At 32.7% G+C, this 60948-nt stretch overlaps 1 protein-coding gene across 1 annotated transcript; it reads right to left on the reverse strand.

Moving 5' to 3' along the window:
• Nucleotides 1–2743: 2743 nt before the first annotated feature.
• On the reverse strand, nt 2744–48909 carry LOC129222931 (putative transcription factor p65 homolog). The gene is made up of 10 exons (XM_054857492.1): nt 48843–48909; nt 44083–44282; nt 41701–41864; nt 39035–39126; nt 36459–36578; nt 25353–25451; nt 12502–12720; nt 6379–6441; nt 6233–6283; nt 2744–3696 (listed from the first exon to the last, which is right to left on the reverse strand). Exons 1-10 carry the CDS (start codon nt 48907–48909, stop codon nt 2855–2857), a joined length of 1917 nt encoding a protein of 638 aa, XP_054713467.1. The 3' UTR covers nt 2744–2854.
• Nucleotides 48910–60948: the final 12039 nt, after the last annotated feature.

The raw sequence follows: 60948 nt of genomic DNA on the forward strand, positions 1-60948 counted from the left end.
TACCGTATGGCAACCTTTCACTCAGGTGCCCAAATACAATACTGCAATCAGTCACTGATACAGTTATTTTAAAATCAAATTTGATACGTTTTTACGAAGTCTTTCTTTGTCCTCAAACAAGGCATTGATTCTCGATAACGCAACTGCATTCGTTTGAATCCATCTCTCTTGTCCCAACCACATACTGATTCTGCTGCCTTGGTCACCAATTTCACCTCTCTCTCTCTCTCTCTCAACTTTGAGTGTGTATTGAATATGGAGGAAGTTCCAGTGGGAGAACATTCAATACTTTAAGCTGTTCCAAAGATAAATTTGCTGTGAAAAATGGTTCAGTGAGGATCTTTGCGTCCCAGTCGATCAGTTCAGTAAGATTGCAAGCACCATGATTTATCGACTGCGGAACTCTAAAAGACCGTACTGCTGTACATCCTTACTCATTTCCTACCCTAATTAACATTAATTTGTCAACTACAAAAGCTCTTTCGTTTGTGTCATGAGAGCAGAGAAGAGCAATGAGCAGATTCTCTGGATAAGCCCACCAGGGAATCTATTTTTTTATGTAGAGTTCAGAAGAATCCTTAACTCTCTCATCTTGCTTCTGCCAAAGTCTAAATAACTTTAGATGTGAGGGTCCATACTTAATCTCATGTTAAACCTTAATCTCGTAAAATATTGGGAAGTAAACTTGAGCTACCCATGTTGCAAGTAGCTTCAAGAATTCCGTTTATTTATTTCCAAAATTATGTTTACTTATATAGAGCAGTAAGCACCTCATGGCACATGTAAGCCATCTACTGTGGGAGCGTTGATCACATTTAAGAGCTGATATTTCTGATTCCAGCTCGCCTTTTTCAATTGCATGAAGATATTTCCATGCTACTTGGCTCTCAGTGCCCATTTGGCTAACAACATTTTCTTTGATTTTAACAAGGCGTTCCAAAAACGGAATTGGCTAAATTTAGTTTTTTTTCTCAAGAACTTCAACCTGTGAAAATAGACAACCAAAAGTACCCCTCCAGCTCTTTTCTGAAAAACTTGGTCCGTCAAGTTTTGCGACTGTGTGACGTAATGGCGGCTCATTGATGTGAAGCCAGCAGAAAGATCTAAAAAGTCTGCGGGTGAAAAGTTTTCGACAAAATGCAGCTCCTTGCAACATGGGTAGCTCAAGTTTACTTCCCAATGTTATACATGATTAAGGTTAAACATGAGATCAAGTATGGACTCTCACATCTAATAAAGTTATTTAGATTTTAGCAAAAGTAAGATAAGAGAATTAAGGAAGCTTCTGAACCGTACATAAAAAAATGGACCAAGGTTGGCTTATCCAGAGATACTGCTGATTGCTCCTCTCTGCTCTCATAACACAAACAAAAGAGCTTTTGCAGCATGTGATTAAATTAATGTGATACACATAATTTGCATGAAAATTAGTTCCTTGTGATCGCAAAGCATATACCTGCAAGTATTTGCAATTTGTGCTTTGTAACGTTGTTTCAGCCAACGAACTTTTACAAAATGTATTTATTTCTTACGTTTAATTTTTTTAATCCCCCCCCCCCGTTTTTTTTTTCTTGCTTGATAGACAATTATTAGCTTGCAAATACTTTTGAGTTGCGTGCGCAGATACTTTATATTTTTATCTGACTCTGGACATATCGTACATACACTTTTCCATGTATTTAAATTGTCATAATTATTTAGTATTTATCTTCTTACAGTAGATTAAGTATGTTTTGTTTACCATATACCGTACTTTTTACTTATTAAATAAATGTGTTAATTGATGAGAAATGTCTGTCGCCACTAAGTAAAAAGCCACAAGCATATACTTAACACGAGCACCATCGAGCATTTTTAATTATCAGGAAATAATATTAGAAAGGAATATCTCATATGTAAGTACATTAGATCCCAAATGACTCAAATTCTCAAAAAAAAAAATTTTTTTTTCATTAATGCAGAACATACTCTACGTACATAGTGCATACTTATTGGGAAATAAATATTGCGGAACTTTTTCAAACGAAATACTACAATGCAAAATAAAGCTGAAAAAAATCGAATTTTGGTTTAACTTCACGAAAATGTACTGCTCATTCGCGAACTAAAAACTTTAAAGAAATGTAATTAGTCACAAAAACATGTGTAAAGAGTTAAAAGGAAGCATTTGAATGGTATCAGAACAAGAATTTTAAACATTTTATTTCCATAAAACTTTTTGGAATTTGACAATTTTTTACCTTTTTTTCAAACTTTGTAGCTCGCTTCCCGGTAGCTAAACCTTCATATTTTTCAAAAATAATATTAGAAAGGAATTTCTAGGGGGCAAATACATTGCATCCTAATTGCCAAGTCAATATTTAAAAAAAAAATGACATACCCCATATACTTCCCCATCATGTTTAGAAAACTAATTAAAGCCCAGTTTTTTCTTTTCTTTTATAACTTAAACTTGAAGAAAAGCACAACTTTGTGTGAAAAGCAGAGCAAAACAAATACAAACGAGCAGCAGTAGAAAGAGCAAAGTTAAATTTGTTTATTTGTGTCAAACATAAAAATAATTTTTCCTCCGCCTCTATCTCGCGGAATTTCAATTCTGGTTAAGGTTTTTAAATTTAGACTTGTAAACTGAATAAAGCCGTGGAAAATGACTCCACAAGCCTCAGAAAGTAACTTAAACATCATATTCTTTATAAGAACGAAAGGAATGTGTTGTTTTTGGTAATAAAATGTAACGTAAGCATTTAAAAGCAAAATATTTACACTTTAATTATCTAAAAAACATTTACATCATTTGACAGGAAAAGCATTAATAATTAAGCTTCTGTTAAGGATTTGAACGTGAAGGCACGAATCATGATGACGGATACATACTTTCAGATATATTTTGGGGTATACCTTCAAGTTCCATCGACTCTTCTCTATTTACAAGAAAGAACGGTATACTCATGGTTAATGGAACACTCAAATTTCTTTCTTTTATGGCATCCATAGATGGGACGATAGTAGGTTCACACGATCTATGTTCAGTGCTTTGAAAATTAGAAGAAAACTCATTAGAATGACCAATTTGATTCCGGTAAAGATCATTGGAAGAATTTGGAACGTTTGGTTCCAGGTTTTCTGATGATTCTCTTTCATCAACAGTGATACCTGATAAATTATTTAAAGAAAATGGTACGTCTCGTTTCAGATTTTCCGTTGATTGTCTTTCATCAACAATGATATTTGAGAAATTATTTAAAGGAAATGGTACGTTTCGTTCCACATTTTTTGTTGATTGTCTTTCATCAACAATGATATTTGATAAGTTATTTAAAAAAGGAGGTACGTTTCGTTCCAGATTTTCTGTTGAGTGACTTTCATCAACAATGATATCGTCCGTACTTAAATTTTCGAAAAAGTTCAAAACATCTTCAGCGAGTTCATCAGTGTTTTGATTTTTCGTTGTAAACTGCTGCTGGTCTTCATTGGTAAACTCTAAATTTTTCTCTTCAGAAGAACTTTTATATGAGCTCTCCATCAGATTTAGTTCTTGTTTAATAGCTTTTAGTTGTTCTTGTAAGAAATTGTACCTATGCCACCAATCATGTAAATTTCCTCCTGTAGTGTTTAAGAATGCTTTTGGAACAGAGGAAGCATCTTCTGGTGACTTCTCGCGTAGTGATCCTGAAGAAGCACTGGGATCATTTTGCTCTGTGAACAAAAAATATTTTAAAACGGTTAAATATATGAGTACAGAAAATGTGAGGTGTAACAAACGTAATCAGAAAGCAATCTCGTGATAACTAAATGATTTTTTTTTATTCAAAAGCAATTAAAGCTGGAAACAAAAAGGGAATAAGAGCAAAAAAAGTTATTGAAAAGTAAGAAATAAATTTATGATGCACAGTTATGAATATCTCACGTTTCTGTTGAAATGTTTTAAAATTGTCAGTTTTAATGCGAAGTGCTTCTTTCGAAGTAAAAGAAATTATGAGCTTCAAGATATGCATTAAAAAAGAAATACGGAGGGAAGTCTGAAAATTTTGTATTTTGATTAGTGTCCATAAAAAGTATGTGCTTATATATTGGTCAGGAAACATATTGTATTTAATAACGAGTCAATTAGCCAGATATTTGATTGAGACAATCTCTTTGCATTACAGTAAAAGCCAGAACAATCATAATGAATTACAAACAACTTTTGTTTTTGAAAATAGAAGAGAGAACAGAAACAAATGAAAAGAAACACTTACGTAGGGGAGACTGGGGCTATTATGCGAAGGGGTAAGTGTGAGAATGCAGAATAACTTTCTCGTTTTTGGTTTGATTGTTCTGAATGACGTAACCACGTAGATGCCTCGCTACTGTCAGTGTATTTTCAGAGAAATCTGCCAAACCAAAAGTGTTGCACGAAAGAAAGTTGTTTTTTCGCAGTGCTAGGTAATTTTTTTCATCCCAAGTTATTTTCTTATAAAACACATAATAGTAGAGTAATTTACCGAAACTTATTAATATTGAATAGTCCATGCTTCTGCGCAACAAATGACGTCTTATTCGGATTATTTTATGAAACCATTTTTAAGCCAGTGTAACTTGATTTCAATACGGCGATTAGTAGGCGAACTTTTTTCGGGATAAGTGTGCGAATTCGCATATTTGCCCCAAGTTTAGTTTTTAAAGTCAAAACATTAAACAATTGAAATTTTAAATTCTGTAAAGTGTCAATTAAATGAAATAATCGCATTACTTACACTGTTCTTGAGCTTATCATTTCTTATAGACACGCTTATACAATTGTCAACACACGTGCTCCTCTTTCCGGAAATGAGAAAATACAAGGAAAAAAAACAACACCCGAAAAATTGCACCAGATGTAATGCTGCATGTATGGAGCGTCATTCCCTAGTGGGTAGATGACAGCTGAAATATTTCCAGATTTATTAAAGGATTTTGCTAAAAACAATAGATGTTCAAAGAAAAAACCTCTGATTCTCATAATAGACATTTACGACTCCCACGTCAATAGAATGGCTTGATTTTTGTAAAAAAAAATACTACACTGTTAAAAATAAAAATAACACTACTGTCTTTCCCACCACATTGTAGCCATAAGTTTCGTGCTCTTGATAAGAGTCAACATGGCCCATTGTAAAATTATGTTAATTTTGCCTGTGATTCTTGGATGGTGAATAATCCAAGAAAACTAATGACGATTTATGATGCACCAACGGTGGTAACAGTTGTTTTTCCACAAGAAGCAAGCCCCATAAATATTATGAATGGTATCCAAAGATCTGGTGTGTTCCCCTGCAATATAAACGTTTTTCAGGACTGTGACTTCATGCCAAATTATATCACTGATCGGCCAGACTCCGATGTCCTAGAGCAGATTCAGTTGCTACTTCATTCAATAATTCAGATTTAGAGTTTCTTACTAAAGATAGCGCTATGTCTCAGCTAACCCCACATACGTCTCTGACCATTACTCCAGATCATATACAACCTTATCCTAAAGCTGGAGAGGGCCAGATCAAAAAAAAAAAAAAAAGGATGGAAATAAAAGAGGTCTACAGCAATACTCTTTAATACTCCAGTCAAAAAGGCTCTTCAGGAGGAGAGAATCTTAGTAGAAAAACGCAAATCATCTATCACAATAAGTCCCCGAAACATACAAGAAATCTCTGAATCCAAGAAAAAAGGAATGTAAACCCAAAAGAGACATAAAAAGGAAGAACAGAGACAAATAAAATATTTTATTTCAAATAACGTTTGCATTTTTCAGCATTTACTTCTAAAATCAGTTACACATTTTATATGGTATATTATGCATAATTTTAAAGCAATTACAATACTAACTTGGATTTTTTTTTCATTCATTGATAAGCTTTACTTGCTTATTTAAAGCATCATTGAGACATTTTGTGATATTTTTTCTGTGTCTGATATGAGTTTTTCTCAATTCGCAAACTTACCCCATACGGCTCGCCAACTTACCCCGTGACGGGGCAAGTGTGCGAACTCTGCGAAGGTTCGCAAACAATTATGTAAAAAATAGACAAAGCATAGTAATGTCAAAACAAAAATATGATTTTATTGCTGATACCATACAGATCATCTAAACAGTAAAAGAAAAATTTTCTACTTTATTTACAACCTTAAAAAAATTAAAGTTTAAAAAGTTCGCCAACTATCCCAGGTTTCCCCTACATACTCTTACACAAATTGAAGTGTTTTAAAAAAGACAAACCTTGAAGAGAAAACTTTTCCATTGTTCTTGGAACAAAGAATGCATGGCCTTCTAAAATAAAATGCATTAGTTATTTTTATTTAAGGAAATGAAAATAAAGTTTCTTAAAAGTAATTAATGTATATAATTTTGGAAACATAACATACCGAAATCCCTTTGATAGAAAGGATCAAATTCAAAAGTAGAACTGAAGCTAGAAGACCTGGCCCCTGCAGAATCAAGGTATTGATAATGTATAGTAAAAATGCATAATATAAACTACAAAGGGCAATTTTGTTGTTAGGAAAAAGCATTACGTAGTCCCACCAGTAAAAACTAACGCACTCCAGTGTAAACTAGGGCACATGAAATGTAAGAAAAAATGTTTTTCAATAGTAGAAAATATGGAAACGATAAGCAAGAAGACATTTTTGCCTTATTTACTAAGAGTAAATATGATGGTATTTGCTGAAATTTTCAAAAAAAAAAAAAAGTTTATAAAATTATTACAGGAAAGCAGAATGTATATATTCATTTTCCTCATTGTTTAAACTAAAATTTTTCAAACGTAACGAAAAACAACATAGGTAATGCTTAAACAGAAATTTTTAGTTTTGAGATTGAAAATGGGACGAGTTTTTGAAGCCTTGAAACAACCGAAAGCTTCTATACAAATATATCAAATCCAATATTTGCAAATGCATTTCGACCTTTATTTAGAATGTGCCCAATCAGAACGGTTAGTAAAGGGAAAGTGCAAAATGTTAGAAATATTTGTGAAAAGTTAGATTTCAAGTTCATGAGTATTAATGATTTTGCTTACCTGTTTTGGTTTTGTTTTAGTTTACTTATGTATTGCAAAATTTTGCTTCAATATTCATTTACATGTAACGTTATTGAAACATATCATTTCACTGTATATTTAAAAAAAGAATTCCTGACACACAAGTATGTCACTTGTCACATACACAGAGGTACACACAAGGGGAGGGTCCAAGGGGTCCGGACCCCTCCAATTGCAACTGAGTTTTTTTAATTGACTATAATCTTTTGTATGTTGTACATAAAATAATTCCAAGCAAAGGTAACAATAATTTCAGATTTAATAAATGAAAAAGTGTAATTTATTTTCTCTCTTACTTCCCTTACAAAATCGAATTGTATGTGAACATAACGTGTTCTAGATTGATCACTTTGCTTCCTTGTTTTTGCTACTAACTATGAGAAAAGTTAATACATTCATTCTTGTGCTTTCTGATACTTTTTTAGTATTTTTTCATTCATAAATTAATTTTATCAGCTAATCACAAGTAATTATTCAAACACTTTTTTAAAATGTTTTTTTGTTCCCGACAAACGATAAAACCTTGCCTCGTGTTCAATCTTCGAGTTGAACCGAACCATTGCTTCGGTCACTCGTCTGGTCTGCTAATTCTATATTAGCTATACCAGTTTGTTTCGCACTCTTGGCTTTCTTAAGAGGTTTTCCATCTCCAGCTCAGTCACTTTCCTATGCCTGGCTGATGAGTGCTAATAAGCACGAAACTGTAGTCCTCGGCTGGAAATGACTGAGCTGGCGGTGTATTTCACAAAAGAATATGTTTGGATGCGTGTTCGAGTAGGAGATGAGAATAGTGTGGACCTTCGATCCTGGACCCCCCCCCCCTTGAGAAATTCTTGTGTGCGCCATTGCACATACATAAACAAAATAATAATTAGGCAAACACAATATATTATATCGCAATTATTTTTTAAATTTTATTTTTTACTTTTTTTTTTTATTTCACGAGTAGTTCAGAAAGTTTGAAATAAAATTTATTACAAAACTTGCAGTAAAGTTAAACTACATTCCCGGTACTTTTGAAAACATTTAATTCGTGTGTGTGACGGGTTTTGGAGGAAGTCAACTTTTCAAATTATTTACTTAAATTTTGAAATTACATCATTATTTTTTATCAATAAAAACCTTTTCGTTTTATTTGAAATTTGAATCCTTGGAAAAATATTGTTTTCATTTTCCTGAAAAGTATCTTTTTTTTTTCCTTTTTTTTAAAACTCTCCCATTAATTCACAAAGCATCTGAAAAAATACACTATATTACCAAGGTATGAACGTATGCTCCAGCTGTCATTTACAATAATAAGTAGACCACTCATGCATTTAGGGGACCAGCAACAAATTGAGAAAACGAAAAAGGGTTTTGGATCATGCTTCATCGCAAATAGCTGGGTAATTAAATCGTAAATATGCAACAATTTTCAGAAATAAATTTACAAACTATGTAGAATTTTGTTTGATACTAGTTTGATTATAGTTTTGTGAAAGTCTTACTTTTATCCATGAAATTGTCAGCATTTCTTTCAAAAATATAAATTTTATTAACATGCAAAAGAAACGTAATAAAAAAATACAAATTAAAATATTTAAAATTTGATGAAATATGAACGTTTAAATAAATTTATTTTGCACTGCGCTTAAGCGAAAGATAGCAAGTAATAATCTTCAAAATTTAAAACCGAAGTATGTCCCCCCATTTATAATAAATTCGCAAGTTTGAAACACTTGCCTGCAATGGTTCAGTATGATTCATGACAAAAACAGATCATTTACGAACGATCCCTCACGCTTATCCAAGAATAATCGAAATTCGGCTCATTAGATCGCTGATATCATTCTAAGCTTTTAAGAAATTGAACTGGTATTTTATTCAAGAATTTATTTTAGAAATGCTTATTTCTTCGTGAACATAAGTGATACTTCCACGAAAATATAAAAATTAGTTCCTCATAATTCGTAAACTTATTTATGAAATTTGCAGCTCATTCATAGCTAATTAAGATGAAGGATGATCAAAACCCTTTTTCGTTTTCCGAATTTGTTGCTTGTCCCCTAAATGCATGAAGGATTTACTTTTTATTGGAAAATGTCAGCTGGAGCATACCTTTTATGTGACAAAAGTTACAGAACAATTGGCTCCTTATTTCTCAAGAAATCCGTAAAATAGTGAATTTTTGAAAGTTTCCCAATATTTTTGGTGGTTTAAGGTGTGCAAGTTATAACATCTTATATAATTAAAAATTGAGCGTATGTATCTATATGTATGTACCTATGTATCTATGTATGTATCTATGTCTTACTTACTTCTCCCGAATGTCAGTGAACTGACCATCGAACCAATTGTCGATAGATTCGTAATTTTCCCGTCTTTATGTTTGCCATTTAACATATCTTCCGATAATAATTAGCGGAGATATCGATTCAAAACTATTAATTATAATGCGTAGAACTTCGACATAAAATCCCTACTTTTCGAAATCTTTCCTCCATACAAATTATTATTCAGTGCTTCATCTCAACTTTCCGTAATCATTTTTATTAAAATCTGAAGAGGGAAAAAAGTCATTGAGAAGAAAGATCTGTTGCCATTTTTGTTTCTCGAATATGAATAAGTAAAATTCTGGTTTTTGTTTTGAGGCTTTTCCTATAACACTGAAAAACAAATGTTAACGACTTTTCTGTTCCTCAATGTTCTTTGGGCGTTTCTTATAGATTTCAAGGTGCTGAAAAAGAATATGTTTGCAAAAATTTTCTATCACACCCTCCAATTTTAAGAAATTTTATTTATACATTTTGGATTATATAGCCTATCTTATAGCAGTTTTAAAATTACTACGTTTTTTTTAGATGCATTTGATGCATAGACTCATATTTTTTACTCATTAGAGCAATAAAGTATGTAACAAGAGAGTAGAAACCGAATTCACTTTGATTAGTTTTATGTTTTTGCGACCTTGAGCAGATGTTGCTAGGCGTTCCATATCATTTCGGTTTCACGTAAAATCACGGTTGAAAGTTGAAGTTGTCTTTCGGCACGTGGAAAAACCCTACGATCGATTCCCATAACTTAATTTTGGATATTAAAAGAATCTTATGAAAATATGTAGATATTGCTTCCTGAAATTGACAACTCACATCATAATTGGAGCAAATGTAAAGTTTTAAAAGTAATTGCCGTTCTCATTGGTCTGCAAATCGATTATACAAAATACTGCTTTTTTTGTACAAGTGGGACAGCAGGGCAGAACATGAACATCAAAAAGAAATGAGCAGAGTGGAAACAATATATTGCAGGTAAAAAAAGAAAAAATTCAAAACGTTGCTCTAATTTTTGTTAACAAATCTCTCACTTTCACACATAAAGTTGGAATTAATGAAGAATTTCGTTAAAGCAATGGATGAAAAAGGGTTTAGTTTTCAATATTTGCAGGAACAGTTCCCTTCACTCGCTAATGCAAAAATTAAGGAGGTATTTTCATTGACCAACAAATAAGAACTCTTATGAAGGACCAAAATTTTGAAGCTAGTTTAAGTGATTAAGGAAAAACAGCATGGCTTGATTTTTAAAATGTTGTGACACAATTCTTAGGAAATAATAGAAGTCCTAACTATGAAAAACTAACAAATGACATGTTAAAAAGTTACGAAAAATTAGGATGTGTTATGTCATTGAAAATTTAGTTTTTGGCATCTCACCTATTTTTTACTTCCTTTTACAAAAAAGGAAGTATTGTATTCGCGAAAAAATTTTCACTCAAAAATCGACCTTAATTTCCATTTTACTCACCCCCGAATGAATATTGAGTTTTTTTTTCGACTTGATCAGACGTGGATAAGTGCCTAAGAACGTATAGACACGCGAACTATCCGTAATGACGATTCCCGAGTTGATTACAACGATTTTTCTCGTGACGTCTGTATGTACGTATGTATGTATGTGCGTATGTATGACGCATAACTCAAGAACGGTAAGTCCTAGAAAGTTGAAATTTAGTACGTAGACTCCTAGTGGGATCTAGTTGTGCACCTCTCCTTTTGGTTGCATTTGGGTGTTTCTAAAGGGGTCTTTTGTCCCTTTTTGGGGGGAAATCATTGTTAATTTCGATGTAAACTCAAGTGGTGTTACAATTTGGCGGACACTTGGCGATATATCGCCGTTTTGGTCGCCAAGTTTGTCGCCCTTGGCGACAAATTAGGCGATTTCCTTCACTTATTTTTTTAAATCTCTTTCAATTTGGCCACTGTTGGGGATATTTAAAGAGTAAACTATTGAATCACATTAAAATTGCCAGTAATAGGGAAATGACATTAAATTGGAGTAAAAGGAAGTCATGTGATGCACACATCAGCTCGTTTTCCCTGAAAGTATGGGAGCTGTGAGTAACGAGCATGGGAAGCGCTTCCACCAGAATATTTCTGCAGTTGAAAAGCGATGTGAAAGACAGTTCACTCCTAATATGCTCGGGATTACTGTTGGGATTTTATTAGAGAAGTTTGTGATAGTGTCTATAAGAGAGCATCCGCAGTTATGGTATTTACAGCTACATAAAGTTTGAAATTTAAGAATTTTTTTACAAGTATTATATTTTTCTTTTCTTAAAACAGATCTTTCATTCTTCTGAATCTTTTTAAACAACATACATTTATTGTGTTTTATATTAGTTTTAAGCTATGTAATTGTTTATATAAAATGGTAAATGACAAAAATATTGTACATTTGTTGAATAAATATCATTAAATTAAGATTTTAAAGATTTTGGATTTTTCCAAAATCTGTGGATTATGGAATATTTTTATTGTAATATTCTTTTTCAACATCCCCTAAAATATAAAAGTCACCACTTACTTATTGAGAAACAGAAACTTTGTTAACCCGTGTAATCGGAGGAATTTAAAATGCCTGATTGTTGAATACGCGTCACTTGGCATAACTTTTAATTTCGAGGTTGACCGTGCAAAGCCGGGCGACGCAGCTAGTTTCCTTATTAATTTGTGACATTTTAAACAAAATATTCTGAGTTGGTATTACAAGGTCGTCAAATCAGGGTTATCAAGGTTAATCAAATCAGGTCGAGGCGTTTTATACCTTTCTAATTTATTTTCAGAGCAGATTTTCTTTTCTAATCCGACTTTAAGTGACATTCATGAAAAACTATCATGCGACCAAACATTACAGAAGCTTCTTAATTAAAAAAAAAAAACCCGTGAAAGTACGGAAAGAAGTTCACCTGCCATTTGTACTGGTAGATTTTTAATTTTGCCACTTACATCCCTTTGCTTCTCATTGTCTCAATTGTACTACTCAAAAGATAAACATAATTAAATGAAACTCTGAAAATGATACTTAAAAAGCTCTTTCAAAGATGACAAAATTTAATCTCCAAAATTGATCTTAACGGGAAAAAAACCTGAAGTCAATAACTTTCATATAAACGTAATCGGATGATACGTACCTCTTCGTGCAATGTATCTGAACGGCCTTTTTTCGCCGACAATGTCTTCTACTGGATTTCTCAAGTGCACAAAAACATCCACCGTCTTTGTTGCATCAGGTCTAAAGTAAGGTGGAACGTTGCACATAACTGCGACTTTTTTATAAATGCATTTCACTGTTGCTTGTTTTGCCCAAGTTATTTGTGATTGACACTCTTCAAAAAACCACACTTCAGCTCCTGACGAAAAGAAAAACCATATTACTAAATGACTACTTTTTTCAGTCTGCAAAATATTTGATTAAGAAGATTACTGAAATAATTTTGCTTTTTGCGAGTAAAAGTAGAAAAGAAAAATGTTTGGTCATAGTTTTAAATTTTATTTTATTAATTGTTGTAATTTTGTGTAAACTGTTGTGATATATTCCCTAATGAGTCATTCCATGTCAAGTGACATAGTGGTCCCCACTAGGGGCGGATTCAGGGGAGGGTCAAAGGGTCCGATGACCGCCCTGTGAGAAGAATTTTACTATGTGATTACTATTACTTCAATTTTTTTAAATTCGGAAAATGTAGTGGAATAAGCTTTTTTTTTTTTTTTTTGCTTGGTTCTGTAAGGAATTTCTTCTTAGCGCGTCGAAACTCAAAGGATTGACTGGGTTCATTTACTGGGCTGTTGCTATTTTGAGATTTTTGTTCCTTTTCAAAATAACAATTTCAAAAGAGTTAAACGTTTTTTCAGAGCACCTTATCACCTCAAACCAATGTGTGTATTTGTGTATTGCTTATGCTTTTCCAACTATTTTATAACTGTAATCTCATCTATTCAAAGCTTACGGTAATGTGACCAGCCTGTCTGTCGAACGTTATACAGTGTTGCCAGATTGGGGGAAATTTCCCCATTTTGGGGAAATCTGGTGATCTCTGGGGAAATTTTGGGGAAATGAGTTTTGAGGGGAATTCTTTGTGGAAAAATTTTTTTCTTGGGGAAAACCTGGAGAAAGAAAAACCTCGGGGGAAAAAGAATTTTTTTCGTATTGAGATTCACGACAAGAAATAGTAGTTACATTGTATCAAACAGCGTTGGTTTAGCTTTAAACAACTTTATGAAATTCGCATTTCGCATTATGTGGAATATTACGCTACGGAATTCGCATTAATGTTCTGGGTAAGCAACTAATTGATACGTGAAACAGGTAACAATAAGTTTGATGAAGAATGTTCTTGGATAAATATGTACAAAAATCAAAGTTTAAATGTAGATACAGAAGCTGTGGAAAAACTTTTATGTTTTTCAAAATGGCAACAGTATTAGCCAAGCAGTTTGGTGTATATATACTCAGTGAATTCATGTTCAAGTGCTTATGTTGCTTATGTTAGTTCTGTTATGATTTTAATTTATGTTCGTTCATTTAGTTCATAATTTTTCTTCAATAAAATGTTTTAAGTTAATTGGTTTCATGTATCTGTTATAACCGCGTGGCAGAAGAGAGTTTGAAGTTGTTTCGCGACATCAATTTTTGGTGCATCAGGCCGCGAAGTCGTGAAAGGTGGAAATTGTGAGAGTTGTGTTTGAAGTTGCTTGTGGAAGTTGTTGGAAATTTTGTGGCACGTGCAAAGGTTGTGAGTGGTTTTTCATTTCTATTTTGACTGAAGTTTGTGTTATTTCTACTGTGTTGTTGTGAACTGAACTGTTGTTGAATAGTAGGAAATTTGGCTCGTGATTTGAGAATTATAGAAATTGTGCTTTTATATACGTTAGTTGGTAATTGAAGTAAATAAGGATTGAAATGGCAGATATTGAAAAGTTAAAAGTTAAAAGAGCAGCTATTAGAATGACGACAACTAAACTAATTAAAAAAATAGATGACTTTTTGGTGAAGATTGAAACTTGCAGCGAGGATAATGATACTAAGTCGAGTATTTTGAAAGAGTTTCATGAGCAATTACTTGAGAAAGAAAAAAGTCTGAAATTAGTGAATTTGGATATTGAAGCGTATTTACCGCTAGATGAAATTGAAAAGGATTGTACTATTTCCGAAGAATATTCGGAAAATATAGTACTTTGGAAACAACGAATAAAAAATAAAATAGAACTTTTAGAGACTAAAACTAACAATTCCAGTTCAGTTAATTCCTCAGAATTAAATGTTCAGAATGTTAGGACTGTAAAATTGCCTCGATTAAACATTAAAACCTACTATGGGGATCCAGTGGGATATTTGGAGTTTATGAATCAGTTTAATAATGCAATTGATAAAAATACAAATTTAAGCAAAATTGACAAGTTTAATTATTTAAAGACATTTTTGGGAGGTGCTGCAGCAAATTGCATTAAAGGTTTTACTTTATCAGAAGAAAATTACGATTCGGCTATTGAATTACTAAAAAAGCGTTTTGGTAATACGCATACTTTGATTCAGTTACACATGAATAATTTATTGAAAATTCCTGCTGTATATAATTCAAGGGATTTAAATAGGTTGCGAATTTTTTTTGATAAAGTGGAAGTTCAAATTAGGAATTTGAAAAGTTTAGGCATTGAAATAGATTCATACTGTAATTTGTTAACACCAATCATACTTGATCGAGTTCCTAGAGATCTTGTTTTGGAATTCAATAGAAAATATTCGGAAGGGTATAAATTTCAGGACGTTCTTACTTTCTTAGAAAGTGAAATTCAATCGCGTGAACGTGCATTACTTGTGCAATTAAGGTCGGAATCGTTTAAATCTGGTTCAGAAAATTCGAATAAGAATGATTGTAAAAATGGGTCAAGTAACAGTAAGAGTTATAAAAACTATGCTGCAACAGCAAACTATGTGGCTAGTACAAAAAAGCATTGTGTATTTTGTAATAGTCCAGATCATGAGTTTTGTGAGTATAAAACTATCGAAGATCGTAGAAATAAGTTAAAAAATGAAAACCGTTGCTTTAAATGTTTCTCGAAAAATCATTATAGTCGCATGTGCAGGTTAAAAGTTGAATGCAAATTTTGTAAAAGTAAATTTCACAGTTACGTTTTATGTGAAAATGCTAAGAATAAACCTTTAAGTAATGACAAAGTTAATGAACAAAATAACTCTGTTGTGACGCAATGTAATTCGTCGGCTTTAAAATCAAATATTTTATTGCTTACATGTTCAGTGATTGCAAGTGCAGGTAAAGATTCAAATTCTGTAGAAATTGCTCGAGTACTTTTAGATAACGGTTCTGAAAGATCTTGGATCACAAAATCTTTAGCAAGTCGTTTAAAATTAAATATAGTTAGAAGGGAAAGGCTTTCAGTTTATTCTTTCGGTTCGGTAAAAACATCGGAAAGAATTTATGAGGTTGCAAAACTTAAACTATCAAATAGAAATAATTCTGAATCATCAATTGAAATTGAAGTTTTAGTAACGCAAACAATAACTTCAGCATCCTTAGCAGTACCTAATGTCAACGTTCAAAATGCATTGCAGCAGAAAGGCTTGTTCCTTGCAGATATGTGTAATAGTGAAAATGAAATTGAAGTGTTAATTGGAGGGGATGTGTTTTGGGGTATAATTTGCGATTCAAAAGTGTTCAAAATAAATGAAACATTAAGTTGCGTACCAACGATGTTTGGGTTAGCTATTCAGGGGGTCCAACAAAATTGCAATTCAAGCTTCGTAGGAGTTTTGGCTACGGATTGCGTAATTGCAAAGGATGTTCAGGTTCTTTGGAATCTTGATGTTTTAGGTATCACAGATAAGGAAGAATTAACTTCAGCAGATAAGCGTATAATAGATAGATTTCAATCAAATTTAAAATTCATTCAGGGTAGATATGAAACACGATTGCTATGGAAATTTTCCCCGATTGAGTTAGGGAATAACTTTTGTAATGCAAAGAAAAGATTTGATGAATTGCAAACAATTCTTCGGAAGGATGAATGGTTGGCTAAAGAATATAATAAAATTATTGAGGAACAAGAACGGCTAGGTATAGTTCAGGAATGTATTAGAACTGAAAACGAATACTTTATGCCACATCGTCCTGTTGTTAGGATTGATAAGGATACGACTAAAGTGAGACTCGTTTTTAATTGTAGTTCAAAATTAAAGCAAAATATTTCGTTAAATGATGCGTTAGAATGTGGTCCAAATTTAAACGCTAACATTCTTGATATTATGTTAAACTTTAGGAAGTTTAAAATTGCATTCAATGCAGACATTGAAAAGGCTTTCCTTATGATTAGTATTGCAAAAAATGATCGTAACTATTTGAAATTTATTTGGGCTTCAAATAACTCTGAGGGATATAAAATTATGCAAATGAATCGATTACCATTCGGTTGTACAATGTCAAATTTTGTTCTCAGTGCTACAATTAAAACTCACATGAAAAAATATGAAGATAATAGGCGTACAACTGTTGAAATGTTGAAAAGTTCATTGTACGTCGATGATTTGTATTTTGGAGCTGAAAGCGTGGAAGAAGCATTTCAGTTGTCGTCTGATGCCGTATCAGTTTTGAAAGATGGGGGTTTCAACTTAAGAAAGCTCAGATCTAATTCAGTTGAATTGGAATCTTTATGGGTTGACCAGGGTCTGAGTACTAGTGAGTGCTTGGAAAATTGTCAGTTAAAAGTGTTGGGGTTGAATTGGAATACTAAGGAGGACAGTTTGTCATTAGATGTAAAATCTTTGTTGAGTAATTTATCTTCGTTGAAAAATACTAAGCGTTGTGTGCTGCAGACAGCCGCAATGATAGTTGATCCAATGGGTTTTTTGTCTCCTTTTGTTGTAAGAATTAGATGTTTAATGCAAGATATTTGGAAAATAGGTGCAGATTGGGATGATGAATTGCCAGAGAATTTGACTTTGAAGTGGAGGAAGTGGTATGGGGAGATTAAAGATTTAGATTCATTAACAGTAGAAAGATACTTCTTTTTAAATGTGAGTGACCTTAGGGATTCTGTTGAAATACACATATTTTCGGACGCGTCATTAGTAGCTTATGGTGCGGTTGCATACTTTAGGTATAGTAATAAGAAGGGTGAAGTTTCGACGTCCTTTATAATGTCAAAAGTCAGAGTGGCACCGTTGAAAAAATTAACGCTTCCGAGACTGGAATTGTTAGGAGTGTTAGTGGCTGCAAAATTGTGCAAATATTTGTCTGGTTTATTTAATAATTTGTCTGATAGAGTAATATTATGGACGGATTCAGAAATCTGTTTGTGTTGGATTAGAGGTTCATTTAGGGAGTGGAAACAATTTGTTGCAAATCGTATTTGTCTTATTCAAGATTTGACTTCGCCTAGTATGTGGAAATTTTGTCCAGGTTTAATGAATCCATCAGATAAACTGACAAGAGGTGAATCATTGAGTTTGTTGAAAAATGACAGCGTGTGGTGGTGCGGCCCAAAGTGGTTGACTAGTCCTAGAGATGAGTGGCCGTTGCAGAAACAATACTGTTCGAATGACGCGGCGAAAGTTGAACTTTTGAAAGTTAGTGTTAACACGGTTGTTTCATCGTACAGTCCTGTATTAAAAGTTAACGACTTTAGTAATTTCAAAAAATTACTGAGAGTGACTGCATGGGTGTTGAGATTTATTTCGAAGTCCAGAAAATTATCAATTGAAAAGGGTCCACTGAGTGCTATAGAATTACAAGAAGCTGAAGCGATGTGGATAAAAACTGTGCAGTGGGAAGTGTTCCGCGAGGAAATTCAAAGGCTTCAAAAGAATCAGCAGATTAGTAAATCTTCTAAGATTTTTTCCTTATCTCCATATCTGGACGAGACTGGTGTTCTTAGGGTACGAGGACGTCTAAAAGAGGCTCCATTGACTGAAAATGAAAAACATCCAGTTTTACTTCCGAAATCGAAATTTGCGGAATTGGTGATTTTTTATGAACATCTTCGTGTCTTTCATTCGGGTGTATCATCAACTTTAGCTCAAGTGCGTAAGAAATTCTGGATACCGAAAGGAAGACAGACCGTGAAAAGAGTTATTTCTACTTGTTCAATCTGCAAAAAATATTCGTTAAAACCAGCTAAGCAGTTAACTGGTCAACTACCCTTGGAACGTATTGCTGAAAGTCCACCGTTTACTAATGTGGGAACTGACTTTAGTGGTGCAATAACTGTTAAATCTAAATTAACCAGTTGTGAGAAAGTGTACATTGTATTATTTACATGTGCCGTAACTAGAGCGGTTCATATTGAAGTAGTGCAAGATATGTCCGTAAAAAGTTTTATATTCGCTTTGAGACGTTTCCTAGCAAGAAGAGGAAATACAAAAATAATATTTTCTGATAATGCAAAGACTTTCCGTTCATCTTGTGAAATACTGAAATCTTTTCGTAAAATAATAAAGCATCCAGAGCTGCAAAATTTTGTAGCGTCGGAAAACATCATTTGGAAATTTATTCCAGAACGTTCTCCATGGTGGGGAGGTTTCTGGGAACGATTGATGAAAAGTATTAAAGACCCGCTGAGAAAAATACTCGGTAGAGCTCTATTGACATTAGAAGAGCTTGATACCATCCTTACAGAAATTGAGTTTATTTTGAATAATAGACCAATTACCTATGAGTTCAATGATTTAAATGAACCAATTGCATTAACACCTTCATGTTTTTTATTTCCAGGAAAGGACAAGATTAACTTTCCAAATTATTTCCTTGAGGTATTTGACAAAAACTCTAACCAAAAGACTTTACAGAAACGTAAATTGTTCCAGACTCGTTTAATCAAGCAAATTTGGTCTCAATGGAAAGAACAGTATTTATTGCAATTGAGAAGTGCTCATAATTTTTTAGATCCTCACTCCCAACAGAACTTAAAAATTGGAGATGTAGTGCTTGTTGAAGGACCTTTGAAAAATAAGTTACTGTGGGACATGGGTGTGATCGATAAAGTTCTCATAGGAAGAGATGGCAATGTACGTGCATGCATAGTCCGCACGTCTAAAGGTTGCTTAAGAAGAGCAATTCAACTACTCTATCCATTCGAAGTGACTGTTTTGTAATGAAATGTATTGTTTATTGAATGTTTAAATTAGTTTAATTTCAGACTGAAGTATGTTGATTGTTAATTTAAGTGATGATTGAAATGTCTAATTTAGTTTAAATTGATAGATCTGTTTAATTTATAGTAAGTTTTAGTGTACTCATTAAAGAGTACAGGTGGGGAGTATGTGGAAAAACTTTTATGTTTTTCAAAATGGCAACAGTATTAGCCAAGCAGTTTGGTGTATATATACTCAGTGAATTCATGTTCAAGTGCTTATGTTGCTTATGTTAGTTCTGTTATGATTTTAATTTATGTTCGTTCATTTAGTTCATAATTTTTCTTCAATAAAATGTTTTAAGTTAATTGGTTTCATGTATCTGTTATAACCGCGTGGCAGAAGAGAGTTTGAAGTTGTTTCGCGACAGAAGCAGAGTAGTAAATGCAAGTAGAAAAAAAAACATTTGGCTATTTCTTATCTGTCGGTCAGGCGCTTGTATTTATGACTTATGGCACCCGCACGGCTTTGCCCGCAGTAGAAAATTAAAAGGTGTTTTGGTTCCCCTGTATATTTACAAATAATGCATGATGAATTTCTCGCCAATTGGCTTTCCCACGTTACGGTTCCCCGTTATGATAGCTTGGTAATTTACTCGTCCATCTTATGATAATTTTGCTCGGGAAAATGTTCTTAAAATTGGAATAGAAAAAGAAGAAAATCGAATTTTCAAAAATTGCTTCGAGGTGCACATGCCTATGCTACAAACTAATTTTGTGCCACATTTTATGAAAATCGGCGTAACGATCTAGGCGACGACAGATCCTGACAGACAGAGATATATCCAGACAGAGAGACTTTCAGCTTTATTATTAGTAAAGAAGATAAAGATAAAGAAAGATAAAGAAGACAAAAAAAAGTGAAAATGGAAAGAAAAAAATTTGGGGAATTTTATAAGAAAATTTGGCTATTTGGGGGAAAAAAATTTCAGGAGACAAAAATATTAAAGGAAGTCGATTCATTTTATGAAAATATTAGTGGAAAAATAATTTTTGAATTTGGGGAATTTCGATAGAAAACATCGCTTTTTGGGGAAAAGTAGGAAGGGAATTGGGGAAATCTGGATTTGACCATCTGGCAACACTGACGTTATATGACTTTTGATAAAGATTTGAAAGAATATGATCCATAGCGCCGGTTACGCCATTGGAAAAATTAGAGGAGAAGGGACAATTAGAAAAGGTTTTGATCTCATTTGTAGGGAGGGGGGGGGTGCTGCATCACTCTTGGGGGATAGGCCTAATTGATACTTTTTACGTAGAAGCTATAGTGCTGACCATTGAGACTTGACCCCCCTTACAAAAATCTCTGGATCCGCCATTGGTCCCCACTCGACCATCTCCGAATTGGATGAAATTTTATAGAAGCGTAGAGATGCCTTTGAAACTAGCCTCTGCAAATTTTCAGCTTCCGAGATCCAAATCCTGAGGATCTAGAATCTCCCAAAAAATGACCCAAAATGGCGGATGAGCTTTTTGTGACAAATTGCCATCTTTAGCCAAAGTTTGCAGAAAACCTTATCACCCTGGAACCCTGAAATTTTTGAAGCTAAAAGTACAATTGGCTGTTAATACACTCATTTATTTTTCTGATTTTGAGCTCATTATATTTTTTATAGCACGTGTGTAAACTCGTGAAAAAGCGCGGTGGGGAATTTTTTTTCCTGGATTTTAGGTTGTCATAAAATCTGAACAAAAATAATTCAAACGTTTGCACTTCGTGATTATATTGTGTGAACACTTGTTTTTAATGGGTTTCAGTTGCAGAGCTTCAATATCTATTTTCGAAAAGATATTGTCATCCAAAGTGGCTATCAAAACCGTTCAAGTGAAAATACGCTTATTTTCAAAGCGGTGTAGCTCAAGTTTGTCACCTTGCATCTTCTTTTCGTTTATACCATTAGAAAGAACACATTTTTCCCTATCAAAATAAGTTTTTTCTTCGATGGTGTTTTTTCGAATAAGGAAAAAAAAGAGCTTGAAATTCTGTCCGTCGTAACGATTTGCCACGTTTAAGGTCAAGTTGTGGAAAATTTGATCACACTGGAAGTCTGAAATTTCAGGAACTTAAAGTACTTTTGGTTGTTACTACGTTCTAGTATTTTTGTGAGTTTGAGTTCATTAACTTTTGTGTAGTACGCATGCAAAGTCTTGACAAAACGCAGTGGGGAAACTTTTTCCTGGATTTTAGAATGTCATAAATTAAGAACAAAAATAATTCAAAAGCTCGTACTTGGTAATTCTATCGTCAATATAATGGTTTTGTTGGGTAAAAGTTGCAGAGCGTAAATATTGATTTTCTAAGATATTGCCATCCAAAATTTCTATCAAAATCGTTCACATGAAAAAAGTCAATTTTCTATGCGCTGTAGCTCAAGTTTGTAACCTTGCATCTTCTTTTCCTTTATATCATTAGAAAGAACATATTTTTTCCAATAAAAATTAATTTTTTTTTCGATGGTGTTATTTCAGATAAGTGTGAAAAAATGAACTTGAAATACCATTTGTCGTTTACGGGAAAATCTCGTTCTAAATTGAATAAAGAATGGTGATTACTATCGAAACCGGTGTATAAGTGATTATGCAACTGTTGGACCCGCGAAGGGATTTTTTTTTTCCTGGTTGTCATAAAATCTGAACAAAAATAATTCAAAAACTCGTACTGCGTGATTCTATTGTAAAAGTGCTTGTTTTTAATGGGTTACAGTTACAGAGCTTAAATATCTATTTTCTAGAAGATATTGTGATTCAAAGTGGCTATCAAAACCCTTCAAGTAAAAAATAGCCTATTTTCAAAGCGCTATAGCTCAAGTTTGTCATCTTGCATCTTCTTTTCGTTTATACCATTAGAAAGAACACATTTTTTCCTTTCAAATTAAGTTTTACTTTGATGGTGTTCTTTCGAATAAGGATAAAAAAACGAGCTTGAAATTATATCTGTCGTAACGAATTGCCATGTTCAATCTCAGATTATGGGACATTTTATAATACTGGAAGCCTGAAATTTTAGGAGCTTTAAGTACTTTTGGTTGTCAACACGTTCTAGTATTTTTGTGAATTTGAGTTCATTAACTTTCGTGTAGCACGTATGCAAAGTCTGGACAAAACGCAGCAGAGAAACGTTTTCCTGGATTTTAAAATGCCATAAATTCTAAACAAAAATGATTCAAATGCTCGAACTTTGTAATTCTATTGTCAATAAGCATGTTTTTAATGGGTTATAGTTGCAGAGTTTAAAAACATTGATTTTCTAAGAGACATTGGCATCCAAAGTGGCTATCAAAATAGTTCACATAAAGAATCGCCTGTTTTTAATGCCCTGTAGCTCAAGTTTGTCACCTTGCATCTTCTTTTCGTTGGTACTATAAGATAGAACATATTTTTTCCAATAAAAATATTTTTTTTTTCGATGGTGTTCTTTCAGATAAGTGGGAAAAAATGAGCCTGAAATACTATTTGTCGTTAGCGAGAAAATCTCGTTCTACAATAAATAAAGAATGGTGAATGCCGTGAGACAACGGCATTCATTCGAGTTCACCATTATAGGGATTTTGCAACTGTTATAAGTCAGAAATAATTTTTCATTGATCATTTAAAAAGATACTTTGCAAATGAAATATGATAAAAAAAAAAAAGAAAATTATCTTGTTCTGTCTATTGTATCAGCTTCCTGAACAAAATATTTTTCTGATTCTAACATATTTAATTTACAAAAGAAGTTTTTAAATGATTAATAAAAAAGTATTTCTAATATATAACAGTTGTAAAATCCCTATAAATCGGTTGTCACAGCATTCACCATTCTATATTTATTGTAGAACGAGATTTTCTTGCTGACGACAAATAGCATTTCAGGCTCATTTTTTCCCGTTTATCTGAAAGAACACCATCGAAAAGAAAAATTATTTTTATAGGAAAAAATATGTTCTATCTCATGGTGCCAACGAAAGGAAGATGCAAGGTGACAAACTTGTGCTATAGGGCATTAAAAACAGACTATTCTTCATGTGAACTATTTTGATAGCCACTTTGGATGCCAATGTCTCTTAGAAAATCAATATTACGTTCTGCATCTATAACCCATTAAAAACATGCATATTGACAATAGAATTACAAAGTTCGAGCATTTGAATCATTTTTGTTTAGAATTGATGACATTCTAAAATCCAGGAACAAGTTTCTCTTCTGCGTTTTGTCAAGACTTTGCATACGTGCTTTACAAAAGTTAATGAACTCAAATTCCCAAAAGTACTAGAACGTGTTGACAACCAAGAGTACTTAAATCTCCTAAAATTTCAGGCTTCCAGTGTTATAAAATGTCACGTAATCTGAGACGTAACAAGGCAATTCGTTGCGACGGATAAAAATTCAAGCTTGTTTTTTTATCCTTATTCGAAAGAACACCATCGGAAAAAAAAACTTATTTTGAAAGGAAAAAATGTGTTCTTTCTAATGATATAAACGAAAAGAAGATGCGAGGTGACAAACTTGAGCTATAGCGCTTTGAAAATGGGCTATTTTTCACTTGAACGGTTTTGATAGCCACTTTGAATCACAATATCTAGAAAATAGATATTTAAGCTCTGTAATTGTAACCTATTAAAAACAAGCACTTTTACAATGGAATCACGCAGTACGAGCGTTTGAATTATTTTTGTTCAGATTTTATGACAACCTAAAATTCAGGAAAAGAATTTCCCATCGCGCTTTTTTGTAAGTTCACGCGCATGCTACACAAAATCTAACGAGCTCAAATTCACAAAAGTACTTGAATATACTAACGGTCAAACATACTTTAAGCGCCTAAAATTTCAGGCTTCCAGTGTAATAAAACTTCCTGTAAACTTGCTGTAAACTTGGCGATTTGGCACCAAAAGCTAATCCGCCATCTTGAATCACATTTTTCGGAGATCCTAGATCTTCAGGATTTGCATAGATTAGTTTCAAAGGCATCTCTACTCCTCTATAAAATTTCATCCAAATCGGAGAAGGTCGTGTGGGGACCATTAGGTCACTTGACATGGAATGACTCAAAAAGGCATTGATCATTTAATATCTGTTTAAAGGTCCCCCCCCCTCCTTCCCATGAGGGGGAGGTGGGTGAAAAGCCGGAGTCGGAGTCGGACGTTTCAAAATCCCGGAGTTGGGGTCGAAGTCGGCCATTTTTCTTCCGACTCCGCAGCCCTGAGTAAAACTTTAGTTTTCATTGTAGGAATTCACTTTTTGGTACTTATATTTTGTACGAACTAATTAATTTAGAGCTTCAAGCTAGGAGTCTGGAGTGGGACATCACCCCCTTTCTTACTCCACTGATAAAATGAATTAAAAACGTTTTTTCAACCCCATCTAATAATATCAAAAATTCAAAAATAATTAATAATTGGATTTTATTGTTTTAATATATCAATCAACACGCAACCCCAAAAAAAAAGCGAAACTGAAGAAACATGAAAAACTCAAATGGCATCAGTGTTCATTATTAATTACTATTAATTAAGCTAATTACAATAATAATAACTAAAATTTCTATCATTTGTAGTACTGCATACAATATTACATTGTAGGAAGAGCGATTTCAACAACTCAAGAAATAGCTTCCAAACACTAACTTGGTTCACTTGACCTATGTGTTGGGTTATTCTATCTATTATGCACTGATGTTTGTTGGGGCTTGTTTCGATAGCCCCAAAGCAGCTGTTTTCTGAATTTCAAACTCTTTTTTATTGCTTTTATTTCACTTATAATTTAGTACAAAGTTTCAACTGTTTTTTCAAACGTCTAGCAATTTTAAGATATACTACTAACCATAGACAAACCATAATAATAAATTTACTGTTACCTTCATTAACACGGGGGCAAAGGATGATAAAGTCTTCTGACCCCTCTACCGGAGCATTGTCACTGCTAAGGTATGCAATTTTAAGATCAGACACCACATCTGAAAAAAAAAGAAGAAAAAAGAAAAAAAAAAGAGAGATAATTCTTGCTAACATGATTTCGACAAAACCCATTGAAGATTATTAAGAGCCATTGTCTGTAAGGATCAGGCAGATTGTGATTGTTGACATTTTTAATTTTCTTTATTTTTGCATATGTTGTTCCTTATCATGAATGTAATGTAAATTCAAAATATGAGCTTTGTATGACTTACCGTTTTTGGGAAATTAAATTTTTAAATTAAGTGGGCGTGGCACATTTTTGCGTGTTTTTCAAATTTGCAGATTTTAAAGTTCTTGTTGCTTAAAGCGCTCTTATAATGACATTGAATTTTTAAATTCCATACTATTATGTGGCCATGTTAGATACTATTACAGCTGTCAAATCGGTGTCACTACGTTTAAGTCCGTTTAAAAATGACCGAAAATGAAATTTTTTATTATATTCAAGGCCAATTTTCTCAAAGCTCTTTCATGATGACACCAACGTTTTTACATCAATTTCTAGCTACACTTACATACATCAAAAATATGTAATAAAATTGGTGTCACTATAAGAGCGCCAAAAGATATTGGAACTATTATTTGATAAATTTCAGAAAAACGCAAATGTTTAAAATAAAACTACCACTCTCGCCCTCATAGCAGAGATCTGAAACTAATTAAGTTTGATAACCAACTTGTTTGTCTATCATTTCAACCAAAAAAATCGGTGTCACTCTTGTTACTTTCAGAAATATAATCATTCGAAATTAGTATGTTATGGCGTTATTTAAAGAAGGACTTTTAAAATTCGAATGGCTTTTTGCACCGTTTGTTTTAAACTTTATTATAAAATTACAGTAGTGACACCTAAAATAATGTGTTGCTAATACTTTTTTTAAAAAAGCTTTTTAAAAAGCACATTAGAAACACAGTAAATCTATATAGGTACAGATGGACGTATTGTGTGACGTGCATTAAAAGCTAAAATAGTCATAGTAATATTCATATTTTTTCAATCATACTAATTTTTATCTGTCATTTATATTAAAAATGCAACTATTTATTTTTACCTAAACTAAATAAACATAATGTATTGCATAGTTATGAACATAATGCGTTACATAGCGAATATTCAAAATCTGAAACAAAATTTGAGGATGACGTAGACAAAGAAGACATAAAAAATCAAATTAACAAGCTTCAGAAAGACGGTCATTTCTTATTGAAATCTGGCAATTTTGTAGCACTAAAGCTTAGGAAAACGTGGCATCCCGGAGAAAAAGTAGAAGTTGACCATTTGCTAATCTAACTACAACTAGCCCCCTCATAGCAGAGATCTGAAACTAATTAAGTTTGATGACCAACATGTTTGTCTAACATTTGGCCTAATAAAATTGGTGTCACTCCTAATACTTTTGGAAATATAATCATTCGAAGTTAGTATGTTGTGGCGTTTTTTTTTCATCTATTTTTTTTAAATTTATTTTATTTGTTTATTTCATTTATTTATTTTTATTTCAATCTTTTCACATCCAGATAGTTTTTGTTTTGTTACAAAGAAGTGTAACTTTTATTATAAACAGCTATGGGCAGTAAGAGCGTCTTTATCTTGAACAGACCATGATCGTTTTGATATAGGTACAGGTTCATTGTGCATAATATAGCTAGATTATCATACCAATACTTGCCTTATTTTCCAGAAAAACAAATTTATTTATTCCAACCCTTCTTGTCATGCTTTTGACCTTTACGTATTTTACCTTACGTATTTTACCTTACTTATGGTCAACTTCTACTATTTCTCCGGGATACCATGTTTTCCCATCCTTTAGTGCTACAAAATTACCAGATTTTAATATGAGAGGACCGTCTTTCTGAAACAGGTTGATTTGATGCTTTCCATTTTCTTTGTTTTAAGCTACGTCATCCTCAAATTATGTTTCAGATTCTGAATGCTCGCTAATACATTATGTTCATAACTATATAAGACTTTATGTTTATTTAATTTAGGTAAAAAGGAATAGTTGCATTCTTAATTTCTTAATATAAATAGCAGACAAAAAATTAGTATAGTTGTAAAAATATGAATATTGGCATGACTATATTAGCCTATAATGCCCATTACACAATACGTCCATCTGTACCTATATCGATTTACTGTGTTTCTATTGATTTTATAAAGTTTTTTATAAAAAAATTAGAAACGCATTATAATATTAAGCGTCACTACTGTAATTTTATAATAAAGTTTAAAACAAACGGTGCAAAAAGCCATTCGAATTTGAAAAGTCTTTCTTTAAATAACGCCATATCATACTAAATTCGAACGATTATATTTCCGAAAGTAATAGGAGTGACACTGATTTTTTTAATTGAAATGTTAGACAAACATGTTGGTTATCAAACTTAATTAGTTTCAGATCTCTGCTATGAGGGCGAGAGTGGTAGTTAGATTTTAAACATTTGCGTTTTTGTGAAATTTATCAAATAAAAGTTCCAGTATCTTCTGGCGCTCTTATAATGACACCAATTTTATTACATATTTTTGATGTATGCAATTGTAGCTAGGAATTGATGTTAAATTGTTGGTGTCATCATGAAGGCGCTTTGAGAAAATTGGCCTTGAATATAGTAAAAAATTTCATTTTCGGTCATTTTTAAACGGACTTTGGGCGTCGCCCTCGTAGTGACGCCGATTTGACAGCTGTAATAGTATCTAACATGACCACATAAAATTATGGAATTTAAAAATCCATGTCATTATAAGGGAGCTTGAAGCAACAAGAACTTTAAAATCTGCAAATTTGAAAAACACGGGAAAATGTGCCACGCCCCCTAAATTTAAAAATTTAATTTTCCAAAAATGGTAAGTTGAACAAAGCTCATATTTTGGATTTACATTACATTCATGATAAGGAACAACATATGGGAAAATGAGGAAAATTAAAAATGTATACAATCACAAATGCCCTAAACTGCCTGATTCTTACAGACAATGGCTATTAACAAACAAAGCATAATTTTGAAATTACACAAAAGAGAATGAAAGTTTTATATTATTGCACATTATCAAGATGTATTTTGACCAGAGTTTCAGTTTAGTAAAAAGATAGTGCAGATATTATTGATCACACGAAAGCACAATTTATTCACGTACCTCAGTTAAAAAAAAAAAAAAAAAAAAGGAATAATAGTTGTGTGGTTCCGGTAAGATAAGATTTCTGATTGAAAGAGTTCTGCTTGGGAAAATAAGTATTATTATTTTTGTGCCATCTTTTCATTTCGAAATACCCGTGACATCTATAGAGAAATAAAACCATGACCTTTTGACTTTTGGATCTCGGCCCCTTTGTGTGTTGGGATTTCAGGCTGAGTGAGTGAATTTGAAGCAATTGAATTGACATATGTGACGATAGTATTTATCATCCTCATAGCAAAACCGAAACGTATACTTTGACGACAGTTTTTGTTTCTCTTTCAAATTTTGTAAAAGATAAAAATTATGTTGTAGCTTAAATAAGCGTTTAAATTCTTTCATATGAATACTTATCAAATAATAAATGACAAAAGGAGAAAAAAAAAAGCACCATCCACGGTGTACCGTTTCCTTGACAAAAATATATACTATTAAAACCTGTGCGCGTCTGTCTGTGTGTTTGTAACATGGAGGTAGGAGTTTTCCTACATCCTTGGTTTGTAACCGTATCTCCGGAGTATCAATGTCTATCAGGTCAATACTGATGCCGTTGGATACAGGGCAAGAAGATATAGCTATTCCATCTTGTTTCAGCCTTCTAAACCTTACGTAGTCAGATATAAAAATTGATAAAACAGTTTATTGGACATCCAGGGGGAAAAACGATAAAATCATCATTTATTTTGCAGTAATGCTTTGCCATCAATCTTTGAGTTGAACCGCACCATTGCTGCTGTCACTCATCTGGTGTGCTGATTCTACATTAGCTACCAGTTTGTTTGGCTCTCTTGGCTCCGTTAAGAGGTTTTTCGCCTCCAGCTCAGTTACTTCCTATTCCGTGCTGATGAGTGCTAAAAAGCACGAAACTGCAGTCCTCGGATGGAATGACTGAGCTGGTGGTGTAATTTATGTAAAATCATCAATTTTCACGAGCAGCAGGCGGCATTGCACCACCGTAGGAGAGGATTCCCCAAGTATACTATTATGATCTACAAGTGTATTTGCATATGTCTCGTTTACGTTATATATTACGTTAAGCATCCCTTGCTTAAGTGAAATGATATGTCTTATCTCAGTGAAAATATTGGAGAGTGCTAATTATACAAATAAATCATTTTATGGTTGATTACAGATTGGTAGTGTTGGAAAAAATATTCAACATTCTATCAGTTAAATATTTAATTGCGAACCAATTAAAAAAAAGTCAGTTATGGGTAGCTAAACAGTTTATTTGGTATAATTTTTCTAGAAAAAATGTTAGGTAACTTGCATTTACAACAATAAAAAGCATTTAAACTTTCAAATCGTGCAGGGAATAAGTTAAAATCTAAAAGTTTTCTTTTGTTTAAATTCTTTGAAAATTCCCGGGAATTTTCAAAATTTCTTTCGCGAAAATCCCAATTTATTCCCGGGAATAAATCCAGCTTTTTTTTTCTCTCCTTGCAACTCTAATTCTCAGTACACTGTGGGATTAAGGAAACGAGCTCGCTGATGCTCTAGCGAAGAAGGAGTCTGCTGTTATTTAAATATCAAATGAACTAGTCTCGTTTAATACAATATATCAGGAAGAAATCAAGAGGTGTTTTTTGGCAAGAATTTAAATGTAGGAGCAATTACAAAGTTTGATTTGTAAATCGTGATTATTTTGTCCCAATAGCACCAGAGCAGAGTCAGTAGCCATGCTTCGATTTTTAATTAGCCATGACTGTTTGTCAAAGCATCTTCACCGTTTGAGGATTGTCGAGAGCCCCAATTGTCCTCTTTGTAACTCAAATCAAGAAATGGATATTCGCCACCTGCACACTTGCACTCAGCTTTCCGGACGGAGATTATGCGATCGTTAGTGGGAGGCAAGAGAGCGTATTGGCAGCTAATATTTCACTGTATTGTTCCTGTATTGCTCTTGTTCTGTGCATTGTGTTTGCTTTTGCTATTTTGTTCTTTGTCACTTTTTCTTGCTGCCAGCCAATGGAAATAAAATAAAACTTCTACGGAATACTCGAGATATCTCCATCCATGCAAGCATAACTTTTGGTGAATTCGCCAGAAATTGGTGAGAGACCGCCAAGCTGCCATTCGCAACTCCAACAAACCATAGGAGGCACTGCAGTCACTGTCTAATGGCGGATGAAAAGGGTAAAACAAACGCACGCTGTGGCGTAGAAAATACTAGTAAGTCTAGTAATTTTTGTTTGTATGCATAATTTTTTTGTTTTATTCTTTTTACATTGATTTTTGAAGTCTTGTGGATATTCTGGCTCACGTAGAAAGAAATGAGAATTTAAGAAAAATTACTAGACGTTAGAAATTAATGCAAATTTTGTAGTTCGTAGTTGTAAGCAGCCCTTTCCTCTACATTTTCATTGTAGCCATAAGAACACTATAAATATTTCATGAAACAAAATCTTTGTTTACCAGTGTTATCAAAAGAGGAAGATGATACTTCTTTATCTTGTTTTGTTAGCGCTAATTGTTTTACATTTGTAGCTGAGTTATTTCTCAAATTGCCGAATTGGTTAATTTTAATTTTTTCTGTTTCGTATGTTTCTAATTTCTGAATTATGATTTAATTCTGTCATGCATCATCAATAAAATTCCCACGAATACATGGTGGTAGTTTTCTTTTTAATTGATCTTCCATTCTTTATTTAAACTTATCAAATTCTGTAATCTTTCTACAATTTTAATACACACATGATAAAAATAAAAATGGTTTATAATTGACATGCAAAATCTCGCCAAGGGTTCTTAGCTCTCACAACCCTAAACAAATTTTTGGTGAAATTCTTCAGCTGATAATGTAAGCAATAAAGTAAAGTTGGCGCGCTACTTTGATGATGAAAATTCTCAGCGTTAAACATTTTTCATTTCGTTCTACGATAAATACAAGAAAATATTTTGCATACTGTCCATTCCAACTAAATGCTGCAGGTTAGTTAAATTAATTAACTTTAAACTAGGTTGAGATGAAAGCCCTAATTCTTCTGCTAATGTTATCAAATCCTTCTCTCGAGCATAAAATTTAAAAAAAAAAAACCCTTAATCTTACAAATTCACGCAAAACAATGAAAAGAATTTACCTGGTATAACGTTATCTTCTTTTAAAAAAAAGCATCGAACAGACGAGCATATTCGTTGTAAAATTCATGCAAATGCGAACTTTGTTAATCCAGAGTTTTCTTGTGTTTACGCTTTCGCCAGTTACAACTATCAACTCACTTTTTAGAAGGAAATAATGAACCACCAGCAGTTTGAACTGGAATAATTATTTGTCTTTGCCCTCAATCTCTCCTGCTAATGACCCTAGCGTTAAATTTTTAAATCAAAAACATCGGAGCAACATATGTTCTCATTGAGATTAACAGATTTTTTATGATACTAGTCGACCCGTGCGGAACTCCGCACTGTGCTTCAAATCGTTTCATAAGGCATTTCGCTCTTTAAGAATTTCAAAGAAAGAACATTATGAAGAAGAACCGAAAAAAAAGTCAGCGCAGAAGAGAAGGCATGTAATTTAAAGACATCAGTAACAAAACCTCGTTAAATACAACGCTGTGATCATTTGATCATAGCTCCCCTTTTAATCGTACATATTTTCAATGCAAACATAAATGTCATTAAAAGTGTGGCTGAGTGGTGACTCGTGAAAAAGCAATAATTGTGCATGTGAAAAAACAGGTTGTGGCAAATACAGTCCTGCACATGTCAGCATCTGACGGGAAAAAAAGAAACATTAAAGAGATATTTATTGGCACGTATTCGAATTGGCGCCATTCTGACTAACAGCCCGACACCCCAAGAAACCTAGCAATTGCGCCTTCCTTTTCGAAAGCTATTCATTGAAGGAATGCGTAGTAAAAAACAGCAAAAAAGCTTTTTGCCAAAAAAAAAAAAATAATAATAAGATCATGCATCTGTGTTTTGTCATTAACCAGCATGATACGATTTAAAATTATTCGCAAAGCATGGAATTTGATTAAAGAATGACGAAGATCTCACGTAGCGATTGAAACAAACATTCTAGAGAAGTAATAAATTTGATTGAAAATAAGTGTTTTTATCTTTGAATATTGAACTATTTCACATAGAAGGTTGCTTTAACCGTTATGGCTTAAATGCCCTCACATGTTTCTCTTTTAATCGAACACTTAAAATTCAAAACCAAAACCAGTTGAACTGAGTCCGTTCTTAAGTGTAATTTTTCGAACGTAGACAACATGTATTTTTTTTTCAGCAGAAAGCAGAGGAGTAGAAAATAATTTCTTGCTAATGAAGTTGATAATACTTTTAATGCTTTATATCGTATTCGCGCGAATAAAAAATTAAAGGTTTACTGAGTGAAACTCGTAATTTTAATCGGGCGTAGTATTTTTTCATTTGTACAAAAGGTCGAACACTGCTATTAGAAACATCTACATTTTAGCATACAATAAAAATGTTTTTCTGCACAAAAAGGATTTCTTTAGGTAAATCTAATACTTTTTTATGCTTACATTATGTTGAGTGGTCTGGATGTAGTCAAAGAACACAGTTCGATTAACAATCAACTTATCCGAATGATAACTGTAGCCTGCATAAAGGAGTCGAAACACCAAGTAGCATTCCCACTGCATTCATTTTATTAGGTGTGTATGTTATGAGCACATGTAATGCGTAAGACTAATATAAATTTGATATTATGTCGGACAGCCCAAGCTTGCCCGAAGTTCAGATAGTTTATAGCCGAACGCTCTACCGAAAAAAACTTATCAATTAAACCGAACAACTAAGTCCAGTGCTGTTAAGCTTTATTAAAATATGAACACACACAAAGGCTATTTTTTTTTTGCCGAAAGCGACGTAAAAAATGGAAAACTGCATTAGAACTTTGCTTTAAGAAATGCATAAGAACTACAGGCAACATCAAGGTTTTGAAACAGCAAGAGGCGATTTCGAAAACTTGAATTTTCGACCGTAAGTCTTTTTTTCGTCATTGGACAGCCTGATAAGTTTTAAAATGAAAGGGGATTAATATATAAGATAAGATATTGAAGAAAAATGTTTTTATTTTTGAAAATTTTTACAATTTGTTATCGCAGGCTGCTTAAACCGTTATAACTTAGAGGGCAGCACGTGTTCATCATTTAACAGCACGGTTAAAATACAAAATAAATTGAACTATGCTTTCGAATGTAGTAAAAATGTGATAAGCTATTTGTTTTTTTAGCAAAAAGAAGAAAAAATATATATTTTACCCTTCAAATTGAGGTAGTATTTTATTTATTTGTACAAAGAGTCAAAAACTCATTAGAAGAATATATATTTCAATATACGATTTATTATTTTTTTTCTGAACAAAAAACAATGCTATTGTAGTCTGAAATCTTAAACCTGTTACTTATATTTTCGCTTACATTATGCTTTAATTTTCCTTCCAGAGCCAAAGCTTCAAAAAAAAAAAAAAAAAAAACACGTGCAATTTCGAAGTAATTTAGCACAAAATCACTGAATGTTTTCATATCAGTAAGGAGCATTTCCTTCTCATTTATTCTATTCCCTCATAGTTGTTATCCGTTTAATTCAGTGTTCATGTAATGCGCGATATTTCTCTAATTTTTTTGTTGCAGATTGTTCGGACGTGGGCCCGAACACGTAATCTCCTGGTTACGAAGAGAACGCTCTGCCAATCAAGCTACTCAGCTCTGTCGGTCATAGCGCAAATTAAAGTTATAAGTTTGACCGAAAACCTTATTCTGGTTCTTTAAAACAGGTTTTTCGGCTAAAAGAAACAATTTTCAGACCTTGGGTCTATTTTTCGTCAGTAGCCAGCACCATAAGCTATAAAATAAGCCGTAAATCAAAGAAATCGATCAAGAATTGAGGGAAATTTGGCGTAGAAACCAAAAACAGGCTACAGAAATAATATATAAGGATGCCAAAGTGCTTAAAAGGAATAGATTCCAAATGCTAATTTATTGGATATTGAAAAGAAATGTCTAAAAGTGTATCGCACATTACCATAGTATGTTCTTATGAGTTATGATTCGTTGTTTGAAATATCTTAAATTCATACTTGATCAAAAATAAGTTACAGAAGCATTTTGATTAAAGTGTCAGCAACATCATACTGAGTGTGAAAAGGAACAATTTGGCGTGATCAATTCCAGCAACTGGTATGAGATTTTAAAACTGGTATATGGTATAAGAGAGCTTTGAATCTTCTCAGTTTATAAAGCAAAGCAATCTTCGAAATATATATATATATATATATATATATATATATATATATATATATATATATATATATATATATATATATATATATATATATATATATATATATATATATATATATATATATATATATATATATATATATATATATATATATATATATATATCTTTGAGATGCGTCCCAGGCGTTACGAATCCATCTGACTTTCCAGAGGATGTGCAATTAAATGGTTGTTGCGTGAAGAGGAACGTAATCGGGAGATCAATTTCTGCGTCTGATGGATTTTACCTTTGAGTTTTCTCAATTTATAAGTCAAAGCATTTAAAAAATAAATCTGTGAGATACGAATTATTCGATGCTGTTATTTGTGGTAGAGGAAAGACACCAAAACTGGGTATGGTAAATCGACATACCAGTGTTTTTTAACCATTATGCTGCCCACCCTGTTAGAGATAACATGAAACTGTTCTATTGTGTACTTAGCTGGAGTTAACGTAGTAGAATACAGTTCCAAGTTTGTGTTGTCGAGTTGTGAGGTATTTTTTATTTTTGTTCGCGCTGAAATTTCAATTCTTTGCTCAATCTTTTAGAGCTTATTGTTGAAAATAATTAGAGGTAGGAAATTTATTTCACTACACAATTATGTTGCTAAAACATTGAACTTTTCAAATCACGACAGGTTTTTAACTAAATAGTAATCGTTGCTAGTGAAACAAGTGTTGGAGTGTAGGATTATAGTGGTCCGTAAACCGACGCACCTGAGTGTATGTCCCAAGATAACAAAGGAGAGGAATGAGCTCAATGCAAGTCTTGTGAGGACTGGACACACACAGATTGTGCCCGTACTGAGAAAGACATATATGTTTGTGATTATTGTAAGAAGTTCAAGTTTAATTATTGATTTTTTTCTCTTTTCGTGGTTTTCTGATAAATTTCTCTCTAAATATTTCCATTGTCAGGTAGCTCGTTGTCATTGTGTGATAGGTCTTATACCTTTATATCTCATAAATGTAACTTCTGAAATCTTAAAGTAATTGTTGATGAACCATTTTATGTAATTATGTATTAATTAAGGAGTGGTTTCTGTATCTGGCTGAATATTTAGAAACTTTTTGTTTGTATGTCGGTTTTGGAGTCTCATTTCTTATGACGTATATTTACAAATACCTAAACAAATAGAAATTTCTGAAATATTTTCAACACTTCTTACAAAATGAATATATATTTTGGTAGATAATAGATTCTATCTTACATACCTGCACAAACTAATTGATTTTGGATTTCCAATATGTGTGTACTGGTAAACACTTCTAATATAGGTTTAGAGTCCGAAATGAAAATGGTATGTCGGTTCTGATACCTTTCCTCTATTTAAGGTGTCCTTACATGAAACGTTATGTATTTGAGTGGAGCGTATCGAAAGTTGTATATCATTTTTCGTAAATTGATGAACAACTGAAATGCTTTTCATTCAGTATCATTACATGCTAGAACTCTTTTCTATGAGTATGCTACACGTTTTGAGGTGTATTTGATAAAAACATTACATGTGCTACAATTTACTTATTCAGTTACTAAATAGAAAGATAAATATAGTTTTCAAGACTAACATACCTTTGTTATAAATAGGTTCCGAAACAGTTCTTGCATATATATCCGTTTGACCTTTGATGTATATCTGAAAACATAATCTGACCACTCTCAGATCTATGTTTTCTCTGTGATTAAATCCCACTAAAAATAAATAATCAATGCATGCATTAAAACTCATTATTTTTAACTCAGTATTCTGAAGACAGCATGAAGATAATTTTATTTTAAATGAATTTTCTTTTAACATGCCTCTTAAAATTAGTTTAATTTTCAGTGAGCATTGTTCTCTGGTGCAAGTGACATGATTGATAGATTCATTTAAATATCATTAGATGATATTGAATAGCAACATTCCAGTAAGTACATGTCATTTACATGGTATTTCTTAATGACTCGTATATATCAATGCGACAGATCGACGACAAAATTGACCTGGTTTTTCTAAGCCGTCTTTGGTTCTATATTTTTTACTCAAGTCGTTCCGTGATTACTCATCTACTGTCAATTATTCTACTACTACAAATTACATCCACCTGCAAGACTGACTTGTTGATTTGCGTCATGACGTAAATTGGAACAAGAAAGTTGCCACTGTTCGTGTAAAACCGTAACAACAGGGACAATAGCAAAGGATTTTGTGGAGATTGATCTGGAACATTGATGAAGCTACACGTTGTGGTGGTACTTTGTCAAGACAGTTGGAAAGTAAAATAAAGAATAAAACTAAATCTAAGAATTAAAAAGACTTTGACCCAAAAATAAATTAATTTCACAAGATGAACATATATTTTCGTATAAAATAGATTCTACCTAACATACCTGCAAAAAATTATTGACTTCTAATACAGGTTTATAGGTAACTAGCAAAAATACCCGGCGTTGCATGGGTTAGCAATAATTATGAGAAACATTTGTTACTTGCATTTGTTTTCTGTTTTAAGTGAAAGAACTTAAAACACACCTTTTGACGTGATTTAAAATCTAGCTTCTTCCTTACTCATAAAACTAAAGTAGCAGTAAGTAAAAAGGGCAAAATAGTGTTCATTTAGAAACGAAAACACGAAATTTAAGCGTATACAAATTTGAAGAATTTTCGAAATATGAAATTAAACTTCACATGTTTAAAAAGATTTATCAGTTAATACTTATTTTTTTTACATGGAGTTCTACCTTTTCTGTATGTCTATTGAAGAACGAACTGTTTAAAAAAATGTAGCCGCGCGCCCGTGATCCCCTTAAACTTGCTTTAGTTATTTTGGAAAATTTCAATTATTGTGGGTCCTTGGTGCGATTTAAAATGTTACCGAATTTGCGGGAATCGTTTTGGGATACCTTGGATAATGCTCCCCCTCCTTACTTTGTAAAACGGTATGTTACTAATTTTTGTTAAAGAGATATTGTCGCCATATGCTAAGATCCTTTTGGTCACCATAAAATGGAGCTAAACAATTTCATCCGAAATGTTTCCAAAATAAGTAGTAAAATTTGGCGATGGTTTGAATTTGTGCACAAAGTCACATTAATGGAAATTTTTGTGCTGTTTATGGATTTGCCTAACTTAGTTGCTGGATTATTTTACAGTAAAAAAAGTTTTTAAAGATTCTTTGATTGACGATATTTTGTTTACATGGTAAAAGCTGACAAACATTATTACGTAGTCTTTGACTTCAAAAACTGCGACAGTTGAAAAAACTGCCAAATGTATCTGCTACTGAAGTCTTTCTGCATAAATTTTGGCGAGGTTTCTGCTGTTAGATTGGATAATGATTAAAAAATCCAATCAGCACAAATAATTTTTAAAAAAACCGTTAATTACACTAAAGTTCCGTTTAAATGGAAAATAATCAACCAAATCTAGTTATTATTAGCCAATCTTGGGGAAAAAAAGTTACTTTAAGATTTGACTTGAGAAAAGCCTCAAACAGTCAGACGAAACACAAAAACATTCAACAATTCTAACTATGAACTGGGAGTTGAGATGATACACTAAATAATGAATTGAGTTGAGGAAAGCCTTCGAACATGGAACAAAAAAAGCTCATAACTCGTTTTTCATACAACTTAGATCTTTCTAACAGATGCCATCTTCAGCAGAAAAATAAGCGCTTTCGATGGACACATAATTTTAATATGTGCACTTATTTTTTCACCGTCATATTGGGGCATTTATGCGAAAATTTGGACAAATTAGAATAAAAAAGGAACTATCAATCGGATTTTTTTCGAACTGGTCTACAAACCTCCCCAGTACCAAAAAGAACAAACGGTGAAAGTTTCAGCGAAATCTGCCGTGTGGTTTCTGAGATCTTAGGGAACAAACTTACCAACATCCATTTTTATATATATAGATATGTCGGCTTTGGTAACTTTCCTCTATTTAAGGTTTCCTTACATAAAACGTTATGCATTTGTGTGGAGCATATCGAAAGTAGTATTTCACTTAGGTTAACCTAAAATGTGTTTCATATTTTATTTCCGAGATTATATTCTCCTTAAAGAACCGCAATTGCATACATATGAATTTCACCTTAAGATTCACAACATGGCTTAAATAAATCTCTTTACAATCGTATTATGTAGAAAACCTAGGTACGAACTTCCATAAGGATCGATTCGAAACTTTCTTCGTGTTTCCAGTGAAGCAGCAATTTCGTCTTCTTTCACCCGCTCGATGACGATGTTGCTGAAGCTGTGGAAAGCATCATAAATTCAGAAAATTGAAATTAACATATTAAACAATGTATTATCTAAAATTTCAAACCTTTGGTATTGCAAGATTCTTACAAATATTCAGTAAGATAATATGTTAGTATTTTGGGCCCACACTGGGCAAAATGAATTCAATGTTTCAACGTGAAATTGGTTAAACCTCACCATGGTCCCACTTGATTCTTGTAGACCGTGACAATCGCCGAAACTCATGGTAACAAAGAGAGCGCTACAGGCAATCCCTGTTTTTCATTCTTACCATCAAAATATCCATTGATTGGTGGATACACAGGATTGGGTTCAGCGCCACTTGCGGTCAAAATGGGCGACATATGAAGTTTTGCACTTTTCGAGAATTTCAACAGCAGATCATTTTAGGCTACTAGTTGTATCGATTTAACACTGAAAAGTCATAAATTGTCAAGGTCCGTACGAATGAAGTGGGGCTATGACCTAACAAACTTTAGCTGCAATCATCTTACTGCTGATAGTTTTCACCAATGTAATGGTGCTTTTGTCCGTTCGGTCATCAGTTCCTAAGGCACCATTACACTGGTGAAACTTATCACCTTGCAGTTAATTTTACAAGTTTTATATTACTTCTTGGTGAAATATTGAACTTTATTTTCAAGAGAGCAATTGTCAGTTATAACGACGAATACTTTTAACCGATAGTTAGTTATTTTATATAAGGAACAGGGAAAAGCAGAAACTAAAGGGCTGGCAGACGCGTGTAAAATCAGTGGTGCAAATAATCATCCATTTCGCTGAACTGCTTTTGAAAGAAGATCTCGATAGAGCTCACATAACGTTAATAGCTCCCACAACTATACTTCAGCGAGAAAATGAAAGAGACACTGTGATCGCAAACGTTCTGACATTTGTTCCAAAATCCTGATCATAGTCAAAGGTTTTTATTTAGTAAGCAGCTCAAGCTCGAATATAGCTTCGACTTATTGACTCACGTGCTTTAATACTATTACTTCACTTCTTGTCTTAATATGGACTGGAACGATAAGAATATTTTAAACTTAAAACTCTGTTGGAATTCTATCCTGGTATTGTTGAACATTTAGGCAGCGTTCACCTAATATTACTCGTCTAGATTTTTTTTTTTAATTCGTAGTACTTAAAGGAGGGTAAATACAACATTAGTTGGAGCATTGAAACACTCAACAAATGCTGCTTTCAGTTGGTGATGCATTGACATTCTATAAGCTCTCTAAGGTGTTTACATTAAAATTTACAGACAAAAGAAGTGTTATTAAAAACTTTATAAATTATTAAAACATGTGCTTCATTTTTTTTGTGTGTGTGTTTTCCAATCGAGTTAGTTTATTTTATTGTTGTAATGTTTTTAATTCACTCCATGTGTTGGTGTGCGGAGAGGTTTTCCACTCCCCCGCATGATGTAATCATCAAATGTTGCTGTTAAGGGGAAAAAAATCATAAATGCCTTCAAAAGCTATCAGAACAATCATATGTCTAATCATAATAGTCTTTCACAAAAAATTCGTATCATCAGAGTATGGCTTTATGACCTCTCTGCATATTCTTCAATGCTAAAGTTCACAACTACGACACTAAGTTCACAACTACGTGAAAAAACAATTCTTGTTTTTTTTTTTTCCTTGTAATTGTAGTCATTTTTATAATGACTTTGCTTAAACGAAGATTTTGTGGGTATTGACTGGAGTTTAATTTAAAGGAATGCTCAGCGATAAGTTGAAGGAATATTTAGAACAATACAACCAGAAGTCAAAAATCTGTATTTTTGTGACTTAAATGTAAAATTCCTGGTGACAAAAAGAGTGACATTTAGTAATTGTAGGTAAATACCTCAATAAAATATTGCTAAACACATCAAAATCTCATTCTTAGTTGTTGATAGGAACAATGTGACAGTAGCTGAATTTTGATAGGAACAACTTGAGAACAACTTTCTCTAGTTTAAAAGTATAATGTAACAGATGTAAAGAATGACTTTTAACTACACATGTGTCTCTGAATGTGATAAAGTATAGTAAAAGTAGAGAATGTACTATCAAACATAAAGAATAAAACATTCTTTATTGGCGTCTGAAATCTGATATTAAAATATCAATTTATCAATGCACAATGCTACAGACAGTCAAACTATTTGAATTATTTTCACTATAACTGCACAAAATTTTAAACCCAAAGCGCTGATTGTCTATTTAACTATAGTTTGGCTCCGGTAAGATCATTTTCGATGAACTAAGGGCTAAACGATTACATTTGTTAGAATAGAGATGTGGAAAACCGGTTTGCTGTGCAAATGATATTTATTGGCGTTGTATATCAGAATGTCTTATATTCTCAACCCATATATAAATATATTCGTCCAAGATCGAGCGTCTTGTTACCAGAGCTATTTTATGATATCTTACGGAACAAAAATATCCATTTGCAGTTCCTGGGTTAGCTAGCGGTGGTGAGCAGGTGGTGTTTGCTACATAATCGAATTTTATGTCATATAGGATTAAAATGGATGATAATTTTATTAACTTGGAAGACATTATTTCTTGCTTACCTAACAATGTCACTTTCTGATTGCAGACTGCAGAAACCGTTCTTGCAATTTATGCCAATGAGATTGTGAGGATGTGCTAAATATCCTTTCCTGTTTTCTACTCTGTAAACGTCCTTGGTCACACATGATACAATGACAACAAAGGGTATGTCACAATTTATAACCTGTCGATGATTAATGTTTTATATTACTTCAATATTACACATCTTCCTAGATAATTTAGAACTGAAAAGTGGAGGGGTGGGGATTGAAGGGGAGGGTTTATGACAATCGTTAAGCATAATTATTTTCATCCGATTTTGCAAATCAGGTTACATGAGCAAATAAATTTAAACGTAATTTTTTGTTTAGCTCTTATACAACATTGTTTTTTAACGGATCAAGTACTAACAAAGTAGTTCAAGAACTTCGTTTCATAAAACTAGTTTTTCGTGCAACAAAAGACTCAGACATTGAACATTCGTAACAAAAAAAAAAAAAACCACTTAGTACGTATTTTTTTAATTTTGTGCATCAACTATTTTAGTGTGTGTAATATTTTTAAGAATATAAATTTTTAAAATCCGGACGTTTGTTTGCTGAACCTGTACTCCGGCTTTGTTTTGCAGGTTAGGTAGAAATTTATACAAGATTCGGTGTACGATACGATACAAGTTGAAACTATTGAACTTGAGATGGGGTTTGAAATATATGCATAATTTCTTTCTCACTGTAGTCATAGAAACTTTTCCATTTTAACCTAGACTTACAGCAAAATTTAATTGGTATAGCGTGAATATCGAAATTTTTAGTCTTGTTTCATAAATTTACATTCCATAAATTTCCTCATATGGTTTGATTCTACAGCAGAAGGATAGTATCAGAAAACAAATTCGCTTGCCAAGAGCAATTTTATGCACCCTTTTTAGCAAGGCCCGGGTGGATCTTGGAATCTCATCGCATTAGAACAGCTTTTCTTAAATTGTGCTCCACGGAACCCCTGGTTTTATGGAGATCAATCAAGGGTTCCGCATTTTTTTTTTTAATTCAAAATAGTTACTTAGAAAGGTGACAAAAACAAGCTCATAGCGTAGTATTAAATCAATATTTTCAGAATGAAGAGAAGATAAAATATCTAAAGTAATTTCGTATTATATACTCAATTTTCGTCAATGTATGTGACCTGCGAATATGTTAGTACAAGAACACGAAATTTTTATTGAAATGACATTTAATTATTTTTAAAAAAGTGTTATTTTTGATGACGATAAGTATAACTCAGAATATTTTTCATTTTTATTTTTAGTAAGTAATTTTTGAATATTGCCTTTAAACCATAGCATTTTGAAGAAAATGAGAAAAGGTGAAGGGATAGTGAAAAGTGAAGGGTTCCACTTATCAAAGAAATTAAAGAAACACCGCATTGGAAGAAATTTAAAACACTTGCAATATAGGTACTGAAATATCTTATGAAGGTAAAGTGCTCTAAAGCCAATACCCCAAAAATAGTCCCTAAAGCTGAAATCTTCAAATTAAAAAAATAATAATAAATAAATAATCAAAATATTGCCCAGTTTTAAAATAATTTAGAATGACTTTTTCTTTCTTCTCAAGAAAGAAAAACTCATTCTAAATTACCATCGAAAATTGGTAAATCTTTAAATATTTGTTTCATTTTAAAATGTTAGTTTTAGGAACTGTTTTTCCGTGTCAGCTTTAGAAACTTAATATTGTCCTTTTCAGTAAGTTACCGCCCTATAGCCAGGACTAAGGCAGAAATACATGAAGTAACACCGCCAGCTCAGTCATTCCAGCAGAGGAGTAAGTGCTGGTAATCAAGAGCGCCCATATAGGGGGGCAAGTGGGGGCTCAAGCCCCCTCCCCTTAGAGGATTAGAACTTCCTTACTTTTGCTTTTAGTACTTTTTTCTTTGCAAAAATGTAAAAACATTTCTTTAATAGCCATTAATGACTAAGTTATTAAAAATGTTAAATTTTCATAACTCTAATTTGTACTGAAATCGGTTTCTATGGGGGAAAATATCCTGCTAAACCATGGGGAACATATCTGAGTCCCCCCCTCTTAAAATTTTGCATATGGGCGACCATGCTAATAATTGAGTGCTAATAATAAGCACGAAACTGCAGTCCTCGGCTGGAATGACTAAGCTGACGATTTTATTTCATCTAATATTGTCCATTTTCAAAAACGTGAGAAACTAACCGCTAGAAAGAAAATGTCAGATTTTAAGAGCTTGTATTTTTTTATGAAGGTCGCTACAAATCCGTCCCCTTTATGAATGTTCTATTCCCAACAAAAGTGAGTGTTCCGTTAATCTCCTTATATGTGTCAAATAGTCTTGCGACTTAGTCAATAAATAATGCTTTATTAGAATTACATTACCTGTATAGTTGGGTAGGTAGTCCTCTGAGCGCAGCTGTTTTCTCCATAAATGCTCCCTGGCGATCTCTTGCTAAAATCACTTTTGTACCGGTATTTCAACAAGCGCACAGGTTGCTCTACAATTTTTATGTACACATTTTTTGGATTAGAATGTTGAAACCTGGACTGCAAGTTTCGTTCTTGAATTTGACCCACTAAATCTGAAAAGTATTCATATTATGTATACATATTACGGTGAAAGACCGAAATTGGAAAATGTCAACACTCACCGGTGATTTACTGGAAATATTCGGTCTTTCTCTGATGTCTTTGCTATGTGAATGTCAACTTTTACCAGATTTCGTTCTTTCACATCACAGTAGCATATACTTGTACATACAGTACAGTATGTTCCCCACGGGCACCAATGTAGTAAGAGAAATCATTTATATTGCTCTTTAAAAGTTCTGTTGTTGTAAAAATAGCAGAACGTATACGGTACATAAATTTAAAGTTAAGTGGGGAGGGGAAAGGGGGCAAATACTTACTTTTTATTACTTCGTTTCTCAAAAGAAAATCTATATTATCAATTCGATATATATCAATTGATATATATCGATATATATCAATATTCACATATTATCAATTCTCAAAAAAAAAAAAAAAAAAAATTACATTTTAGAATGGTATTTTATTTGTCCAATGAAACTTTTTGAGATTGTTTAATAAATTACTAAATGGTATTTAAAAAAATCTTCAACTGTTCAAAAAGTTTAAAAAAAGAAGACAATTATCATAGTTCAAAGAAAAATCTCTTTAATATAAAAATTGTATCGATATAAATTACATTAAAAGGTTAATAGCATAAACTAAGTGAATTTAAATTGTACGTTAGTGGGTCAAGTGGGAAATATTTTTTTTCAAATGACCGTGCTGGATATTCAGATAATTTATTGTTATACATCATTAGAAAATTCGATTTGTAAGAGGATAGTTAACCACGTTAAAAGAAATTTAACACTAATTACATTATTGCATTCTCACTAGCTTTTCGTTTATATAACCATGGGGGACAGTGATTTCGCTGACTGTGAGTTATTAACGACTAACTTTTGTCCACTGAGAACAAAAAAATGATCTTTGTTTGAGTCCATCACGTCAATTTTTTAAGCTACATAGGGCTCAAAGCTACCAATTCACAAAATGTTGGACATTCAAAAAAATATTGGACACAAGAAAAGATTATTTGGTAAGCAATTATTACATACGTTTAGCAGAAAGTTACCGCCCCTAGGCCAGGGCTAAGGCAGAACTACGTGCAAGGTACCAGCGGCAACAAACTGGTAGATAAATTTACTTTATCTACCAATTTGTTGGTGCTCTCCGTGTCAATGAGATGACATTTGTCTCCAGCTCGGTTATTCACTATTCCAGGCTGAAGAGTTAACGAAACTGCAGTCTCTGGATGTGATAACTGGGATGTCTGGTAAATTGCACGCATTACATACGTTGCATATACAACAGAAGAAAAAGAAGTTTTTGGGGCTTTTGATGAACACAGTATTATTTTAGATTCCTTTCAAAAAATTCCTTTTTTGGCCGTGACAATCTTATATAACTAAAAACTGAGCGTATATACCTATGTATGTACCATATACACAGCGATGCAAAAGTTTAGACAATGACGTTCTTCATCTGTAGAATTTACAATTGCGATAGCAGAAATACAAAAGTCTGCAAACATATTCAAAAACTCTTTTGAAATACTATAACCAAAATACAATTGTTTGATATGCTTTAACAATATTGTTTTGCATAAAAATAGAAATTTGCTTGTTGCAAAAGTTTAGACACTATTACGAGTTTCTGTGAATTTTTTTTCGTATATGCAAATTCAAAAGAGATGACATCACAGACCTCTTGTACATAAGGTCTGCCAACGATAACACTTGGTAATCGAGATGCCGCGAGCTGAGCAGATTAAAGCGGATGAGGTAACTAAGATTTGGCAGTTGAAACCTGAAGGTAAGCTTGTTCCTGAAATTTCGGCTATTATTAATAGATCAAAGAAATCTATTTATCGAGTTTTATCAAGTCATTGCAATTATAAAGCAAAACGCAGATCTGAGAGGCAGTGTGTGACGAATAAACGGGATGATCGTCAGATCCAAAGACTAGCAAGTACCCAACAAATGACTGTTCGTGAAGTTCAAAGCTCCTTGGGGCTTTCGGTTTCAAACGATATGATTCGTAGACGAATTTTGGAAACAGGGACAATGGTTCACTGCAAAATAAAAAAGAAACCAGATCTAAAGTCACATCATAAATCATAACGAATGTTGTGGGCTCGAAATCATATGTCATATTGATCGAAATGGATATCAGTAACATTTAGCGACGAAAAAAAGTGGAATCTGGATGGTCCAGATGGTTGGACATCGTACTGGCATGACTTACGGAAGGAACCCAGATGTTTTTTTTAGTCGCCGACAAGGTGGTGGCTCTGTGATGGTTTGGGCAGCGTTTTGCTACAATGGACAAGTGTCTTTGACCTTTACCAGTGGTCGCCAAACATCACAGTATTACACTAAGACACTAGAGGATAATCCCTACCATTTTCTGAGCTTATAGGGGGCCCTCAGTGGAAATTTCAGCAAGACAATGCTTCGATTCACACTACAGGAAACACACAATCTTGGTTAAATTCAAATAATATAAAAGTTCTCAATTGGCCAGCGTGTAGCCCAGACCTCAACCCTATAGAGAATCTTTGGGGCATCATGTGTCGCAAAGTTTACAGCAATGGTAGACAATACACTTCTGTGTCGGAACTTAAGAGATCTATTGAGGAAGTATGGTACGAAATTGAACTCTAAACCATGCAAGATTTAGTTTCTTCGATGGAAACTCGTATTTATGAACTAATAAAGAAGAATGGATGCACAAGCAGATTTTAAAACTGTTTTAATTAATTTTTATTTCGTTTGCGTCTAAACTTTTGAGACAATGTTAATTTTTTGTTATAATGTTAAAACTTGTAAAATGCACAAGTCAAATTTTCATTGCTATAAATATTATATAGTATGCCTAGCACCTTAGACTAAAGTAGTCTTAGGAAAACTGAATAAATAGATTTCGAAATCTGTGTGAATTTGCTCGTTGTCCAAACTTTTGCGTCGCACTGTATGTATATATGTACCTATATATGTACTAACATATGTATCTATGTCCAAGTTACTTCTCCCAAACGCCAGTGAACTGTCCACCGAACCGTAGATTCGTAATTTTCCCGTCTTTACGTTGACAATAATTTGCGGAGATATTAATTAAAAACTATTAATTATGATAAATTTTGACATAAAATCCCTATTTTTCGAAGGCTTTTCTCCATTAAAATCATTATTCAGTGCTTCAACTCAACTTTCCGTTACAATATTTTTATTAAAATTTGTAGCATGAAGAAAATCATTGAAAAGAAAGATCTGTTGCAATTTTTTTTCTTGAATGTGAACAAATAAAATTCTGGCTTTTGTTTTGAGGATTTTCCTGTGATTGGGGGATTTACAATGTTTTCTTTTTGGTTATTTTCCCGCTATTTGCCGCAAAATTTTACCGTGTTTTTTTTTTTTTCACGCCTGATTGTTCAACACGCGTCACTTGACATAACTTTTATTTTCGAGGTAGACCGTGCAAAGCCGGGCGACGCAGTTAGTAAAAAAGATTGAAATTTGTCATTAATAATAATATTTTAAAAAATAAAACATTCTCAATTACATTTTAGTTTAAAAAATATATATATCAGCCAATAGGAGAGCAATGAGACTTCCGGTGATATGCACTTTCCCGCGAAAAGTGGTCTCATTCACATAAAGTGTAGAAGTAAAACCCGACATGGTACAATAGAAGAAAACTATCTGCAGTTCTGAAATCAGCAGGCATATTTTACTCTAAAACAACTAAAACATCTAACTCGCCAGAAATTCTGTTAAAATTTGCTCCCATGTATAATCCTTGTCACTATAACTAAAGGACAAAATGCACAACTGTACCTTTGATAATGAGCATTAACTAGAATGCCATGCTAATATACCTTAATGAGAATCATATGTACTTTTTTTAAAAATTAAATACGCCATCCCGTTGTTCATATTCAACAATATTAAATTTTACAAATTATGGGATGACGTATGTGAAAATTAACAAACAATCCACATGGATAAACACCCAATTTTGGTATATACAGAAGAAAATAATCTTATTCAATAAGAAAAAATGTAAATTGTTTTTTAAAAAAATATTTACATACATATGATGAGAAAAATAAATAAAGAAAATAAAAAATGATGATAAAATAAAAATAATAAAATTAAAATAAAAAAAGGGAAAATAATAAAAGAAAAAAATCACCATTTCTGTCTTGTTTATTGCTTGTAAAATGCATAATGAATAAAAAAAAGATAAAAAAAGGTGCAGTTTCTGGTAATGCAAATTAAAAAATTATTAAAAAAGAAAATGTTTGTGGTCAGTTTAAAAAAAAAAAAAAAAGTTCAGTTTTTTTTTTTTTTTTGCTGCAGGAAACGAACAATAGCTTTTTAAGTCGTGAGTCCAATTACCTGAAGCACGAAGATGGAATGAAGAATTGTGGATACAATGTTGCGCGTGAGTCACATGTACTAACACATTAAACACTAATTACATCATTCCATTCTAAGTAGTTTCGTTTTATATAATCCCTTTTTGTACAAATTAAATTACAATTATATACTTGCGTGTGTGCGTACCTTTATTAGAATCAAATGCAAATTGCTGCACAGCCGAAGTGGATGCCGTCAGATCAGGACGAATCATTTCAAACACGATAATAATGTGTGCCCAATGGATGGAAATTTTATTCTGCATATCACAGATAAGGAGAAGATATGAGCTCCTTCTGACTTCAACGAGTTGCTACGTAACAGAAAAGATAGAAGTGTTTTGCTTGTTTTTTCTTTTCTTTTTTTTCTTCTTTTACGTTTTATCGATGTTTTCTTTCCTGTTCTTTTCCATACACCACTAAAATTTGAAAACGATATTGAAAAATGTTAATCAGTAATATGGTATTTTTTACAAACTAAAAGTTAATAGGTACATAATTTATATTAGCCAAAAGGAAATGCAGTAATATCTATTTATTGAGCTTTAAATTTTAATGATAAGCAATGAATTAGAAGTGACTTTCGTGTTGAACTGAATAAGTATACTGAAAAGGAACAATAAATGAAAATTGTATGAACATGAAGAAAAAGAAATAGAACTCACTCTGATCATGTCATATTTTTTATCCAAGTGATTGGTTCTGCATATATTTGGGTTTCGTGGATTTGTTTTCTAAATCAAAGAACTCAGTCGAAAAAAAAAAGGAACTGAAAAATATATTTTTACGAGTTCAAGCAACATTCTTCAAAGAAGTGTTTCCAGGTTAGTTCTTATTATTTTTTTACGATCATTAAACGTTTATGTATAGTTTAAATTAAAGTGCATTCTGCATCAAGAACTTTTGTATAAAATACTATTAATAAGTGTAATTAGAGCCCGTAAGTTTTGGCTCAAAGGGGTAATTGGGGCCCCTCACTATGGGGTAAATGGGACCGCCCCATTATAGTTAGGATTTTAAAATCAAAAGCAACGCTGATTAAATATTTTTAAGTGAAATACGAGACTACTATCATGACCTAGTAGGAATTGATCGTTCAGCTAAAAAACTACTAAAGCTGGTGGTTATGTATTTGTGAAACTTACATCAAGGAAAACCACAAAGTATTATGAAGGGCTAACAATGGAAGTTTATGACACAAATTTAAAACATGCAGCTGAATTTCCAAGAAAGAATAGAAATAACGACACTTTTTATTGTTTTGATACAGACGATGGTGAAATTATTACTGAGGATGAAATGATAACGATTCTCCCTCTTAGTCTACTTTAAATAGACGCTGCCATTTTGTGTCTCAAATTTCTTTTTCAACATACAATTTTGTCTAATTTACGAAAATTGATCTTATTCAACTGCACTACGTTTATTCAACACATTTTTATATGCAAAAATAAAATATGGACTTATGAACTTTCAATAAATTTCACTGATGTAATTGTTTTGTTTCTTGTTTTAAAGATTTCCGTCATACAGAGTTAAAAGACAATAATCTCATGTATCATAAATGGATGCGTTTACAAAAAAATCATTCATACAAAAAGTTTACATACTTTATCAAGTAAAATCCCCCCCGTACCCCTTTTTCATGTATGCTTCATTTAAATTTTGATAAAAGAAGGATACCCACCCACGAACGAACCCACTACCCGAACCCACTACCCGTGGGTTAACCCGAAAGAAGGAACCCACTTACACCTTATAATGGGGTTAGTGGATCTGCTATAAATATATATTTTTTAATACAGGGTTAGCATAAAAGAATATCCCGAATTTAAAAATTTATATTTTATAAATTATTATACTTACCACTATAAATGATACCGTATTACCCCGCATTATCCGGCATGCCGCAAAATTCGGGGGTCACCAGATTTTCAAAAACACTTACCTGGTCCTTTCCGGCATACCGGAAAAATCGAAGTTAAGAAAAAAATATATATATTAATACTACAAAAAAATTGTATTCCGCTTAAAAATGATTATAAATTCTCTACATATCTTAGTAGTACAAATAAACAATTTAATTTTGTAAAAATATTTGCTAACAATGTCATTTGTTATTTTAACAAAAGAAAAATATTGTTTAATAATAAATAATTTTTCAAAAATTTAATTAAAACTAAGTAAGCACATTTAAGCTGTAAGTCAACACCCCTAAACCAGTGCTAAAGAAATTACCATAGCTATTCAACTAATAAAAATCGAACTTACTTCCCTAAAAGGAACCTAAAATAATTTATTTTTAAAACTTATGAACAAATCGCAGTAATGATGATTGCCTCTGAATTAATCACTTTATTGGCATATAATTAACTCTATTAATAATGATCTACCATAAAAAGCAAGCATAGATTATATACAATACACATTTTTTTTTTTTTTGAAAGAAGGTTACTTTCGGGAGTTATGAATTTTTCTCCTTACAGTTTTTTGCTTTCTGAATGGAACTGAAAGGTGAAATTAACTTTCGTTTTGTTGCAAAATAAACCTGGAATTGTCCGTCATGCCGGAAAATTCGAATTTCCCGGCATGCTCGTCAACCTCGCTTTTTCCCGGCATGCCAGATAATGCGGGGTAATACGGAATATAAAAATACTGATAAAATTCTGAAAGTTTTTTTGAACGTACGAAACTACTTAAACGTGCCCTTTCTATACTGGCGCAGCCAGAAATTCCTTCCAGAAAGTGTTTTAGGTCCCAACAGTAACACGTGTATCAACTACTGTATTAGGATTGTCGACAATATTAAAGCAAAGACCTCTGGGGGTATTATTATCCCCAAATCCCCCACTTTGCTGCGCCACTGAGATTCGGCAAAAGCGGATTGGCCGAGCAGTTGATGATTTTCCCTTTATGCGTTGGCCGGCCAGATCCCCAAACATAACCCCGGTTTTAAAACCGATATGTTTTTATGTTAATCCTGTATAATCGTTAAAGAATATTTAAAGTATTATTTTAGAAAATAATGATGAACTTTTGCTCATTAATAATGTCCAAGATAAAATGAGACAATAAGTTTTTTTTTTTCAAAACTATTGTATAAGGTTTCAAAAACGTGCTGTTCTCAAAAGGGGTCACACAAACACATTGAAATTGAAAAATCCTTGACATGATAAAATTTTGAAATATTGTGTTGTTTCGTCATATATGGGATAAATAAAATTTTATTAAGGGATAAATTTCTTTAAAATTAAAACATAGCGCAAACAAACGACAGCATCATTATGTAAAATAAATTGTATCTCCTTTTCATCTATCGTGAGAATAGCATTATTGTGTTCCAGAATTAGTTTAACACATCTTTCTGTAGTATCCTTCGCAATAATTGTTGAATGATGTAATTTCAATTCCATTTTCCAAATCAGGATCATCCTTCCAAGTTGAAGAGATGTTGAGAAAATCAATAGTGATAGAAAATCTCGAAAAGAAAGCTTTCGAAACGGGAGTTCAAAACTCGGTGTTTATAGGGGTCGAAAAATCCCTTTGATAGTTAAAACATTATCATGAAATTAGAACAGAGCCATAAGAATCGAGTTATGATCCAAGGATAGTTCAGTGAATATCATCGAGCACTTCACAGTTCCCAGCTTGTATTGAACAGCATGTCGAACAACCATTTGAAACTAACCCAAAAATACGATGACGACACACAAGAGAGAAACACAACCATGGTTGGTTTTTAGAGTGTATTTCATTCTTAATGCTATGAATAAATGATTACTAATTATGAGCCTAAACCAGGGGTAATAAATAATAAATAGCACAAGAAAATATTTTATGTCCTACATATTAATATTTTAAAGTTACTTTGGTAAGAAAAAAACTTTGATTGAGGAATACAAATTTGAACACTATTTACATGTTCTTTGCATTGGCTAGAACTTTTTTAGAAAACTCTTTTTGTTTTTAATCTTGTTGTAAAAATACTCAAAAAATAATCTGATATTAATTTTGCAGGTCAATGTTACAAATTTCAATCAATCTACCTTAGAGGTCGGAGCTAGACTAACGTAAGTCACACAATCGCTATTTTACAGGAGATAGAAAAAATATTTGATGGTACATGCAAAGGATAGGGCGTGCGCTCATTTAACACTAGTAAATAATTACAGAGAATTTTAAAAAAAGAATTACGTTTGCATGGCTCGATGTGGACTAGGATTCTACATACAATGCAATAATAAAACAGAAAATCGCAATTTTTGAACTTACGTCGGTCTGGCTTTGAGGTACAAAAATAAGAAAGTTATTATTTTAAATGATTCCTCACAGTTAGATATTTTTCGACTTTTTTGATCATCTGTAGTCAAATTTATCTTTTACCTGGACGTGAAGCAAACCGACCGGGACACCGGGATTTTGTCTGAAAATCTGGACGTCTGGCAAGCCTAGTTATATTATTCCTTTTTCAACAGCTTGGTAAACAAGTGTTTTTTACTTCTCTTGAAGATATCACCACTTCAGAGACTCCTAACGACTGTTTCTTGCCTTGAAAATTTACTATAATTGCAAGTCTCTTTTGCAACACCTGAGATCGCGCTGGGCTAGAATTTCTGCATGTCTCACTTCTTTAAAAACATTCGAACGTATTGAAGAGAAGTTCGGTTTATGCTCGGGACTTTCACAAGTATCTACGTTTTACCGCAAAAGGGGGGGGGGGGGGGAACGTAAAAAAGTTCACAGAAAGAAACATTTTTAATAAACTATAATTAGTAACAGGAAGAAAAACCACCAAAAATGTAATTCTGACTAAAAGTAGAATAAAAAAAGGAGGGGGGGGGGCTGAAAAGTGAACTTTTCGGCTAAAATTCCAAAACTTCATGTTCGGTAGGGGATTTTTTTAGTCTGATTGAGTTATAATTTTGCACACATAATATGTTGCTGATTAAAACTAGAGGATGGGAGGCATTTAATGAAGTTTAAAAGTAAGAGCATCTTAATGTATAATACAGGGTAGTATAAAGGTAACTTCCAACGTAGCTCTAGCGGCTTATCCGCTACAAACCAAAGTTTTAGCTATGGGTCATTCTCTAGAATTTGTAACTTTTGAACAAAAATATTTTTCAATTTCAAAATCTTTTGTTTTCTTTTTTTTCTCTTGAGCCATTCCATTTCAGATCAGGCAGGGTCTGTCACATGACCATCACCGATTTTTTTCAAAAAATTACAGTAGTTACAACTAAGCGACATATGAAATATCCCAAAAGGATTTTGCAAGAAAATTTTTTTTTCTTCAGTTACAGCCTATTAAAATTCTGCACAAAATCCGCCATTTTGGAAAAAACCGGCAAAACACTCCATTTGAAATGGACACTATTTCAAAAGTATTTAACCTATTCGAATAATTCTTTTTTCTAAAAATAAATAAGGACCCATATATCCTCTAGACATCATTTTTGAAAGTTTAGTTAGATTTTTTAATAAAGAAAAAAATTCATTTTTTGCCGCGAAAAAACTGCATTTTTACCGATTTCATGATTTTTTTTCTCCATGAAAAAAATGTTTTTTTTTTTACTAAACGGAGATGGCAGTCTAAAGCCCTTATATGATAGTTTCATAACATATTTTATTACAATCCTTGGATGCATACAGCCTCGGAAATAAAATTTGAAATTTTGAAAATTTTCAAAAATTAGCGATTTTTGAAGTGATTTTACTCAAAAAACCCATTTTTTAAAAATCTAAAAATTGGCTCACTTGAACCCCATATAATGCTTAACAAGTGGATAGACACCGCATCCAGTATTTTTTCCCATAAAATGTTTTATGATTTTTTTAAAGTGACCTTATCGCCCATGGCATGCATGTAAATAAAAATTTCTAATAATTTCAGTCACTGAAAATCTGATCATATTAATGAATTAATGCCTAATAGCTACAATGATGGTGCACTTTATCAGCAACAAATAAAATTTTACTGACTTTTAATAATATAGCAATATCAAACCGCTTTTGATGACCCAGTCAATTCGTCTTTTTGTAAGACTCTGTGTGTAGCCTTTAGATAGAAGAGCCTTTGGTGATTATATTAATGACTAATTCAGTGGCTCCCAAAAGCGTTCGTACACCTTGAAATTTTGTAGTAAAACCAAAATAACGCAAAACTGAATTCGAATATGAATTCCAATTTTTTTTCACATCATTCCTATGCCATGCTGAATAAAACCCAGCAGTTTTTTTCAAAATATCTGATTACCCAGTCAATTCGCCTATTTGTATTTCGTTATATAAATATATTTTTCTGTTGATCAGCGCCTAATTGTTATGGGAGCTGAGCTCCCATTTTTCCTTATTTGTTTAACTCGAATTTTTGTATTTTTGACCGAATTCAGGCCACTTAAGCATTAAAACAAGTTCTGAAGACTATAGGGATCCTGCATTTCTTTTGTTAGAAATTGGATCCCTGGCTATAATAGTCACCTTTAGTGGGATCTGTTTGGTTACCTCAACTTACAACCATGTTCAATTGATTACTTCTCCCATAAAACAGGTGGGCTTTTTAAATTCTTAAACTACAAGTGAGTTTTACGGTTTGAATTTAGTATAAATATTCTTACGTATAAAAGTAATCATACGAGGTAGGATCCGAAAATTATGTGACAACATTCGCCAATGACAACCAAAGCACGAAATTAAAATTAATCGTTTTAAATGCATTGTATTGTTCTTCCCTTTGATGATTTCCCCTGTCGTGTAATTGAGTTGAAGAGAATGACTATTGAAAGAGAAAAAATATGATTTGTTGCTGCATATGAAAGTAACGGTGAATGCATAGCTTTGGAGACGAAATAAACTAATATTTATTTTAAAAAAAAGGAAAGATTTTAACTGTTACTGATAAAGTACATCATTATCATAGCTAGTCATTAATAGAATCACCAAAGGATCTTCTACCTATAAACTACACACAGAGTCTTACGAAAAGACGAATTGACTGGATCATCAAAAGCAGTTTGTTACTGATATATTATTAAAAGTCAGTAAGATTTTAGTTGTTCCTGATTAAGTGCACCGTTTTTGTAGCTATTAGGCATTAATATAATCAGATTTTCAGTGACTGAAATTATTAGACATTTTTATTTTACATGCATGCCATGGACGATAAGGTCACTTTCAAAAAATCATAAAACATTTTATGGGAAAAAATACCCGATGTGGTGTCTATCCACTAGTTAGGCATTATATGAGGTACAAATGAGCAAATTTTGAGATTTTTAAAAAATGGGTTTTTTGAGTAAAATCACTTCAAAAATCGCTAATTTTTGAAAATTTTCAAAATTTCAAATTTTATTTACGAGGCTGTATGCACTCAAGGATTCTAATAAAATATGTTATGAAACTATCATATAAGGGCTTTAGACTGCCATCTCCGTTTAGTAAAAAAAACTTTTTTTTCATGGAGAAAAAAAATCATAAAATTGGTAAAAATGCAGTTTTTTGGCGGCAAAAATGAATTTTTTTCTTTATCAAAAAACCTAACTAAACTTTCAAAAACGATGTCTAGAGGATATATGGGTCCTTATTTATTTTTCGAAAAAAGAATTATTCGAATAGTTTAAATACTTTTGAAATAGTGTCCATTTCAAATGGAGTGTTTTGCCGGTTTTTTCCAAAATGGCGGATTTTGTGCAGAATTTTAATAGGCTGTAACTGAAGAAAAAAAATTTTTTCTTGCAAAATCCTTTTGGGATAGTTCATATGTACCTTAGTTGTAACTACTGTATTTTTTTCAAAAAAATCGGTGATGGTCATATGACACTTTTCATACCTGCCTGCCTGATTTGAAATGGAATGACTCTCTTATTCTTACATGAAAGTGTTACTTATTAGAAGCAACCATAAACAATGGCCCAGCTGAATTTCAAGTATTTTACTCAAATAAAAAAAAAAATAAAAACATACCTTGTTCAGTTTACGAAAAAAAAAAAAAAAAAAAACAAATAAAATAACTTTTAGTGTTTGAAAATTGAGTCCAATTTAATATCAAAGTAGTAATTTCGATAATTGTGCAAACAATGAGCTGTTTTAATGATTGGTTTGAATCTAATATTAAGTTCTCTTAAATAAAGTACGGTTTAAATTTTAGTTATCCTTTTAGTTCAAATTTGTGTCCAAAAATAGAAAAATACTCAGTGGCGTACCCCCGTACCTAGCATAGGTGGCACCCGGGGCGATAATTTGTGGTGTCACCCCCCCCCCCCCATCTAAGTTGCCTCGCATGTAGGAGGCCTTAGAACCAGCAGTAAGTCAAATGACCCATTGTTTCCATTTCAGCCTGGATCTACGTACCCGCAGGCACCATAATGTTTGCGCCACTAAAAGGCCCGAAGCCCTTTGTTGCATAGAGATCCTGTAGAAAGTTAAGGGCTCTGCTGATTTTTTGCAGGGAGGGTACAAAATTTATAGATCCGGATCTGGTCCCATCACTGGTACACTAATAGCTTATTACATAAAAAGTAGTCGAAAACTTTGTACTGCATAGTGAATAAAATATGACAACGTATATAAAGTACAAATTGAGAATGGAAAAAGGTTTTTAACCTTTTTCCATTCTCAATTTGTACTTTATATACGTTGTCATATTTTATTCAATAATAGCTTATTATTACTAATAAAACCAAGTCAGTCACTTAAAAGGGCTTAGGGTTTGTCCACAAGTAATGTAACGCTTAGGGGGGGGGGGAGGAATTACTACAGTTTTTGACAAGGAGAAGGAAGCGGGGAAAACAAGAAGTGTGACACCACGCATTTTTATATTAATATGTTTATGAAAAATGGCGTGACATGTGACAATCGGGAGGATCAAAAATGTTGAAAAAAAAAGAGACATTTATTGACAGGCCCCTAATTACTTTTTTGATGAATGTACTAGATTTTTAAAATGAATGAAAAATTAGCTGTTTTTGGAATAGGCATAATATTTAAGTGGCCCGATTTGGAGGACCTATCGGTATCGCTGATACAAGCTTTTTTACACGACTCGCAAGCACCCAATCATAAAACAAATAAATTTGTCAACAATCCTTGAGTTGATCAAGTTGAAGCAATAACCAGTCCTAATTGGTGAAAAAAAAAGGGGGGGGGGTCTTAATTTTTACACAATAAGAATTCACAACCCTTTTCTTAACAATTATTTTATGGATTTTCAGGTAATCCCAACAATTCAAGTGAGTGTTAGATTTTTTATTGCTATAGAAGAATCGCAGGAATTCAAATTGTGGTAGGAGCTTCGATAGTATAAACAAGTTTAAAACATGTAAGCTTTCCTTTGTCTCTACAGGAACTAATGACTGTCAAAATATGCTTAAAATCGAAATAAAAAAGAAACAAATAAAAAACGTGCTCTGAACTCATTTTTTGCAATTTTCTATATTACAGACAAACGTTTAGATTTTACTAGCAAAAATACCCGGCGTTGCCTGGGTCAGTAATAATTATGAGAAACAATCGTTACTTGCCCTTGTTTTCTGTTTTAAGCGAAAGAATTTAAAACAAACCTTTTTGAAGTGATTAAAAATCGAGCTTCTTCCTTACTCATTAAACTAAAATAGCAATAAGTATAAAGAACAAAATAGTATTCTATTAGAAACGAAAGCACGACATTTAAGCATATACAAATTTGAAGAATTTCCGAAATATGAAGTTAAACTTTACATGTTTAAAAAGATTTATCTGTCAGTACTTTTTTTTTTTAATCTAAAACCTTCTCTGTATGGCTATTGATGTACGAACTGTTTTAAAAAATGTAGCCTCCCGTGTTCCCCTTACACTTGCTTTAGTTATTTTGGGAAATTTCAATTTTTGTGAGCACTTGATGTGGTTTAAAATCTTATAAAATTTGCGAGAATCATTTTGGGACACTTTCGATAATACTCCCCCTCCTTACTAATTTTTATTATAGAAATATTGTTGCCAGATGCTGAGATACTTTTTGTCAAAAAAAAAAAAAAAAAAAAAAAAATGGCGCTAAACGGTTTCATCCGAAATGTTTCAAAAATAAGAAGTAAAATTTGGCGATTGTTTGAAATCGTGCAAAAAGAAAAAATAATGGAAGTTTTTGTGCGGTTTATGGATTTGCCTAATTTAGTTGTTGAATTATTTTACACAGTATTTTTTTTTTTTTTTTAAGTATCTTTGATTGGCGATATTTTGTTTATATGGTGAAAGCTGAGAAACATTATTACGTAGTCTTTGGGCTCAAAAACTGCGACAGTGGAAAAAACTGCCAAATGCATTAGCTACTGAAACCTTTCTGAAAAAATTCTGGCGATATTTCTGCTGGTTGGTTGGATATAATGAGCAAGTGTCGAATCAGCATAAATAATAATAATAAACCATAAGCTACATAAGTTCCGTTTAAAAGTAAAATGATCAGCCAAATCCATTTATTTTTAGCCAATCATGTGGAAAAACGTTACTTTAAGATTTGACTTGAGAAACGCTCCAAAAAGTCAGACGAAACGCAAAAATAATCAACAATACAACAATGCTTGGGAGTTGAGATGACACACTAAATAATGACTTGGGTTGATGAAAGCCTTCGAACAGGGAACAAAAAAGCTCATAACTCGTTTTTTATACAACTTAGAAACTTCGAACAGATGCTATCTTCAGCAAAAAAATTGGCGCTTTCGATGGACATATAATGTTAATAAGTGCACGTTTTTTCCCACCCCCATATTGGGGCATTTATGCGAAAATTGGGACTAAAATTGGAATAAAAGGGAACTATCAATCGGATTTTTTTCGAACTGGTCTATAAACCTTCCCAGTACCAAACTGAACAAACGGTGAAAGTTTCAGCCAAATCTGCCGGGTAGTTTCTGAGATCTTAGGGAACAAATTTACCAAACTCCATTTTTATATATTAAGATAACTATAAAAACTCTCCAACCAGATCATCGTTACAAATGCAAATAATCGAGTGTGAAAATCACTACGCTTCAGGATACAAAAAAATAACTTGTTACGCAAATATCAAATCAGACCATAATTTGAGGATGTTGCGATTTCTACACTATTATTATTAGTTTTTTTAAAATCGCTTTAACTAATATTCGCCGTATTGTAACAAAATCGTTTCTAAAACAATCTCTTGTGTTCCATACTGAAAAACGTACTTCTTCATATTCGATACCAAATTTGTATCGACGAGAGATGTAATTCTCTTTGAATATAAAGATCAAAGGGAAAAAAAAGTTAAGATAATATTAGCAACAATCTGAAAAACAAATTGATAGGGTGACCAGGGGTAAGTCCTGGTTACTATACTTCTGGGATAAATAATGATCACCTAATATTTAAGCAAATAATAAAGTTTTAATGTAATATGAAACCTGGAGTCCTAGAACACTTTACTTCAGTTAAATTAATCCAATTGTAATATGTTAGTTTATTAATACAGCGTTGTTTATAAAACTGGTTACTTTACAGATAGATTCCCAATTACTTAAAAGATCCTCCTCCTTCTCTTAAAATTCAACCGTTTTACTTTTTTTTTCGTCTAGCTAAAAATCTGTTAGCCATTGGTTAGTGTTTGCAAATTTACTGTACATATTTCAATTAATTACAATGAGGAATATTGTATGTTGCTCCTAATACAGCTTGGGGAGTGGGAACTCCCTTTTTTGAAAATGAAATAAAAATTTTTACATGCCTAAAAACTTCTTTAAAATTATCTTTTTCCTGTCACACATACTGGGAGATTATGTTTTACACTGTTTTGAAAACAATGTCTTGTAAGTGTTGCCCTCCATTGTCAATGCACTGATTCAGTCGAATAAAGAAGTTTTGGTCAACTCTTTGGAGCAGGGGCAGCATTTCAGCATTTCATTTGGGGGGGTCGAGTTTCTTAAATACGAATTACCTCAGTATGGAACAAAACACACACCAAGAACGAGATATTTAGCCTATATGAGGAAATTACGCCTTTCGTTAAAATTAACCATGATTCTTCATCAGTTTTTTCTGTTCTAAAAGAGGTCGGTAAAGGCTTGATGAATTTCTAAAAATTTAAAAAACGGAAAATACTTGCTCTTGTATGGAAATGTGTCAAGTTTCATCAACCATTACGAAGAACCAGCAAGATTGTTTTTCTTCAACGTTGATTGGCGATTGATATAAACTGAATTTGTTCACTTTTTCATTCCTCTCAAAAAATTTGGGGGTGCGACCACCCCCCTCTTGACCCCCCT

The sequence above is a fragment of the Uloborus diversus genome, chromosome 5 (genome assembly GCF_026930045.1).
Source record: "Uloborus diversus isolate 005 chromosome 5, Udiv.v.3.1, whole genome shotgun sequence".
Taxonomy (NCBI): Eukaryota; Metazoa; Arthropoda; class Arachnida; order Araneae; family Uloboridae; genus Uloborus; species Uloborus diversus.

Bases quoted from the DNA above. Each gene is read 5' to 3' on its own strand.
- LOC129222931 (XM_054857492.1), bottom strand. From the start codon at position 48,909: ATGATTCGTCCTGATCTGACGGCATCCACTTCGGCTGTGCAGCAATTT. The intron at 44,283-48,842 runs GTACGCACACAC...AATACTTTTCAG, and splicing joins TGCATTTGATTCTAATAAAG to ATTTAGTGGGTCAAATTCAA. The intron at 6,442-12,501 runs GTACGTATCATC...TTGATTCTGCAG, and splicing joins CAGATACATTGCACGAAGAG to GGGCCAGGTCTTCTAGCTTC.